The 64,920-nt window shown below is 43.2% G+C and overlaps 4 protein-coding genes across 5 annotated transcripts in view; 2 read left to right on the forward strand and 2 right to left on the reverse strand.

The window, feature by feature from the left end:
* Positions 1–14,738, forward strand: part of LOC121534627 (1-phosphatidylinositol 4,5-bisphosphate phosphodiesterase epsilon-1) — a 77,124-nt gene extending 62,386 nt beyond the window's left edge. Inside the window, exons 18-35 of the mRNA XM_041841237.2 lie at positions 103–210; positions 416–532; positions 738–896; positions 1,086–1,215; positions 1,474–1,515; positions 2,568–2,692; positions 3,011–3,128; positions 3,532–3,669; positions 4,437–4,730; positions 6,315–6,478; positions 7,724–7,985; positions 9,121–9,239; positions 9,438–9,566; positions 9,663–9,860; positions 10,103–10,264; positions 10,500–10,712; positions 11,044–11,152; positions 11,876–14,738. Of these exons, the coding sequence (XP_041697171.2) occupies positions 103–210; positions 416–532; positions 738–896; positions 1,086–1,215; positions 1,474–1,515; positions 2,568–2,692; positions 3,011–3,128; positions 3,532–3,669; positions 4,437–4,730; positions 6,315–6,478; positions 7,724–7,985; positions 9,121–9,239; positions 9,438–9,566; positions 9,663–9,860; positions 10,103–10,264; positions 10,500–10,712; positions 11,044–11,152; positions 11,876–12,048 (2,760 nt within the window). The 3' untranslated portion in view covers positions 12,049–14,738. The remainder of the gene's footprint in view (positions 1–102; positions 211–415; positions 533–737; positions 897–1,085; positions 1,216–1,473; positions 1,516–2,567; positions 2,693–3,010; positions 3,129–3,531; positions 3,670–4,436; positions 4,731–6,314; positions 6,479–7,723; positions 7,986–9,120; positions 9,240–9,437; positions 9,567–9,662; positions 9,861–10,102; positions 10,265–10,499; positions 10,713–11,043; positions 11,153–11,875) is intronic.
* Positions 14,739–21,146: 6,408 nt separating this feature from the next.
* Positions 21,147–32,339, reverse strand: LOC121534530 (nucleolar complex protein 3 homolog). Its single transcript, XM_041841138.2, has 20 exons — positions 32,203–32,339; positions 31,463–31,667; positions 31,125–31,248; positions 29,699–29,862; positions 29,492–29,554; positions 29,025–29,155; positions 28,573–28,828; positions 27,792–27,967; positions 24,638–24,766; positions 24,394–24,525; positions 23,841–23,921; positions 23,597–23,697; positions 23,434–23,506; positions 23,284–23,347; positions 23,107–23,178; positions 22,797–22,978; positions 22,572–22,700; positions 22,390–22,487; positions 21,770–21,854; positions 21,147–21,499 (listed from the first exon to the last, which is right to left on the reverse strand). Exons 1-20 carry the CDS (start codon positions 32,209–32,211, stop codon positions 21,371–21,373), a joined length of 2,403 nt encoding a protein of 800 aa, XP_041697072.1. The 5' UTR covers positions 32,212–32,339; the 3' UTR covers positions 21,147–21,370.
* Positions 32,340–33,535: 1,196 nt separating this feature from the next.
* On the reverse strand, positions 33,536–51,828 carry LOC121534346 (TBC1 domain family member 12-like). 2 transcript variants are annotated; one of them, XM_041841028.2, is made up of 14 exons: positions 50,219–51,828; positions 48,331–48,454; positions 43,762–43,818; positions 42,158–42,300; positions 41,580–41,662; positions 41,176–41,293; positions 40,787–40,893; positions 36,661–36,741; positions 36,323–36,414; positions 36,175–36,246; positions 35,950–36,078; positions 35,450–35,559; positions 34,963–35,221; positions 33,536–34,456 (listed from the first exon to the last, which is right to left on the reverse strand). In XM_041841028.2, the coding sequence occupies exons 1-14, from the start codon at positions 51,553–51,555 to the stop codon at positions 34,385–34,387; spliced, it is 2,784 nt and encodes a 927-aa protein (XP_041696962.1). In that variant the 5' UTR covers positions 51,556–51,828; the 3' UTR covers positions 33,536–34,384. The 2 variants fall into 2 exon arrangements, with proteins under 2 accessions (XP_041696962.1, XP_041696988.1); XM_041841054.2 differs by lacking the exon at positions 43,762–43,818.
* Positions 51,829–53,326: 1,498 nt separating this feature from the next.
* LOC121581512 (D(5)-like dopamine receptor) lies at positions 53,327–54,489 on the forward strand. Its single transcript, XM_041897012.2, has one exon. The coding sequence runs from the start codon at positions 53,380–53,382 to the stop codon at positions 54,487–54,489; it is 1,110 nt and encodes a 369-aa protein (XP_041752946.2). The 5' UTR covers positions 53,327–53,379.
* Positions 54,490–64,920: the final 10,431 nt, after the last annotated feature.

Below are 64,920 nucleotides of genomic sequence, written 5' to 3' on the forward strand. Positions count from 1 at the left end.
GACCAACTCTGGGCTCCTGCTGTACTTTAGCTATAAGATGAATTCTGTTTTGGTGTGATCGCCCATCTTATTATTATGGGATATGGTTGTTGTGTTGTCTAGGTGCTGCTGCAGGGCTGCAGGAGTGTGGAGCTGGACTGTTGGGATGGAGACGACGGATCACCCATTATCTACCACGGACACACCCTCACCACCAAGATCCCCTTCAAGGTTAGTCTATACCCTTGGCACAACTCTTGTCACACTGCCACTTTTGACCTCATGTCACTGTTTGGCCTAGATACAGTACAATAATGGCATACCTTTATTGTAGCTTGATTAATACTGCTGGAATCTCTTAGGGTTGTATTATTGAATAAATAGGACAATAGTTATGCATGTTATGCCTCATTTACTATAACCCATGGTCTTCTAGGATGTGGTGGAGGCGGTCAATCGCACTGCTTTTGTCAACTCAGACATGCCGGTCATCCTGTCCATTGAGAACCACTGCTCTCTACCTCAGCAACGCAAAATGGCTGAAATCTTCAAGGTACCTCCTTCTGGCTCTAATGGACCTGATCTGTACGGATTCTAGTTGACGTGTCATGTGTTCTATCTCGAAGGAACCTTGTTACTGCATTCCTTACTCCTTTGGAGATAGCTCCAAGTGCTTTGATAAAAAAAGCCTTTGATTGTAGCGTGTCTGTGAGGGATCCTTGGGCCCGCACACTTCATCTGTTTGTTTATGTTTGAAGGCGGTGTTCGGAGACAAGCTGGTGACCAAATTCCTGTTTGAGAGTGATTTCTCTGATGACCCTCTGCTGCCCTCCCCGCTGCAACTGAAGGGAAAGATCCTCCTCAAGAACAAGAAGCTGAAAGCACACCAGGCTCCCGTCGACATTGTCAAACAGAAGGTGAGAGCTTATACAGTGTGAACGCAGGATGACATCAGTCAAGCTGTGTGTCTTTGGAGGTGACTGAGGAGCCCACAGACGGATAATGTCAAAACAAGCTGTTAGGTTCATCTTAGGTAGTTTGTTTGTTGACATGGGGGCATTGGCTACAGGACTTTCCACCAATCATACCATGCTCTGTTCCCTCAGGCTCACCAGCTGGCTCACATCCAGGCCCAGGCCAGCAACGGGGCACCGGGTGGCAGCTCACCTGGTAACCATGATGATGATGAAGAGGAAGAAGACGAGTACGACGATGACTATGAATCCCTGTCTGATGGTGAGAGAGAGACTCTCTTTGACTGTATATAAACCCTCAGTAACAATGTACACAACACATACATGGACCAGTAATGTAGGAGAGAGATTTTTGTATTTAGACTCTCTCTTCTTTTTAACATCTTCCTCTATTCTGCCGTTTTAACATGAGTGAAACCTCAAACGGATTTACAGTAGCTGTACTTGGAGATGGGTATCTGTTTTTCCTGTACGCTCTCCTCCTGTTCCCCTGTTCCCTGACTGTTCCTCTGTGCTTTAGCTGACGTTCTTTCAGCTTCCACTGCCTCGTATAGCCTTGAAGGTAAACTGAACAACATAACCGGCCTTCTCCACTGTACCAGCTCCTACTGCATGGCGCCTACTCTAACACTGTCTGTGCAGAGATCTTGTACTGTGTGCCTGGGTGCTTGTATGCTTTGCATGTCTCCATTGCTGGCCTGCTATCCGGGGTGAAATCAAGGTTTTTAATGTTCCAAGGGTGGGTACTGGGTGGGTTAGAAGTCTGGAACCTTAACATTGTGATTGGGGTTGATTTGTAGTACTAAACTGCAGATGGAATGAGGTTAAAGCAGCTGAGCATGTGGTTTGGGGGGGGGGGTTCATGTCTAATTATCTGTTTGGTCCGTGTTGTCAGTACACACAGGGCCAGTATAGTGTAAATACGCCCCCCCATCCGCGCTGCTGTGTTTTCATATGTGCGTCCTGACCTCGCTGGTGACAGTGGCTCATCAGAGAGAGAAAACAAAAGACATCTGTTTTCTCAGGCCCCTGCGCGCCCCTGTCCAGGGAGCGGTGGGGCCTAAAAACCATAGCCCACTCCTCTACTGTTAGGACCTCTGGGAATAAGCGACGCTCTCACCAGCCACTACCACATGTAACCAGAGCCGTATGAGACACAGACAGACGAAGCTACAGTGTCCTGTAACTGCACTGAACTGGTGGGATTCCTGCTGTAAAATAACTGTCATTTGGGTGAAAATTCCTCTTTTAACTGCAAAGCACTTTGGATGTGTGCGCTACATGGCTTACATTGCTGCTCATGCTGTGTGTGGGCGAGAGAAGAACAGGAGGCTCAAACTCCCAGCTCTTTGTTTACAGAATCTGCATTGCATTGTGGTATTTGTGGAGGGCCAATGTTTTCCTCAGAATGGCATTTCCCCAATTCCCAGCATTGCAAGCAAGCTATCTGAAATGTCTTATGGGAAGAAATTATTCTCCGTTTACCGCTAATGGCTTGACAAGGAAGATTCAAAGTGAAACCAATGACTAACATCACATTGAAAGCAGTCAGTTGATTAAATGGAGCTGTTCTGCCTGACTCCCTCACTCAAAGATGATGGTTATGTTTCTCAGATAACATCCTGGATGATAAACCAGAAGGGAAGTCCTCGGGTGACAAGGAAGATCATCACATCATTGATGAGATGCCCAAGAGGATGAAGAAAGCAGACAATGCTGTAACCCAGAGCAAAGGGAAGGTGGGTTTAACCTCTAACCTCTGACATTTAGCAGACGCTCTTATCCAGAGCGACTTACAGTTAGTGATTGCGTACATTTTTCATATTGGCCCCCTGTGGGACTCGAACCCACAACCCTGGCGTTGCAAGCGCCATGCTCTACCAACTGAGCTACACGGGACTAGTCTCTTGAGCCAAGAGAGACCATAGAGATAAAATGGATCTTAATTGTGAACTACGAGACACCAGTCCTATATAAATGTTTGACAAATGCACCCTAAATGTGTGTATTCTTCGAAGTAATCACAGATTGAATCACTGACTCTACTCCTACCCCAGGTATTTGACATGGAGCTGGGAGAAGAGTTCTATCTCCCCCAGAATAAGAAGGAGAGTCGCCAGATCGCTCAGGAGCTCTCTGACCTCGTCATCTACTGCCAGGCCGTCAAGTTCCCTGGTAGTGGGCCTTTACTTTCATTGACTTTACTATATGGCTCCTAGAAATGGGTGGATGTTCAAAATGTTGTGGATTTGCTTATGCCTAGAGTGTTTTTATTCTGCCTAGTGATTTTTCAATCGTGAGAGATAACGATTTAAAAATTCACAAAGGAATAAAACCAGGGCTATGAATTGATGGTAAATTAGAATCAGGTGCAACATCTGCTAGGGGCATAATTCCCCAGAGCACAGGCAGAACAAACAAACAGGCAACATTAAACCAGCGAGGGGAGGAGGAGAGATGGTGCCCTTAAGCCACGGCCTTGTCTTAAACTCTTGTCTGGGGCTCTCTCTGTGTGTGTGTGTGTGTGTGTGTGTGTGTGTGCGTGTGCGTGCATCCATCTGTGTTGTGTGGGAAACAGGCCTCTCCACCCTCTCTCCTTCGGCCTCTGGCAGAAGAAAAGACAGGAAGAGCAGGAAGTCCATCTTTGGCACGGCTCCTGGTCGTATGGGAGGCAGCCCCGGGGAGGCGGTGACGCTGGGCCGGACCCCAGGGAAGGGTACGTATGTCTGGGCCTTTCCCCATGACCCAGACCCCTAGACCTGGAGCTGGGGGTTGAAAGGGGACAGGGAAGGACACCCACATAGCCGGACTACACCCCATGGGAACCAGCCTGTTAACTTTTCCATACTTAAAATGGCCCTCTTAAAGTGAGTGCGCAATGTAATCAAAAGTGTACAGAAAGATGCGGAGAGGAGCTGTCGTGGCATTTTTGTTAAAGGGTTTGTAAAAGGGTTGAAATGGGATGTTTTTTCTGGCTCAGCACTCAGAGGCTCGGCTGAGAGGTTGAATAGTAGTGTAGCTAATGTCTCTTTCATGATCAATCAGAACACTAAGAAAGGTACTATTTGTTATATTTAAATGTCCTACCTAATGAAATGTTGAATTGTAATTTTTTTTTTTTATGTGTTCAAATCGTTATTTGAGCTTTCCTTATTATTCACTGCTAAACGTATCGGTATCAGAATCAGTATCAGAATCAGAATCAGAATCAGTATTAGTATCAGAATCAGAATCAGTATTAGTATCAGAATCGGTATCAGAATCAGTATTAGTATCAGAATCAGTATTAGTATTAGTATCAGAATCGGTATCAGAATCAGTATCAGAATCAGAATCGGTATCAGAATCGGTATCAGAATCAGTATTAGTATCAGAATCAGTATCAGAATCAGTATCAGAATCAGAATCAGAATCAGTATCAGAATCGGTATCAGAATCGTAATCTGCTAAATGTCAATTTGGCCCTCTCTGACTGACCTCTAGGTGTCGTGGAGGCTATGCGTCTGGGCTGGGAGGAGCAGATGTCGCCCGTACTCAGCCCCAGCGCGTCACTGAGCGCCATCATCCGCACTCCCAAGTGCTACCACATTTCCTCGGTGAACGAGAACGCTGCCAAGCGCCTGTGCCGCCGCCACTCCCATAAGCTGATCCAGCACACCACCTGCCAGCTGCTAAGGACCTACCCGGCCGCCACGCGCATCGACTCAGCCAACCCCAACCCTCTCCCCTTCTGGCTACACGGCATGCAAGTGGTGGCTCTCAATTATCAGACTGACGGTAAGGTGATGGAGTTGGAGGTTTACTGATAGGGTTGGTCCAGGTTAGTCCCTGGATGAGACTATGCTCAATAGAGATCCTTCATTGAAAGTCATATTTTGTCCAGGACCAGGCTGGGACTTTCTCAGGAAATAACCCATGAGGTCCATAACTAGGGCTCTAGAGTTTCTCCCTGGTCAGGTGACATGGTAAGGAAAAACTCAGGGTCCTACTTATGAACTCATTGAACTTTTCAAGAAACTCTAGTTGCCTATTCATTGTAAATCTCGTGGGCAGGGTACATAACAATATGACCCCGTGGAGATGTTTTGGAGAAACACTGGCAGGGTTGTGTTCTCTTGCATGTCATTTCTCTGTAAGGGGTGCTCTGACCTGGGCAGCACCTAGTCAACTCGGTACACTGAACATGGTCGTGATACTGATGGGCCTGATGCATTTTATGGCCTTTGTCTGTTTTACACAAATTTACAAATGATGCGGCTTTGCAAGCTTTCTGCAAATGTTTTTCTACTCGTGCCTTCAGCGTTTCCAAACACAAATGAAGTTTAGTGGATGGTCTGCTGTTGTCTTTTTTCCATCTCTTTCACTCACTCTTTTTTCCGTCCCTACCTCTCTCTCTTGCTCTCTACCTCTCGCTCTCTCTCTCCCTCTCTCCCTCTCTCTCCCTCTCTCTCTACCTCTCTCCCCACTCTCTCTCTCTCTCTACCTACCTCTCTTTCTCTCTCTCCCATCGCTCTCTCTACCTCTCTCCCGTCTCTCTCTCTCTCTCGCTCTCTCTACCTCTCTCTCTCTCTCCCGCTCCCGTCTCTCTCTCTCTCTACCTACCTCTCTCGCTCCCATCGCTCTCTCTCTCTACCTCTCTCCCGTCTCTCTCTCTCTCTCTCTCCCATCGCTCTCTCTACCTCTCTCCCGTCTCTCTCTCTACCGTCTCTCTCTCTCCCGTCTCTCTCTCTCTCTACCGTCTCTCTCTCTCTCTCCCGTCTCTCTCTCTCTCTCCCATCGCTCTCTCTCTCCCGTCGCTCTCTCTACCTACCTCTCTCTCTCCCGTCTCTCTCTCTCTCTCTCTCTCCCGTCTCTCTCTCTCTCTCCCGTCTCTCCCGTCTCTCTCTCCCGTCTCTCTCTCTCCCGTCTCTCTCTCTCCCGTCTCTCTCTCTCTCCCGTCTCTCTCTCTCTCCCGTCTCTCTCTCTCTCCGTCTCTCTCTCTCTCTCCCGTCTCTCTCTCTCTCTCCCGTCTCTCTCTCTCTCTCCCGTCTCTCTCTCTCTCTCCCGTCTCTCTCTCTCTCTCCCGTCTCTCTCTCTCCCGTCTCTCTCTCTCTCGTCTCTCTCTCCTGTCTCTCTCTCCCGTCGCTCTCTCTCTCTCCCGTCGCTCTCTCTCTCTCCCGTCGCTCTCGCTCTCTCTCTCTCTCTCCCGTCTCTCTCTCTCTCGTCTCTCTCTCTCTGTCTCTCTCTACCGTCGCTCTCTCTCTATCCCGCTCTCTCTCTCTCTCTCGCTCTCTCTCTCTCTCGTCTCTCTCTCTCCCGCTCTCTCCCGTCTCTCTCTCTCCCGTCTCTCTCTCTCCCGCCCGTCTCTCTCGCTCTCTATAGACCTGCCCATGCAGTTGAATACAGCTCTGTTTGAAGCAAATGGGCATTGTGGTTACGTCCTGAAACCTCCAGTGCTGTGGGATCGCTGCTGTCCCCTCTACCAGCAACTCTGCCCCCTGGAGAGAGACGTGGAGAGCATGATCCCAACACTCTACTCTCTGACCGTGAGCACACACACATACACTCCCCTCCGTATGTATTTGGACAGCAAAAAAAATTATTATTTTTTTTGCTCTATACTCCATCATTTTGGATTTGAGATCAAATGTTTCATATGAGGCGACAGTACGGAATGTCATCTTTTATTTGAGTTTATTTTCATACAAATCTGTTTTACCGTTTTAGAAATGAAAGCATTTATATGTCTAGTCCCCCCATTTGAATAAGTCATAAGTATTTGAACAACTTCACTTATAGGGCATTAAAGTAGTCAAAAGTTTAGTATTTGGATCAATTTGCAGTTTGTTTTGGTTGTGTTTTGGGTAATATTTTGTCCAATAGGAACTGAGTGGACATGGATATATGGAGGGAACTGTACATGGACGCACACATAAGCAAGCATGCAAAACACACACACACACACACACACACACACACACACACACACACACAAACAAACACACAGTGCTCTGGGAGTACACACACAATCTCACCCCCTCTAGGGATACCCAGACACTCAACCCAACAAAAACTACAATGTAGCCAAACGCACTTCAATATGACCCATATACTGGTCTCTCCCACTAACTACCCTCCTGTGTATAAACACACACTTACCCAAAGCACTCCCATCGGGCTCTTCAACATGGCTTTGAAGGTTTATTGGAGCTATTTGCACCAAATATCTGATTTCTCTAGTTGACATACAGGGACGCCACCCTATAAATCTTCTGCAATAGTGAATGGTAAAAGAGGTCATAGAAAACGAGTTATGTCCAAACAAAGAAACGTTTTAATTTCTCATCCAGAGCGATTTCCAGGAGCAATTAGGGTTAAGTGCCTGGCTCAAGGGCACATCGACAGATCTTTCACCTAGTCAGTTTGGGGATTCGAACCAGCGACCTTTCGGTTACTGGCGCAACGGGCTTAACCACTAGGGTACCTGCTGCCCGTTAATTAAACAAAGAGATGTTTAATTTCTCATAACCTGACAGGAAGAAGTCATGAGCCTTCAGTGGCAGGTCAGGGGAACCTTTATAATAACCGAACTCGGCTTTGGTGTAAACAGTTAGGCCTACCCTCTGGTTGAATGTTGCTGAAGGTCCCTATAACCAGCAGTGGAATATGACACAAGTATTATAAAATACTAAGTAAATCAGTCATGTAATGCCACGTATCTGTATTAGTGTATTGAGATGATTAAATTCACTTTTGATATGAAGTAAAGATGTCCTCCCCCTCTCTGTCAGATTGTGTCGGGGCAGAACGTGTGCCCTGCCAACAGCGCGGGCAGCCCCTGTGTGGAGGTGGACGTGCTGGGTATGCCTGTGGACTGCTGCCACTTCCGCACCAAGCCCATCCACCGCAACACGCTCAACCCCATGTGGTCAGAGCACTTCCTGTTCCCCGTGCACTTTGAGGATGCCTGCTTCCTGCGCATCGCTGTGGTTGAGAACAACAGCTCCCAGACCACCGCTCAAAGGACGCTGCCTCTACGGGCCCTCAAACCAGGTGAGGGAGAGGAGAGGAGGGGAGGGGGGAGAGGAAATGAGGAGGAAGAAAGTGATGAGGACTTTAAACTTTTCTATTTTCACTTTCAATATTCCTGACAAATGTTTTCAAGCGACAGCATGAAACCTATAAACATGCTATTTAGCAACATGCTGTTTAGCAAAACGCTATTTAGCTACACGCTATTTAAATCAAATCAAATCAAATTTCATTTGTCACATGCGCCGAATACAAGTGACCTTACAGTGAAATGTTTACTTCCAAGCCCTTAACCAACAATGCAGTTTTAAGAAAGAATATTAAAAAAACTAAAAATTACAAAAGAATACAATATAAAATAATACGAAATAAAAGTAACAAATAATTAAAGAGCAGCAGTAAAAATAACAATAGCGAGGCTATATACAGGGGGTACCGGTACAGAATCGAGGTAATTGAGGTAATATGTACATGTAGGTGGAGTTATTAAAGTGACTATGCATAGATAATAAATAATATATAATAATAATAAGCCATTTAGCAGACGCTTTTATCCAAATCAACTTACAGTCATGTGCGCATACATTTTTACGTATGGGTGGTCCCGGGGATCGAACCCACTACCCTGGTGTTACAAGCGCCATGCTCTACCAATTGAGCTACAGAGGACCACAACAATAAACAGAGAGTAGCAGCAGCGTAAAAGAAGGGGGGGGGTGCAATGCAAATAGTCTGGGTAGCCATTTGATTAGATGTCCAGGAGTCTTATGGCTTGGGGGTAGAAGCTGTTTAGAAGCCTCTTGGACCTAAACTTGGCGCTCCGGTACCGCTTGCCGTGCGGTAGCAGAGAGAACAGTCTATGACAAGGGTGGCTGGAATCTTTGACAATTTTTAGGGCCTTCCTCTGACACCGCCTGGTATAGAGGTCCTGGATGCCAGGAAGCTTGGCCCCAGTGATGTACTGGGCCGTACGCAATACCCTCTGTAGCGCCTTGCGGTCGGAGGCCGAGCTGTTGACATACTGTATTTAGCAACATGCTATTTAGCAACATGCTATGTACAGAGTTGGCTAGCAACGACAGCATGGCATGTGGCCAGGTTAATACACTTCTACTCCCAGTTGTTAATGTCTGTGGTTGGTTGTGTGTTGTTCCAGGCTACAGACACATCCAGCTGAGGACCCAGCACAATGAGCCCCTGGAGGTGTCCAGTCTGTTCATCTACAGCCGCAGAGTAGAGGAGAGCCCCACCGGCACAGCCTTGCCTGTTGCCATGGTAACGTGCGCGCACACACACACACACACACACACACACACAGCACCCTGGGGAAGGAACAGCTAGGGATTACTTATATTATTGTGGCTCGTCGAACAGCATCTGATGACCTAATTAGCTAGCAACCTTAAAGTGCATGTAAGGACTGTGTAAATACTCTGTCACATCTATCTGTATGTAACACTGTATCCCTGGCAGCTGTTCAGTTCTGAGGAGCGGAGGACAGCCCAGCAGCACCAGGTGACAGTCCATGGTGTCCCAGGTCCAGAGCCTTTCACTGTACTGTCTGTGAAGGAGCAGACCACCGCCAGACAGCTACTGGACATGGTCAGTCCCAGCCCACCCACCCACAGACTGGCGCACACACACACCTGCCACACTCGGTTCATAGTGGCTCATCTATTTCTCCTCTCCCGGCTTTAGTTACCGACGTCCACAGAAGGTGCCAGTGAGTACTTCCTGTGTGAGGAGAAGGTGCCTCTGGCAAAGGAGCGAGGTGACAGCAAGAGGTGTGCTCAGCAGCGCCCCCTAGCCCCCGAGGAGGAGATCATCGTGGTGGTCAACAGCTGGCAGCCCGAAGAGGGATACATGGGCAGAATCTGCCTTAAAACCAAGGAAGAGGTACTACTAATTTCATCAAGACTGCTCTAGAGTCAAGCTATTTTTATGAGAAATAGGTCACGCTAATTCATTTTTAAACAATTACTGTATTTTTTTATTGTTCAGTAGAATTGTTATGAATTTCTTCATATTCTAAGGGCCCCCTCTTGTGGGCATATTATACATTACACACTACTTTACTTTCATATAGGGAAAAGTCTCAATAATGAAACAATTGGAATAATTAAATGTTGTGTTGACAGAACCTAAATTACAAGAACAGAGTGGTGGAGGAGGGAGTGGCTCGGGTGGTAGCAGGGGAGGACGACACCTTCTTCGTCCAGGTGCACGACGTGTCCCCAGAACAACCCCACACAGTCATCAGAGCCCCTCGATACAGCACCGCGCAGGACATCATTCAGCAGGTGAGGAGGAGGAACTGCACATTAAAACAGGAATCACAGGAGACTGGCTTTCATATGCTATATTCTGACATTAATTCATGCACTAAACCGGTGTATGCGATTCAGAACAAGTTAAACAAACATATTTGACAAATATACACATGAAGGAATGAACTGTTGACTGCTGATATGAAATGGCTTTGGACTGAAATGAAGTGATAGTCATTAACACATCTTCCCTCTGTCTCCTTTACAGACGCTGAGCAAAGCCAAGTACTCTCTGACCATTCTGAGTAACACTAACCCCATTGATTATGTGTTGGTGGAGGAGGTGTCTAAGGAGGCCAGCAGTAAGAAGTATTCTCAAGCTAAGCCCTTCCAGAGGGTCCTCATGGACCAGGAGTGTGTCTACCAGGTCCAGAGCCGCTGGAGGGGCGCAGGGAAGTTCATCCTCAAGCTCAAAGAACAGGTACACAGGTTTGGAGGGAGGGAATTAACTGTGCCAGTGTGTACTGTAGTCCAATATGGACACACGTGTGTGTGTGTGTGTGTGTGTGTGTGTGTATATATATATATATATATATATAGTGTATATCTGTACTAATTGTAGAGAAATTACTTCTAAAAAAGGGCTGAATCTGAACTTCAAAAATAAGCATGTAGTAACTCAAACTTTTGTGTGAATCATGCAATTATGTCAATGTTTGAGTTACCCAGGCATCGGTTCATATGAGCAGCAATAATCATTCTCGCTCTTATCAGTTATAACGCTGACTGACTGTCGATGTGTCTGTACTCAGATGGCCCGTGAGGACAAGAGGAAGGGCATCTCGTTTGCCAGTGAGCTGAAGAAGCTGACGAGCCGCAGCCGAAGCATCCCGGCCACAGCCGCCCAGGAGAGCAGTCATAGTAAGGATGAAGGATGCAGGGCAGCATGCAATGTGCCTCTGACTGAGACCCATGAGTGAGACACGCTCGGTCTGCAGTGTGTGCATGGAGTCCCCAGAAGGTACGGAAGTTGCCTTCATATAGGCCCTAGTATCCTTCAGCCTTTTCTTCTAGTTCCTCTTTGTCTGTTTTCCATCTTCCATTTCTTAACTTCTGACATCTTCATTTATTTATACAATGCCATATATTTAATGAGATACTTTGTCACCTCATTAATTAGGATAAACGTGTCACCCAGGGACCAGTAAGGGCGTGATTAACTGGCGTTGGGTTGCTGTGTTTACCCAGGCTGTGGAGTGCCAACGGGTTTATAGATATGAGGTGTGGTTAACAGCATGAGTGTAATATTCGATACTGGAGTGCAGTAACAGTAGCCACATAACTCTCCCCCCTCCTCCTCCTCCCCGTGTCTAAATCATCTATTTTTCTCTGCAGTGTTTCAAACATGCATCTTGGCTACAATGGGCTTTATTTCAATACTGTTTGGGTATTATCACATTATTATTATTATTGTATATGATACTGTAGCATGACATCTACAGATTGATATACACAGTAATACTGTATGTTTGAGTGGACATTGACATGGGCAATTATGCGTCTGAAGTCTTGTGGATGTCTGTTAAGTCTTGTTGTCCATGTCTTCTCTCTAACCCCCTGACGTCCCTCTCTCTCTCTCTGCAGGGTCTCTCTCTGCAGGACTCAAGGCCTGGGTGATGGAGGGTCGGGCGGAGGCAGAGAGGCTCCTCCTGGGGGCCGGTGACCACCCTATCCTCTGGGGCAGGGCCCACACTGGCTATCTGACCTCTTCTAGCTGGTCCCTCCCTCTGCTGAGGAACTGGAAGATCCACAAATGAAGCTAGGCCCCCCCCTCCACCACCCTAGAGAGCACCTGTATTCCTGAACACACCATGATGAGTTGAGTTACTCCCTCCCATGAGTGAAGCGCTTCCCCCAGAAAGTCTCACCCTGGCTGGCTGGCTGGTTGAGTTGGATGGCGGCTCCAGGATGATGGTTCTGAGTGAAGGAAGGCCTCGTCATCTACGGGGTCGTTAGCCGTCCCCCCCCTCTACCTGGGTAGTATTCATTACGGTATGCTGTAGCAGAACATTTTGCAACGGAAAACGAAACAAGTGTTTCATACTGGACAAGTTTAGGTAGTCCCTCTCGGTTTCAGGATTTCTTCCGTTTGGTGCCCAATGAATACACCCCTGAAGTGATGCCCAGGGATGAGGTAGCAGTGTTGAGATAGATACTGGATGTAGCAGCCAGCCTAACCCGGTTCAGCCTGGTTTCTTTGAGAATGAATAAAAGCTTGATTCTTGGCCATGCTGTTTCTTCTGCCCACAGCTGGGTCATACCCTTACTGTCGACTGGTGTTGAATGGCTGCATTGAATCCAGACAGTGTATGTTGTTGAGGCCGCTATAACTGCGACTCCAAGCCTTTCTCCTGCTAAGATGGAGGGCATTGTGAATGTGGCCAACAAGCTGGCTTGTTGTATGATTCCCTTTGTGCCCCAGTTTTCACAGTACTGTAATTTCTAACACATAGTTGTGTATTTGAAGATGTTCAGTGTTTTGCACCTTGTTGTTTTGCTGTTACTTTAAGTTCTTTCTATCGGCACTTTTCGAGGGGGAATCATTGTTTGATATGATATGAAGTTGTTGAGATCATTTTGAATGGGTTTCCACCAAAAATGTGATTTTGGTTTCAAATTCAAACTTTTCATCGCAGCAGGTCAAAGCATATTAGCACTTGAGAAATCAGCTCTTGAATGTCAAAAGCAAGAGATGTTTTTCGAAACTCCAGATATAATTATTTTGGTAAAACATAAAAATCTAAAGTATAATTGTAATGTAATGTTCTTGATTTCTTTCTATTGGAGCACACATAACTAGCATAACAAGGTCAATACAGGGTTTTAGAGATTTCTGATATTGTTCCCAATTTATTGATTGGCATATTGATTGCAAACCCTCAGCATTATCTAGTAATGTTTGTTGATGAAATTGATTAAAGTAGTATACTGTAGTCTACTAATGGCGCTATTTAAAGGTCATTTTTGATTGAGCCGACATGCAGCATTTACCATGAATGCAGTCTCCGCTAACGTGGAAACATTGCCTTTTAAATTTCAATCATGCTGTAACACTGAACTTCCGCGATACGGATCGACTAGAGCCCTCAGTGTTTTAACCTGTGCCCATTTTCAATCAATTGTCAGAAACTTCATTCAATTGGGGCCATGTTTCCCTCCTTGGTTTGGACTGTGGATCACTATGTGTGAGACTTGTATAACAAAGTCATTGTCTGTAGTTTTTCCAACTTAGTATATGGTAATGTTTTTAAAAACGATGAAGGTTTGGCATTTCTAATTGTAATTCTTTATATTGTACTTGGTGTGTATCTGTGTCTGATCGTTGGTACTGCCCAAATGTCAACTTCCTCAGGGCATTATAGATCTAGATACATATTTCAGCCTCTCCCCTGGGTCTATATAATCTCACAGCAGACAAAATGATGGACTTTAATGCAGCCTCTAAGAGATCTGTAGATTCTACAGTACTTCAATGTCCAATATCAACAAATTAACAACCAATCAACTACAACTTTCCATCATGACAATATGGAAAAAGTATCAACACAGACTGTATTAATAGCTTTCATTTTTTTTACCCTGTTTTTCTTTTTGGTATGTTTTGTCACCCAAAGGACCCTTTTTTTTTATTTTAATTTGAAAAACAAAATTGTTTTAATTTGACTTGGTTGACTATGGCTGCTTACTCCTCATTCAGTTTTGAGTCATCGAATCCTAACAGTAATTTGACCTTATTAGGATTGTATGCCGATGTCATTTGGCTGACAATGTAATAGCAAACTACCATCTCTTCCCTGTTTGCGTTTGAAGGGGTCAAGAAACATTTCTCAACATTTTTGACTTGAGTTGTAATGTAACATTTGTTAATATTGTTTGTATGTACATTATATTTATTTGACTGTGTAGCCCTGGTTGGTTATTTTCTTTATTACAGTTTGTGTACAAAGCTCTTATTGAGTTTTTCCTGCAAGTAGAACAATTAGTTGAATTGTCTTAACTTATTTGAAGGCATGGAGGAAAAATGCTTTCACTGCTGTGACTGACTTTGTATTTGTAATTGAAATATGTACTTTTAACATGTAAAAGCGGAGGCTTTAATATATAGCTAGTATTATAGTGATTCTGCTGCACACTATGGCATTGTATAATGCTTTTCATGTAATGTTTGTCAACAATGCTGAACATTTAACATATTTGTCAAGTTTTATGTCAATGGCATATCGTTATGGTAAATTAATTTCAGCGACTCAAATATTTCTGCATATCAGAGTTGAATTATGGAAGATATTTCCACATTACGTTTTTAGCACTTGGAGTCCCCCCCCATGATGACTGTAATAGTAACGTGTTCACTTCATGTGATGTGACTGTCAGTGGACTACTGTCTATTATTTACCTGGACTATTAATTGTTATATATTATGACCACAATAAATACATTAGTCATATTTCATGTGTTTGGATGACTTGGTCTGGTAAAAGGCATAAACTGATGCACACCCAACAATGTTTTGTGGAGGTGCTGACTATTAGAGAGAGTACATTAAAAATAAAGTTGCTCCCAAACATTTAATGGGTATAGGAAAAGTATTCACACACCTTGAGTTTATCCACATTTTGTTACAGCCTGAATTTAAAATGGATTAAAGGGATTCTTTTTTTTTTTTTTGTCACTGGCCTACGCACACTACCCCATAATGTCAAAGTGGAATTATGTTTTTCAAAATGTTTACAAATTAATAAAAAATGAAGCTTAAATGTCTTGAGTCAATTAGTATTCAACCCCTTTTTGTTATGGCAAGCCTAAATGAGTTCAGGAGTAAACATGTTCTTAAGTCAAGTTGCATGGACTCACTCTGTGTGCAATGATAGTGCTTGATAAAGAAAAGCAGAGCTGCACACACTAGGAGCTTCAGATGCAATAATTGAATAACCTATTAACCAACGTTTCGACAGACAAACTGTCTTCATCAGGGTTTTAATGACAAACACTGCTGGTCACTAGTTTATATAGTGTCAAAGGACACACACATGTGTATGTAATCATGGCTGGGTATGGCCTGATATCATTGGTTAATTCACAGATAAACAGAACATACAAAAATCATGAATGGATAGCATACGATCATAGATACAATTTGGCTACATAGGCCTACAAACATTTACAATTAATAGCAAAATCACAATCACAAGAATTGCTTCAGATCAAAGTCTACGTTTGGATAGGACAGTTTATGTAAATGAGTGTCATAGACAACTGCTTGACAACACCTTTTACAAGAAACTCAGAAGTGACCCCACTTCCCAATTTAAGAACATGATCTTTACTGTCCTAGATGGGTATTTAAGTTCTGGTCAAATCATCAAAAAATAAGACGACGTTTTGGCAATTCAACACCCTAAAATTGCCACTTTCTATTCTTTGCCAAAATTACACAAGAATGTTACAAAACCTCCAGGGCGCCCTATTGTAGCGGCCATTGATGCAGTAACAGCCACTTTATCGACCTTCGTTGACTCTTTTATTAGACCACTCGCAGAACAGCTCCCCTCCTTTGTAAAGGACACCAGCAGTATGATCTCTATTGTTGAATCTCTTGATCCTCTCCCTGATAATACCTTTTTAGTTACTTTTGATGTTGTCGTTATACACGAATATTCCAATCAAGGGCAGTATTGAAGCCATGGAACATTTTCTTCTGCAACGTGACCTTAATGAACTACCTTCCAGTGCATGCATTATAACATTGGCTGAAATAGTACTCACACACTACTTCATGTTTCTAAATTATTTATTTATTCAGACGAAGGGAAGTGCTATGGGATCCCCTATGGCTCCTAACTATGCTAATTTGTATGTGGGTTACATGGAGAAACAGTCCATTTTCAACCCTCTCAAAAATGTTTTCTTGCCTAAAATTATTATTTGGAAACGGTACATTGATATTTTTGTTCTATGGAGGGGTGATTCAAATCAGCTCCAGAGTATTCCATGCTTTTCTTAATTCTTGTTCTGAGCACCTGAGATTTACTATGCAATCAGACACACGTCAAATCAGTTTCCTTGACCTTCTGATTTTGTGTGATGATTATGTTCTATACGCTGATCTTTACAGGACACCTACTGATCTGTCTGTTGAGGGCTGATAGTTGTCACCCGCTTCCCTTGAAAAACAGTTTACCATACAGCCAATTCTGTCGAATCAAACGAATTTGCAAAAAAACAATCAGGTTTCGACAGAAATATGGCTGAGACGCAAAGAAAATTCAAGGAGATGGTGTACAAAAATGGTCAGATTAATACAGCCATTGAGAAAATTCAAAACAAATCGAGACATTGCACAACGTCTATTTGCGCCTCTACCGGATGGAGACTACAAGTGTAATGGCTGCGCTCATTGCAATGGCACTTAATAATAATAATAATATAATATGCCATTTAGCAGACGCTTTTATCCAAAGCGACTTACAGTCATGCGTGCATACATTTTTTGTGTATGGGTGGTCCCGGGGATCGAACCCACTACCTTGGCGTTAAAAGCGCCGTGCTCTACCAGCTGAGCTACAAATGTAGATCCTTCAAACACCCCCAAACAGGGAAACCGATCTCAATCAAAGGTGTTATCACGTGCTCCACTAAGGCAGTTATTTATCTTATAACTTGTCCTTGTGGGTAAAACAAAGACCGAATTAAAAGTACGAATCTCGGAGCATCTTAACACCATTAGGTGCAAAAACTCGACACCCAGTTGCCGCCCACTTTTTGGAAGCGAACCATTCGACTTCGTCCCTAAGTTATATCGTCATCGAACATGTCACCCTCCCTAGGAGAGGGGGTGACCTCGACAACTTATTGTTAAAACGAGAGGCTGCCTGGATCTTTAATGTAAAGACCCTTGGTCCCTTCGGTCTCAATGTAGACTTTGATCTGAAGCCATTCTTGTGATTATTGTGATTTTGCTATTAATTGTAAATGTTTGTAGGCCTATGTAGCCAAATTGTATCTATGATCGTATGCTATCCATTCATGATTTTTGTATGTTCTGTTTATCTGTGAATTAACCAATGACATCAGGCCATACAGTGAGGGAAAAAAGTAGTTGATCCCCTGCTGATTTTGTACGTTTGCCCACTGACAAAGACATGATCAGTCTATAATTTTAATGGTAGGTTTATTTGAACAGTGAGAGACAGAATAACAACAAAGAAATCTAGAAAAGCGCATGTCAAAAATATTATAAATTGATTTTGTGGGGATCTATTTTCTTATAACTAGATGTGATGCCTAGCTTAGAAAGAATACATTAATGATTAAACATAATAGGTTTGTGCTGTACTGATATAGACTGTTTAACATAACAAGCTGTGATTCATGTGAGGAGCTGTTAGGGAGTAGGGGGAGATAAGAACTGTGTCTCACATACACAAACACTGCCTCTTTGTTAAACCGCGCTCAAGGACGTGTACTGCAAAAAGTGCCGACTCTCTGGACAAGTTGTGATGATAACAACTTATGCCTGGCAACAGTGAAGCGCCAAGGGGCTGGGACCAGCCTGTGCGCCAACGATAGGCTGAGTAAGTCTAAACCACACTCAGCCTCTACCCTGATAGGCCCAGCAAGGAGCGGGAACTATCACTGTCAGGGTATTTAAAGAAGAGCCTGTAACAATGGATCAGTTCTCTGAGTGCCCTGTGTGGTATTTCAGTGGACCCGTATATACGAACATCATATTTACCATTGAAGTGTTTTGCATTAATTAAAATACTAGTCTATTTTAGAAGACGTGTATTGACCTCTTTTTGTTCCCAATACCAGATTTGAATTGACGCAACTTAACAATTTGCATTTTAATGAGGGAAATAAGTATTTGACCCCTCTGCAAAACATGACTTAGTACTTAGTGGCAAAACCCTTGTTTGCAATCACAGTCAGACGTTTCTTGTAGTTGGCCACCAGGTTTGCACACATCTCAGGAGGGATTTTGTCCCACTCCTCTTTGCAGATCTTCTCCAAGTCATTAAGGTTTCGAGGCTGACGTTTGGCAACTCGAACCTTCAGCTCCCTTCACAGATGTTCTATGGGATTAAGGTCTGGAGACTGGCTAGGCCACTCCAGGACCTTAATGTGCTTCTTCTTGAGCCACTCCTTTGTTGCCTTGGCCGTGTGTTTTGGGTCATTGTCATGCTGGAATATCCATCCACGACCCATTTTCAATGCCCTGGCTGAGGGAAGGAGGTTCTCACCCAAGATTTGACGGTACATGGCCCCGTCCATCGTCCCTTTGATGCGGTGTTGTCGTCCTGTCCCCTTAGCAGAAAAACACCCCCAAAGCATAATGTTTTCACCTCCATGTTTGATGGTGGGGATGGTGTTCTTGGGGTCATAGGCAGCATTCCTCCTCCTCCAAACACGGCGAGTTGAGTTAATGCCAAAGAGCTCGATTTTGGTCTCATCTGACCACAACACTTTCACCCAGTTCTCCTCTGAATCATCCAGATGTTCATTGGCAAACTTCAGACGGGCCTGTATATGTGCTTTCTTGAGCAGGGGGACCTTGCGGGTGCTGCAGGATTTCAGTCCTTCACGGCGTAGTGTGTTACCAATTGTTTTCTTGGTGACTATGGTCCCAGCTGCCTTGAGCTCATTGACAAGATCCTCCAGTGTAGTTCTGGGCTGATTCCTCACCGTTCTCATGATCATTGCAACTCCACGAGGTGAGATCTTGCATGGAGCACCAGGCCGAGGGAGATTGACAGTTCTTTTGTGTTTCTTATATTTGCGAATAAACGCACCAACTGTTGTCACCTTCTCACCAAGCTGCTTGGCGATGGTCTTGTAGCCCATTCCAGCCTTTGTAGGTCTACAATCTTGTCCCTGACAGAGCTCTTTGGTCTTGGCCATGGTGAAGAGTTTAGAATCTGATTGATTTATTGCGTCTGTGGACAGGTGTCTTTTTTACAGGTAACAAACTGAGATTAGGAGCACTCCCTTTAAGAGTGTGCTCCTAATCTCAGCTCGTTACCTGTATAAAAGACACCTGGGAGCCAGATATCTTTCTGATTGAGAGGGGGTCAAATACTTATTTCCCTCATTAAAATGCAAATCAATTTATAACATTTTTGACATGCGTTTTTCTGGATTTTGTTGTTGTTATTCTGTCTCTCACTGTTCAAATAAACCTACCATTAAAATTATAGACTGATCATGTCTTTGTCAGTGGGCAAACGTACAAAATCAGCAGGGGATCAAATACTTTTTTCCCTCACTGTACTTACAGACACCTGTGTGTGTCCTTTGACACTATATAAACTAGTGACCCGCAGTGTTTGCCATTAAACCCGGATGAAGACAGCTTGTCTGTCGAAACGTTGGTTATTAAATTATTGCATCTGAGCTCCTAGTGTGCGGCTCTCCTTTTCTTTATCAAGTGTTCTACACTGTTAGCCAGAACCTCGCCTAAATAGGTGTGCGTTTCTTTCGTCTCCAATAATAGAGGTTAACATGATTTTTGAATGACCATCTCATCTCTGTACCTCACGCATACAATTATCTGTAAGGTCCCTCAGTCAAGCAGTGAATTTCAAACACAGATTCAACCACAAAGGCCAGAGGTTTTCCAATGCCTCATAAAGGGCACATATTGGTAGATGGGTCAAAAAAAGAGCAGACATTGAATATCCCTTTGAGTATGGTGAAGTTATTAATTACACTTTGGATGGTGTTTCAATTCATGCAGTCACTACAAAGATAACTATTTTGCCGGAGAGGAAGGAAACCACTCAGGGATTTCACCATGAGGCCAATAGTGCCTTTAAAACAGTTGGAGTTTAATGGATGGATGTGATTGCAGAAAACTGCGCATGAATCAACATTGTAGTTACTCCACAATACTAACCTAATTGACAGAGTGAAAAGCCTGTAAAGAATGAAAATATTCCAAAACATCCCGTTTTCAACAAGGCATTGCAAAAAATGTGCCAAAGCAATTTTTCTCCTGGATACAAAGTGTTTTGTTTGGGGCGAATCCAATACATTACTGAGTACAGCTCTCCATATTTTCTAGCATAGTGGTGGTTGCATCATGTTATGGGTATGCTTGTAATCGTTAAGGACTGGAGAGTTTCAGGATAAAAAAAGAAACGGAACGGGCTAAGCACAGGCAAAATCCTAGAGGAAAACCTGGTTCAGTCTGCTTTCCAACAGACACTGGGAGATTAATTTACCTTTCAGCAGGACAATAACCTAAAACACGAGGCCAAATATACACTAGAGTTGCTTACCAAGAAGACAGTGAATGTTCCGAAGTGGCCAAGTTAGTTTTGACTTAAATGGTTCTCTAGCATTGATCAACAACCAGAGCTTGAAGAATTTTCAAAAGAATAATGGGCAAATATTGTACAATCCAGTTGTGCAAAGCTCTTTGAGACTTACCCAGAAAGACTCACAGCTGTAATCGCTGCAGCTGATTCTAACATGTATTGACTCAAGGGTGTGAATACTTCTGTAAATGAGACTGTATTTCATTTCTAAAAACATATTTTCACTTTGTCATTATGGGGTATTGTGTGTAGATGGGTGAGAATTTTGTTTTTCTTTAATCAATTTTGAATTCAGGCTGTAACACAAAATGTGGAATAGATCAAGGGGTATGAATACTTCCTGAAGGCACTGTATACCCAGGAAATGTTTGGGAGCATAATTAGTGTGCAACTATTTATATGGATTACTTACAGTAAAATTACAGATTAATGTAATGGTGGGCTGTTGTATGCTGTGAATTCATTACTCCATGAGATTTATAAAGGGATGTACAGGACTGTAGGTCCGGGACATGAGTAGTCAACGAGGCAGGTGGTTTAACTAAACATTACTTTAATGTTCTTCAACAGCTAACTGTATCCAAGATTTTTGTGCATTCTCATGTGTCAAAAATGTCTGAACACCAGCAAAGAGAATGATTAAAAATAAATGTCACCAACAGAAACCAGTTTATGGTTGATTGTTATTTTACAGTCCATTTAGATAAAATACAGGCAAAGGAAAAGAGGGGGGGGGGGGGTTCCGGTTGGGTGTGAAGTGTTATGTGCTGCTTGTCTGAACTGCAGAGAAATCCAGCGACGTAGGATCCTCTTCCTCCGCTGAGAGAACACAATCAATCTGCTGCTTCAATTTATCATCCAACAGGGCTTCGCCTATCGTGAAATAATCCTGCGACAGACACAATGCAGAGGTAGGAGCCAAAGATATCACAAAGACAACTCGCTTAACGGAAAATGCAGCATCATACGGGGATGATTTCTGTATTTTGAAAGTTACACATCTTGAAAACTTGATTGCTGACAAGCAAAACCTTTTGGGACTATGTCCACAATGGACTAATGAAACAAATACCAAAATATACTTTTTTGGGTGGTTTTCCTTTAAGTGGGGCCTAATAACATTGTGGAATATACATGGACAGGGAGGGACGGGATGTACCTTCTTCTTTGTGGAAGGCGCTGCCACTGGAGGGTTGAAGGTCATGTCTTTAGCTCTGTAGTCTTCAAACAGCTCCACTGGGTGCCTGAGACAGGTCAAAAGTAATGTACACCTTTCAATCATTTTTTTTATATAATGCACATGCACACATCTTTGGTTAGGATCTCATAGCTCAGCACTGTTGAGAAAGACTTGGGTCTTGTATGAGTATTTGTAAAAGAGCTGGAGGAGCAGCAAAGGGCCTTTTTTAGAGGATGAATTAAATGTGAGATTGAAAAGTGACGGCATCCTCTTACATTTACATTTTAGTCATTTAGCAGACGCTCGTATCCAGAGTGACTTACAGTTAGTGAATACATTTTTTTATATATATATTTTTTTACATATACTGGCCCCCCGTGGGAATCGAACCCACAACCCTGGCGTTGCAAACGCCATGCTCTATCAACTGAGCTACATCCCTGCCGGCCATTCCCTCCCCTACCCTGGACGACGCTGGGCCAATTGTGCGCCGCCCATGAGTCTCCCGGTCGCGGCTCTAGTGGCACAGTTAGCACTGCGATGCAGTGCCTTAGACCACTGCGCCACTCAGGAGTACAGTCTGCACACACTGTTGTTACCTTCTGGTGAGTTGAACGGTCAGCGCTCCAGATCCTTCACTAGGAGCCCCTGCACAGAGGTGAACGGCAAACCTCCTGACAACTGGGTGGTAGTGTTTCTGCAACAACAACAACGCCATCAGCTATACCTCTGTGTGTGTGTGTGTTTTTCTGTGTGTGTGTATGTGTGTGTGTGTGTTTACCCTGAGTGTGTGTAGCTCCCACAGGGCAGTGTTCTGAGGGTTGCAGTACTCTGGCTCGTCCAGCTCAGGCAGGAACACCCCACTACCCTGAGCCTCATTGTCCAGGAGGATGTCACACTTGGGGAAGGTCTGGGAGAGAGGGGGAGCACAGCTTTCTTAATCACAAACGTATGCTCTCACACAATCTCTCCCTCCCCATCATGCACACAGACGGTAAACACTTACATGTATCAACATCCTGTTGGATGCCAGGATGCCCACGGTGGCGTTGGGCAGTGTGTGCAGACTGAGCGTGCTCAGTCTCTTGACGAAAGCCAAGGCGCGCTGCAGGGTCACCTGTTTCCTACGCTTGGTCAGCATCACGTCGAGACAACGCAGTACGATGCTGATGTCATCATTAGACGCACCTGGGGAAAAAAACAGCCACAGTATTAAAACTTGTTTTAATGAAGGAACGGGTCACATCAGAGCAGAACACATTCGGTGACGGTGAGCCAGACATGGGCTTCAATAAGCTCTAGACAGTTTGACTTACCAGCATTGAGTTTGAGCAGTGTTTTGTACAGGTGGGTGTAGAATTTCAGAGGGTCAATATTGAGGACATCACCTGTTCGCAAAAGAAAGGAACTCATTAAATGTGCATGTCCTGTACATATATTTCTGTGAGGTGTTTAATAATGCTCAATGATGTCATCATAAACCAATCACTGACCTTGACCAGAAAGGATGTTGAAGGCTGTCTGAATGCAGTGAAGGCTTTCCCGATAGGTCAGATCCTAAAGGGAGAAAAGCCATTAGCCAATCATATCAGATGATGTGAATAGTATTTGGATGTGACTGGTAAAGGATTTGTACTACCCACCCCTGATTGGATAAGATGTTGGAGAACGTTCAACAAGTCATCAAAGAACTCCAGGTTAATTAGATGAGCAAACCTTCGGAGAAGAAATTTGTCAGAAAACAATGTCCACATTCTATCAAATATATTTACATTTGCGTAAGTTATTAATGTATCCGTCTCTTACTTTGCTAACCCTTCTAAAACGGAGGGAAGCAGGATGGACTTCTGAGCTTTCTTCAGGATTCTGAAGTAAATCAGGAACACTATGTTCAAGGTCTCCGTGTGCTAGGAGAAAGAACCGATAATTGGAATTTGGGTCATGAGAAGTTTAAAATCACTTTCTCAAAACGTTGAGCTTTTCAGCTCTATATTAAAAAACATTCCTTCCTACCCATTTGAGACAGTTAAAAGTATTTAATTAAACTCACCAATTTGAGCTTCTTGTCTTTGTTCTCTGATGCCTCAGCCTCTAGTAGCTCTTTCTCTAGTTTCTCTTCAGCCTTTTTCCACTGTAAGGATGACAGGACACTTCCATTACACTTTTCACATAAAACATTTAAACTCACAGAAAGCTAGTTAAACACAGGAAGACATGTGTCTGAAGGTAGCCGGGTACCAGTTAAAAAGATTAATGGAAGTATATATGGAGATATTTTAGGCACTAAAATATGGGGTTAAATACAATAATAAATACAGTTTCCTGATCCTACTACTATCTCAGATATAGGACAGACACTTCAGAACAAACTTCCTTTAGATTTCTTTTGGGACTATCTGTTTATCCATCTATGAAGTTGAAGTTGTTATTCAATTTGTTTATATGGGCTAATAGTAGTAAGGCCAAATGCAACGTTTCATAAAAAAAAATTTGGGATACCTTAAGGGGTCCTAAAATTCAAAAGCAAATAGCTAAATGACCCTTGGTATGAGCATCTTAAAACAATTCCACATGTTTGCTTGCCCCCGTTAAGGGCTACTGACCTTTCTCTGCATCCTGGACAGATTCTTCTTTTTGTCTTTGTAGTTCATGAACTTCTTTTTGGGAGCCGTGTCGTCTGTGTCCTTCTTCACCTCTACTTCCTTTATCCTCAGACAGAGGAGAACCTTCAGCAGCTGTAGGGAAAAGTCAACATTGAGAAAACGTCATATGCATTTCGACAAGAGACATGCCGTCAAAAACTCTTCAAACTCAACGTTTTGCCGGGAAATAGTAGGTGAAAAGTACCTCAGGTCTGACGTCGTAGTTCCTGCTCTTGACCAGTCCGGAGATCACTTTGACTGTCCCTAGTGATGCCTGGCCCTGTTTGTCCTGTTTCAACAGCTTCTTGACAGCTTCACAGCACAAATCAGACACCTGCACAACCAAGACAAACTCAGTAGTCAAGAGACAAGCACACCCCTAATCACTCGTAGACAGAAGCACGTAACATAAATGGTAGTAGCGTCTGTCAACAGACTGTGGGATGCAGTGACTAACGAGGAACTTTGTTCCAGTCCACTGCTTTTTCGTCACTGATTATTTGGACAAACCACGATTTCGCATCTTTCAAATTTCTGATGGGAAGGGGTCATTCGGCCAATATACTTGCCAGAAACTTGGAGAGTTTCCGTTTAGGGGGGTGGAGACTTCATAAGTCGCGTTAGCACCTTTCTCCTAACATCTCAGAACTTTCATTGAGCATCTGAGGCAATTACGCCAGATTTCAGTTCTGGGTTTCCGAGATTAACACACCCCTAATACAGACAAGACAAAACCATCCAACACATCACGAGATAAAATCATATCCCTGTTTAATTTCATAGGACGTAGCCCTTTACCCTCGTACCCGTATCAATGAGCTGATGTGTGGTGAGAGTTCTGGCACTGAGATGGGTGCAGCTCATTGATGATGGATGAGGTGAGTTTCCCCCTACTATGTAAAGCGTTTTGAGTAAGTCTCCCGAGTGGCGCAGTGGTCTAAGGCACTGCATTGCAGTGCTAGCTGTGCCACTAGAGATCCTGGTTCGAATCCAGGCTCTGTCGTAGCCGGCCGCGACCGGGAGACCCATGCGACGGCGCACAATTGGCCCAGCGTCGTCCAGGGTAGGGGAGGGAATGGCCGGCAGGGATGTAGCTCAGTTGGTAGAGCATGGCGTTTGCAACGCCAGGGTTGTGGGTTCGATTCCCACGGGGGCAGTATGAAAAAATATATATATAAAAATATATATATATAATGAATGCACTCACTAACTGTAAGTCGCTCTGGATAAGAGCGTCTGCTAAATGACTAAAATGTAAAAAATGAGTACCTCAGTTGGTAGAAAATTGCTATATAAATCGAATCAACTATTATAATTTTTATACGCTCACGCGTCTCTCCATTATGCGTGGGAATACTTGGGAGCGGATTTCCTGGTGTTTTTACAGTCTTTTATGGGGGGCCAACTTAAACCACCCGCGATTTGGCCGCCAGTTGGGGAACCCTGATATAGACCAATTTAGCCCTATCCACATAGGCCAATTTAGCCCTATCCACATAGGCCAATTTAGCCCTATCCATATAGGCCAATTTAGCCCTATCCATATAGGCCAATTTAGCCCTATCCATATAGGCCAATTTAGCCCTATCCATATAGGCCAATTTAGCCTATAGGGTTAACTAAAGCTACAACTCCACATAGCCATCTCCATGTCTCTGCAAAACCACATCTAAACTCAGCAAAAAAAGAAACATCCCTTTTTCAGGACCCTGTCTTTCAAAGATAATTAGTAAAAATCCAAATAACTTCACAGATATTCATTGTAAAGGGTTTAAACACTGTTTCCCATGCTTGTTCAATGAACCATAAACAATTAATGAACATGCACCTGTGGAACGGTCGCTAAGACACTAACAGCTTACAGACGGTAGGCAATTAAGTTCAGTTATGAAAACTTAGGACACTAAATAGGCCTTTCTACTGACTCTGAAAAACACCAAAAGAAAGATGCCCAGGATCCCTGCTCATCTGCGTGAACGTGCCTTAGGCATGCTGCAAGGAGGCATGAGGACTGCAGATGTGGCCAGGGCAATAAATTGCAATGTCCGTACTGTGAGACGCCTAAGACAGCGCTACAGGGAGACAGGACGGACAGCTGATCGTCCTCGCAGTGGCAGACCACGTGTAACAACACCTGCACAGGATCGGTACATTCGAACATCACACCTGCAGGACAGGTACAGGATGGCAACAACAACTGCCCGAGTTACACCAGGAACGGACAATCCCTCCATCAGTGCTCAGACTGTCCGCAATAGGCTGAGAGAGGCTGGACTGAGGGCTTGTAGGCCTGTTGTAAGGCAGGTCCTCACCAGACATCACCGGCAACAACGTCGCCTATGGGCACAAACCCACCGTCGCTGGACCAGAGGACTGGCAAAAAGTGCTCTTCACTGACGAGTTGTGGTTTTGTCTCACCAGGGGTGATGGTCGGATTCGTGGTTATCGTCGAAGGAATGAGCGTTACACCGAGGCCTGTACTCTGGAGCGGGATCGATTTGTAGGCGGGGGTCCGTCATGGTCTGGGGCGGTGTGTCACAGCATCATTGGACTGAGCTTGTTGTCATTGCAGGCAATCTCAACGCTGTGCGTTACAGGGAAGACATCCTCCTCCCTCATGTGGTAACCTTCCTGCAAGCTCATCCTGACATGACCCTCCAGCATGACAATGACACCAGCCATACTGCTCGTTCTGTGAGCGATTTCTTGCAAGACAGGAATGTCAGTGTTCTGCAATGGCCAGCGAAGAGCCCGGATCTCAATCCCATTGAGCACGTCTGGAACCTGCTGGATCGGAAGGTGAGGGCTAGGGCCATTCCCCCCAGAAATGTACAGGAACTTGCAGGTGCCTTGGTGGAAGAGTGGGGTAGCATCTCACAGAAAGAACTGGCAAATTTGGTGCAGTCCATGAGGAGGAGATGCACTGCAGTACTTAATGCAGCTGGTGGCCACACCAGATACTGACTGTTACTTTTGATTTTGACTCCCCTTTGTTCAGGGACAAATTATTCCATTTATGTTAGTCACATGTCTGTGGAACTTGTTCAGTTTATGTCTCAGTTGTTGAATCTTGTTATGTTCATACAAATATTTACACATGTTAAGTTTACTGAAAATAAACACAGTTGACAGTGAGAGGACATTTATGCAAGATTTCAGTTCTGGGTTTCCGAGATTAACACACCTCTAATACAGACAAGCAAAACCATCCAACACATCATAAGATCAAATCAAATTTTTTGCTGAGTTTATTTGTATGAAATTACAAAATAATGTTATAGTGAACTTCATGCGACAAGATTTTCGAATGTCCTAATATGGGGTTCTGGGGACCCATCCAACCCTTACTCCAGACTCACCCTTTTGATGGAGTCGTTCATCAAAGGCACCACCATGACGATGATGTTGTTGTGGAAGTTGAAATGTGGCAGGGCCACCAGCAGCTCACAGATGCAGCGGATGGCCACCTCAGCCAGGCCCTTATAGGACTGCAGGGATACCGCCTCACTGCGCTTTCTCTTCTTCTGCTTCCAGTCTACAGGGCAGGGCGTTCACACAGCAAATCGTTACAACCAACAGCAGCCAGTCATTAATATGAACCAGTCATAACAAGCACAACAACCAGTCACAACAAGTCATTAATATGAACCAGTCATAACAAGCACAACGAACCAGTCACAACAAGTCATTAATATGAACCAGTCATAACAAGCACAACGAACCAGTCACAACAAGTCATTAATATGAACCAGTCATAACAAGCACAACAACCAGTCACAACAAGTCATTAATATGAACCAGTCATAACAAGCACAACGAACCAGTCACAACAAGTCATTAATATGAACCAGTCATAACAAGCACAACGAACCAGTCACAACAAGTCATTAATATGAACCAGTCATAACAAGCACAACAACCAGTCACAACAAGTAATTAATATGAACTAGTCATAACAAGCACAACAACCAGTCACAACAAGTCATTAATATGAACCAGTCATAACAAGCACAACGAACCAGTCACAACAAGTCATTAATATGAACCAGTCATAACAAGCACAACAACCAGTCACAACAAGTCATTAATATCAACAAATAAAGAGAAAAGTGGGTTCAGTGTGAGAGTGTGTCTATGTACCTTTGACTGTCTGCTCCAGGTTCTCCAGGTAGAACTTGTACTGGCTCACCAAGCCCTCCTCAAACTCCCTCAACTGCTGTGTCTCTTTCTTCACCTTTGAAGCTTTCTCTGTCTCTGTCAGGGGTCTTATCCTGTAGGAGGGGACGATGTCCTTGAAGACCTCCATCAGAGAGACCATGACCAGCTTTCTGACCGTCACGGCCACGTAGGGGTCTGTCTCCATCAGCATGGATCGCAGCTCTTTCAGCTTCTTGATCTGAACACAGACAGACAGTTCATTCTTCAGAGTTCAGACACAGTGGTTTCATACAGAAACCATCAAGGAGAACCAAACAAAACATTTCCCAAATCCCCTTCTATCTGCTATGACATTATTGGTCTATGTGACATAAGATAATACTTGAAATGTTGCCATGGGGACAAGGAAGCAACAGTAGCCTGAGCAGCCATACGTTGATGGTGGGGTCTGAGAGGATGTCTGATCCTAGACTGGCGATGCGTAGCTTCCTGTCTGTCAGCTTCTGTGTGCGGAGCTTCAGCTGCTCCTGAGGGGTCAGGGCCGGCCCAGTCACAGCCTCATCCTCTGTGGACAAACAGGGGTGATTTCATTACGTCTTGCAACGGAAACAGTTTAGCGTTTAAGAACCAAACGGAAGAAAATGAAACGGGGCGGGACCTACCTGAATTTGTCTAATAGAAACTCTCGTTTCCGTTTGCCGTAAACCGTTTCTGTTGTAAAATGTTTTTCAACAGACTAAACGTTTTGCAACAGAAACTGCGTAATGAATACACCCCAGCAACATCAGAGAAGCACCTCATCTACTGACCAGGATTCGGCCACCAATAGTTGGTCTAACAACACATTCTACACAGAGAGGATGGCTGACTCAAGTCAAGAAGTGGTTCATGATGCTGGTACCGTTTTCAAATTGCTCCAAGCCAGTCGGGGCATCTGCTTCCTCCTCAGCTTTTTTTGGTTCAACTGAAAAAGACAAAACCACATAACCAGAGTTATAAATTCTAAAACGTTTTAACAATATTTACATTTGAGTCATTTAGCAGACGCTCTTATCCAGAGCGACTTATGACTAAGGTAAAAATTGACATTTTCAGGTGAAGATCCTACCAGGTTTCTCCATGCTCTGTGGGATAAGGCCTCTGATCTTGTCTTTGATTGGCAGGAGGTGAATGACCTCCTTCTCCTCTGTTAGCTGCATCTTTCTGGGCATCTTCTCATAACTCTCTGGACCCTGCTGCTCCCCCTTGCGCTTTTTGGCATGCACTGGACCACTGCAGGTATTCAAGTAGAAACAAGTAAGGTTAAGTGAGAAGATAAGTTACAGACTGCCAAAATAATGGAAACTCTTCAGTAAATGAGGGATACAAAGTATATTGAAAGCAGGTGCTTCCACACAGGTGTAGTTCCTGAGTTAATTAAGCAATTGAATATCAGAACGGCCGTTAGTATTCGATTACTTGGGAAGAGTATTCATTTTAATTAAAATTAATTAAATTATCTGTGTGACATTGCTACATATTCTACATCGATTGACCATTACATTTTAAATGTTAATAAAACAACAGTTATGAGTTTTTATGAGTGAGCCCCATAAAAAAGACACACCGGTAGCCTACATATTTCACAGCTGTAGCTGCAAAATGGAATTAAAATTACAGAATTAAATTGGCTAAATGAGAAGGAGTAGGCTACAATGATCAACCAACAGGTAGGCTGATGTTTCATGGAGTTGTTGTAGACAAGGACGCCTCAAAATAGCCTCAATTAGCTTTGCCATTTTAGCTAGCTAGCTTCTTTACAATGATATGATGCAGTCAAGACAGGCACTACCAGATGGTATGATAGATAACCTATGGCAGCAACAAGTTTGTTTAACTTGCCCAAGTTGGTCTCTCTCTCTCTCTCTCTACTGAAGTGTCCCCAAAAATGTTTTGCTTTCAAACATATTTAGACTATACGGATATCATGGTTAGGTACATGTATAAAAATGCTGGGCAGGCCATTATTTTGGATACCATGGCTATGCCCCCATAGGATGTCAATGCCCCTATCCAAAGGGCACGAGTGGTCACTGAATGGTTGATGAGCATGAAAACGATGTAAACCATATGCCATGGCCGTCTCGTCTCAGTCACCAGATCTCAACTCAATTGAACACTTATGGGAGATTCTGGAGCGGCGCCTGAGACAGCGGTTTCCACCACCATCAACAAAACACCAAACAATGGAATTTCTCATGGGAAAATGGTATGGCATCCCTCCAATAGAGTTCCAGACACTTGTAGAATCTATACCAAGGTGCATTAAAGCTTTTCTGGCTCACGGTGGCCCAACGCCCTGTTTCCTTTATTTTGGCAGTTACCTATAGCTATACATTTCACCATGTGTGCACTTTGCTATGATCTACTGGTGATGGGATGTACATGAAATGAATAGACAGATGGTACATCACACTATAAAGAAATCCTGACTGGCTGTATGTGGGTGAAAATACAGTATGGACTGTGTAATTTCCCCCATCGCTTGTCATTACCTCGATGACAGGTCTCTGGTGAGGAAGGAGGCTTTCTGAGCCAGGGCCTTAATCTGCTCCAGGTCATCTTCATCCATCATGTCTATTGGCAGGGACTCTACAAACTCCTCCTCCTCTTCATCCTCTGTAACAGACACCAGACAGGGACATGTAATCAACGCCACCAAACAGGACTCTCAAAAACAAAAGATCACTTTATATAGGTTAGGGAATTATTTTGGTGCCATAGTGTGGAACAGTGCATTGTAAACTGTGCATCATTCAGCTTGAGCGCAAGATGTCAGGGTCTAGATGTTAGGCTATACTACTGTATGGGTGGGTCTTTATGCTGCACACACCTGGCCTCTTCTTGTAGCGCTCCAGGGGGAGGGGGGTCTTCAACACCGCATCTTTGATAGCTGCCCGGAGCTTCTTCTGCTCCTTGCGGTGTTTCTTGTCGGTGCTCTCCTTCTTGAACTGACGGTTCTTCAGCTTGTTGTCAAGCTTCACGTTGCTCGTCTTCAGCAGCCTGCGAAAGCTCGGCTTCCTCTTCTTGCTCCTTGGCTGTTGATGACAAAAGGTCGTCAGTGCTTTGTATTCATATGAACAACTTGGGTGTTGAACTGGGATTTACGTATGATTTTTTACGTATGGGTGGTCTTCTGTAGCTCAATTGGTAGAGCATGGCGCTTGTAACGCCAGGGTAGTGGGTTCGATCCCCGGGACCACCCATACGTAAAAATGTATGCACACATGACTGTAAGTCGCTTTGGATAAAAGCGTCTGCTAAATGGCATATTATTATTATATATTATTATTATTTAACAGTCAATAGCTAGCTGAATGCATGTCTAGTGAATGCATGTCTAGCAATGTGACGTTTGATATTGATGTGGATGTTATAGAGTGCATTATAATAATGGTGAGTAACATTACATTAGTACACACAATGTTCAGCGTAAATTAAAGCCATTGACTGCTGACAAAATGAGAAACTGCACAGACGTTCTAGATAGCTACTTAGCTAGCTAGTTACGGAAAGCAATTCAGCTAGCGTTAGCTACTATTTAGCTATCCATCTATAACAATATTTACTTACCGGAGCCATCGTAAAGGACTTATTTTAAAAAGATGGAGTGCCTGTTTGAATCGATATAAAATAACTAGTATAACGTTGATTATTATAATATAAACTGTAAAATATTGCCACACGTGTTTCTTTCCTTTACCGGAAGTATTTATTTTCTACTAGCTAGGCGTCGGTGAAGATCATTGACGTGAACGGTGATCTCTTCATATTGATTTGAAAACACCGCCACGTACTGGTTGGGAGGACTGGTGTGCTTAGGTGTGGTGGTCAGGAAAAACTGTTGACCATCTTGGAATAATCATCTCTTTGGTTTATTTACATAATTCATAACTTCTGGTCTGATACAGTATCACAGAGGCACTTTTGAATTCATTTAAAATATATTTACAATTGTTCTTAGTACGCAGTATGAAAACTGTACAATAGAGAGAGCATAAGAAACAATATACATAATCAGATGTGAAAAATGTACTGTAGAACCATGAACTACAGCATTGATGATAAAATATGTTGGACCTCAACATAAGTGTTTGGTCAAATGTAAAGTAAAAATAGATGTGAGCAACATCACCAACAAGACCAAGTTTTAAAAGTGAATTATGTTTCATGAATAGGTGAAAAAGTGTCTCATTTCTGTTTCATTCACAACAATATAATAACTTCACTGTGGATTCATCCAGCCCAAAAGCAAAACACTGAAACCTCATATGGCACACAAGCCCTTGATCATGACTCTCAGTACCATTACATTACACCGAGTCATTGGACGAAGGCGTCTTCTGTAGGTGGGTTTTGTTAAGAGACGCAACGTTCGGTCTGAACATTAACACGCATCGCTTACGGTACGATTTTGGAAGCATAAGGACCTAATTTTCAAAAAACTAAAGGTTGAGAAAAAAGAAGAAACCCGTACACTGCTCTTGCTAGTATCACTGCTCTTTATTCATCTAGCTTTACGTATCGGCCTCAAGGCCTTTGTAAAGCTAACTTAATAAAGAGCAGTGATACTTGCAAGAGCAGTATGCGGGTATCTTATTTTTTTCTCATCTTATTCGACTGTTACCATGCACCTGCAACAAAGATAGCTCAGATGTGCGAGTGCCTTTTGAATTAAACAAAAACAAAATGTTAAATTGATATACACCTTTATAGGGTTAGGGTTCCCACACGGCCATATTTCCATGTTACAGTGTTTGTTTACAGAAAACAGACGGAAGACAGAGTGGACCACCTGTGCTAATTATCTCACTGCGTCTCCGAACACCTGTGTGTAAACGGAAGACAGAGGCCACAAACGTGTTGTCACTGAAAAATACTGTCGGCTGCAACTGTGTTAAACCCAGTGTGTTTTTTGCATTTGTTAAATTATTTTGATGTGATATGAAAGTAGAGGGATTTATGTTTCTAGAACCGTACCGCAATTGAGAATCGATTCATGTTTAGATGCCGAGTATTTGGCTGTTTTGTCTTCCAGAGTCAATTCGCCCTTTAAACAGAACATTTAAGGTCCTTGGACTAAGGAGTAACAGTAGGCTCCTTTAGTCTAATAATGGGCTAGTGCCACACGTCACACATTTTCTCTATTGCAATTCCTATGAGTCTTTCGGAAACAATTGCTCACTGCTCACTAATGAAAACCTATTACTGGTAGTTTAGTTAAACTATTCGATGTCAAGCTTCAGACACTTAAGAAACGGAAGGGCTCTGTCACTGTTTTAATTATTTCCTAATTTTCCTTCTATGTTGTAATATTGGCTTGGATGAATTAAGTCATATAAATATATCTATGCTTGGAGGTGCACTTTCATTAAATATCTTGTAATGTTAGTGAGATACAATCCACAGGTGTAACAAAGGGCCTCACTCAATCTAAGAAACTCCATACCTTTCTGATAGGACTAGACATTTACATTTACATTTTAGTCATTTAGCAGACGCTCTTATCCAGAGCGACTTACAGGAGCAATTAGACAGACCCAATATATCACATCTACCTACAGTATGTCATCATATGTTCATGGTATACTACCATAAATACTCTCAATTCAATCAAACTGGCAATGGTGTCCGAGGCCTCCATCTTCAAGTATGACGTCATTCTTTAAAGTCCATTTACCATGATGACTCTAATGTGATCAAAGCCTCTCAATTAAAGAGAGGAACGTGATCATTAAAATGTTCCACGGCTGAATCATGAACTCTTCAGTGCTTGGCTGCAATTCCTGTCCATGTCCTTGTTCTCCTTTATCAATGCATTAAAAACCTGGAGAGGAGAGGAAGAACAAATCTCAATATAAAACTGCAACTGATCGTTCTTTTTAGGCATCCACAATACATACCTGTAGGTGGTGCTGCATTTCCACAAAAAGGCAGACTATCATATGGGTTCTTTCTTTTGTATTTCTTTAACTGACATACATTCACCTCTGCAGGTGCTGTGGTATATGAATTGTAGGAACCAACAAGTGTGAATCTATGATAAAGGTGGCAAATATAACCTGAATTATTTTACATTGCAGTGTCTTGAGTGACGTGTCATTCCCAAACTGCTCCTGGTCACACCAGTGTCACACATGACGGGGCACACCAGAGACTGGACATAATTACAGGATATTTGTGAGGAATTCTGGGAGCATGTCCCAGTTCACACAATAGACTCTAGAAATGCCTTCAACCTAACCACATAATATTCTTATATATGTATTGTCACTTGGTGCAAATGTGTCCATTTTCTCACTTCCCTGTCTTCTTATGTTTAGAGGAACTGACCTGGAACCATTTCCTGTTTCCGTTGAGCATGGGCGTGGCTGCGATGCAGGCGAACAGCCTATCAGAGCCTATATCCTCTGGGAGGCGTGTCAGGAACTGTGCGCTGTGGATGAAATCCATCTGTAGGAGCACGTCCTCATAGAGACGCAGGATCCCTAGGCCCGTCCGGAACAGGAACTCCTCGCCGTCACGACAGAACACGTCCCACACACGACATGCCACGTCCAACGGCAACGACTTACTGTACAGAGTGAAGATCCTGTAAACAGACACAGACAGACACACACAGGTCAAAAATGGCAGTTAGCGGAATGGGGAAAGCAGATAAGTTAATCTTACAGCATGCAGCAGCTGTGCTCTGATAACTGTGAATAATGAACTGACAGCATGGCTGGGGTTAAAACTATGAGATAACAGCTTGAAGGCCACACTAACACAGAACTGCTACATGCTTTCACATTTTCATAGAGATCCCATAGTTACTCACCAGTCTATGAGATAGAGATCTGGGGTGAGGTTGGAGCTCTGGAAGTGGTTAAACAGTCTTGGGAGGTTCTCTTCAAAGAACACCTCGAACGCAGCAAAGTATTTCAGCATCTAGAGGGGAAAATGGGCAGAGAGAGATTCAGGGACCACTAATTCAGTACTGTTAAAGCGATAATCGTGCATCATGCCCAAATCATCCAAAAGTTTCTAAAATGGATTGTGAAACTCAACAAAGTCACTTATAGATGATATGAACATGATGTGCGAAAAATGCTAATATCAGTCCCATGACTTGAATGGGATTTGTACCACAAATGCTAAAACGTTAGCATGTGGAAACAGTGCCAGGGAAACTAAACCAAAGCATGGATTGCTGCCATACCTTGTCCATAGACTGCTTACAGGGTAACGAAACCAATATGTCATTTTGTCATTTGGGTGAACTATCCCTTTAAATTAGTTTTAGAGAGGACAGTTTTTCACTGTGGAAGTAGGCCTCACCAGATCATGGTCCACTCTGAAGAAGGCCAGCTGGCAGGGCTTGTTGAGCAGGTTAGCGAAGGCAATGAAGGCATCAGCTTCCTCCAGGTTGAGGATTAATACTGCAGCTATGAAGGACATGCCCTGGACCTGAGAGAACAGAACCACCATTTTAGTTCACAATCACCGCATGTACAGTATGGCATAAAATAAGGACTTAGACTGCCGTTTTGAAGTGTTACTCACATATCCCACGTCAGGTCTGTAACAGGTGTAGGCCCCCAGCACACTATGGAGGAGATCATGATATGGCCCACCCTGTGGTAGAAGACAATCAGAGGATGACATTGAGCACACACACATACACAGTAGTGGGGTAAGAGATGTACTGTACCTTCTGGAAGATAAAAAGAGGGGGGAATGTGCGGGATATGTCCAGCTTGATCAGGTCCAGACTGGACTCTCTGTCTGCCAGCGATGCCCCATCTAGAATCGAAATACAAACAGATTATTAACGAAAGGACCAACTTTATCATTTCAGTTTACTAAAATAAACTGATCTCCTACTGGTTCGACCTCTCTGTAACGTTGTTTGTGCCATGATAGGAAGAGGGGATAATGGATGAGTCTAGGGTCTGACAGTCCGCAATATGGTGTGTGTGTCTGAAATTCACAGTCTTGCCCCGTGAGGGCCTCCCTCCCCACTCCCTTCACCCCCCATCTCAGACGTACCGTCAGCCTCTGTCTCTGAACCCGTCTCACTGAAACTCCTCCATCTCTCCTTGGCTCTGGAGAGGAAGATGTCGTACAGCTCTGTAGAGAAGGGAGGAAAATAAATGGGGGAAATTAAAGAAGATCTCTCAAAATGAGTCAGGCGGTGGGTCCTCCAGCTGAGACGTCTATTATGCATTTTTGTGTCAACCACAAAGGCACTTCCTGGCAGTAAAACCAGTCGGCCTTGACATACACAAATTCCTTCCACTACATACACAACAGGCTGGTAAATCTATTCCAACTGAAAGAGGTGAAAGTGTTGCTTCGTTAGAAAACAATCAATATGGTACTACATTTTTACAAGTATACATTTTAATGTCTGTACAGTTGAAGTCGGAAGTTTACATACACCTTAGCCAAATACATTTAAACTCAGTTTTTCACAATTCCTGACATTTAATCCTAGTAAAAATTCCCTGTCTTAGGTCAGTTAGGATCACCACTTTATTTTAAGAATGTGAAATGTCAGAATATTAGTAGAGAGAATGATTTTTATCAGCTTTTATTTATTTCATCACATTCCCAGTGGGTCAGACGTTTACATACACTCAATTAGTATTCAGTAGCATTGTCTTTAAATTGTTTAACTTGGGTCAAACGTTTCGGGTAGCCTTCCACAAATTCCCACAATAAGTTGGATGAATTTTGGCCCATTCCTCCTGACAGAGCTGGTGTAACTGAGTCAGGTTTGTAGGCCTCCTTGCTCGCACACGCTTTTTCAGTTCTGCCCACAAATGTTCTATAGGATTGACGTCAGGGCTTTGTGATGGCCACTCCAATACCTTGACTTTGTTGTCCTTAAGTCATTTTGCCACAACTTTGGAAGTATGCTTGGGGTCATTGTCCATTTGGAAGACCCATTTGCCACCAAGCTTTAACTTCCTGACTGATGTCTTGAGATGTTGCTTCAATATATCCACATAATTTTCCTTCCTCATGATGCCATCTATTTTGTGAAGTGCACCAGTCCCTCCTGCAGCAAAGCACCCCCACAGCATGATGCTGCCACCCCCGTGCTTCAAGGTTGGGATGTTGTTCTTCTGCTTGCAAGCGCCCCCCTTTTTCCTCCAAACATAACGATGGTCATTATGGCCAAACAGTTCTATTTTTGTTTCATCAGACCAGAGGACATTTCTCCTATTTTGTTGCCTTACAACCTGGAATTAAAATTGATTTTTTGGGGGTTTGTATCATTTGATTTACACAACATGCCTACCACTTTGAAGATGCAAAATATTTTTTATTGTGAAACAAACTAGAAATAAGACAAAAAAACAGAAAACTTGAGCGGTCATTGTCCTGCTGGAAGGTGAAACTCCTCCATCTCTCCTTGGCTCTGGAGAGGAAGATGTCGTACAGCTCTGTAGAGAAGGGAGGAAAATAAATGGGGGAAATGAAAGAAGATCTCTCGCAATGAGTCAGGCGGTGGGTCCTCCAGCTGAGACGTCTATTATGCATTTTTGTGTAAACCACAAAGGCACTTCCTGGCAGTAAAACGTTGGAAGTATGCTTGGGGTCATTGTCCATTTGGAAGACCCATTTGCGACCAAGCTTTAACTTCCTGACTGATGTCTTGAGATGTTGCTTCAATATATCCACATAATTTTCCTTCCTCGTGATGCCATCTATTTTGTGAAGTGCACCAGTCCCTCCTGCAGCAAAGCACCCCCACAGCATGATGCTGCCACCCCCGTGCTTCACGGTTGGGATGGTGTTCTTCGGCTTGCAAGATCCCCCCCTTTTCCTCCAAACATAACAATGGTCATTATGGCCAAACAGTTCTATTTTTGTTTAATCAGAGCAGAGGACATTTCTCCAAAAAGTACGATCTTTGTCCCCATGTGCAGTTGCAAACCGTAGTATGGCTTTTTTATGACTGTTTTGGAGCAGTGGCTTCTTCCTTGCTGAGCGGCCTTTCAGGTTATGTCGATATAGGACTTGTTTTACTGTAGATATAGATACCTTTGTACCTGTTTCCTCCAGCATCTTCACAAGGTCCTTTGCTGTTGTTCTGGGATTGATTTGCACCAAAGTACGTTTATCTCTAGGAGACAGAGCACGTCTCCTTCCTGAGCGGTATGACGGCTGCGTGGTCCCATGGTGTTTATACTTGCGTACTATTGTTTGTACAGATGAACGTGGTACCTTCAGGCGTTTGGAAATTGCTCCCAAGGATGAACCAGACTTGTGGAGGTCTACAAATTTTTTTTTCTGAGGTCTTGGCTGATTTCTTTTGATTTTCCCATGATGTCAAGCAAAGAGGCACTGAGTTTGAAGGTAGGCCTTGAAATACATCCACAGGTACACCTCCAATTGACTCAAATTATGTAAATTAGCCTATCAGAAGCTTCTAAAGCCATGACATCATTTTCTGGAATTTTCCAAGCTGTTTAAAGGCACAGTCAATTTACTGTATGTAAACTTCTGACGCACTGGAATTGTGATAAAGTGAAATTATAAGTGAAATAATCTGTCTGTAAACAATTGTTGTAAAAATGACTTGTGTCATGCACAAAGTAGATGTCCTAACCAACTTGCCAAAACTATAGTTTGTTAACAAGACATTTGTGGAGTGGTTGAAAAACAAGTTTTAATGACGCCAATCTAAGTGTATGTAAACTTCCGACTTCAACTGTACATGACATCCTTCACGTTGTATATCTTATTCTGAAGGCAAATCATATTTTGGCATGCCAATTGGAATACACAATTACAGTGGCTTGCGAAATTATTCACCCCCTTGGCATTTTTCCTATTTTTTGCCTTACAACCTGGAATTAAAATGAATTTTTTGGGGGTTTGTATCATTTGATATAAACAACATGCCTACCACTTTGAAGATGCTAAATATTTTTTATTGTGAAACCTACAAGAAATAAGACAAAAAAACAGAAAACTGGAGCGTCCATTGTCCTGCTGGAAGGTGAACCTCCGTCCCAGTCTCAAATCTCTGGAAGACTGAAACAGGTTTCCCTCAAGAATTTCTCTGTATTTAGCGCCATCCATCATTCCTTCAATTCTGACCAGTTTCCCAGTCCCTGTCGATGGAAAACATCCCCACCGCATGATGCTGCCACCACCATGCTTCACTGTGGGGATGGTGTTCTTGGGGTGATGAGAGGTGTTGGGTTTGCGCCAGACATAGCGTTATCCTTGATGGCCAAAAAGCTCAATTTTAGTCTCATCTGACCAGAGTACCTTCTTCCATATGTTTGGGGAGTCTCCCACATGGCTTTTGGCGAACACCAAACGTGTTTGCTTATTTTTTTCTTTAAGCAATGGCTTTTTTTCTGGCCACTCTTCCGTAAAGCCCAGCTCTGTGGAGTGTACGGCTTAAAGTGGTCCTATGGACAGATACTCCAATCTCCGCTGTGGAACTTTGCAGCTCCTTCAGGGTTCTCTTTGGTCTCTTTGTTGCCTCTCTGATTAATGCCCTTCATGCCTGGTCCGTGAGTTTTGGTGGGCGGCCCTCTCTTGTCAGGTTTGTTGTGGTGCCATATTCTTTCCATTTTTTTAATAATGGATTTAATGGTGCTCCGTGAGATGTTCAAAGTTTCTGATATTTTTTTATAACCCTGATCCGTACTTCTCCACAACTTTGTCCCTGACCTGTTTGGAGAGCTCCTTGGTCTTCATGGTGCCGCTTGCTTGGTGGTGCCCCTTGCTTAGTGGTGTTGCAGACTCTGGGGCCTTTCAGAACAGGTGTATATATACTGAGATCATGTGACACTTAGATTGCACACAGGTGGACTTTATTTAACTAATTATGTGACTTCTGAAGGTAATTGGTTGCACCACCTCTTATTTAGGCGCTTCATAGCAAAGGGGGTGAATACATATGCACGCACCACTTTTCCATTATTTATTTTTAAGATTTTTTTGAAACAAGTTATTTTTTAAATTTCACTTCACCAATTTGGACTATTTTGTGTATGTCCATTACATGAAATCCAAATAAAAATCAATTTAAATTACAGGTTGTAATGCAACAAAATAGGAAAAACGCCAAGGGGGATGAATACTTTTGCAAGGCACTGTATGATGGGAGTTCTATGAGTTCTGACTATTGAAACACGATACATACCTGGGGTGATGTTGAGCTCGTTGCCGATGGCCAGGCTCCAGACCTTTCCTCTGACGTTGGGGGGCAAGCCCTGCCACCACAGCTCTCTCACCCGCCGAGTGTTACGCCTACATGGGGACACAAACAGACTGGCATGGGCCTACTGCACATGGGAGCCCTGACTGACTGACTACTGACTGACTGACTGGTTTACTGACTGACTGACCGAGTTACTGACTGGCTCACTGACTGACTGTCTGGCTGGCTGACTGGCAGAATAACTGACTAACTGAGTAACTGAATGAATATTGTACTGACTGACTGACTGCCTGCCTGACTGGATCGTGTCCATGGCTGCTCCGTGCCAGTGGAGAGTTGTTTAGCAGGAAGTGGCTAGCTAGCTAACTCACATGTTGTCCCAGTTGGGCAGGATGTCGTTGTTCCAGACCACCATGGCGTTGGCGATGCTGTCCTCCTGCTTAAACCTCTCCTTCACCTCTTTCCTCTTCCTCTGGGCCTCCTTTAACTCTGTGGGGGGAGTGGGGCACAAATCCTTTGGTTACACTTTACAATAACTTCAATGAATAAGCCATTATACATGCTTATAGATGTTAACAGATGCTTATAAATGCTTTATAATAATTTGTATAATGCTTTACAATTTGTATCATGATGTAAAGTTACAAAGTATGTGCAACAGCTACAACAGACAGATTGAGCTTAGTGCCGTCTGGAGGTCTGTACAGTGGACAGGCCAGATGCTGCTGACCTCCATTTCACAGCTCTGAGGAGGCAGACAGTGCAGTAACAGTACCTCTCTTCTTGGCCTCGGCCACCATCTCGTCATACTCCTGGCGGTGACGCTGGGCCTCCTCCACAGACTTGGCAGGAAGGTTCCTGCAGACAGACAAGAGGAGAGGGGACACAGTGTCAGTCAGTTTCACCGTAATCCGTGCATATCACAGCAACTGAGGACACAAAATGGCTACTTTTAGTCAAGTTTAACACATTGCCTTGCAGACAGTGTGTTTGTCATGGTTCAGACAACACACTCATATTTCATACACTGTATCTATTGTTAATGAGGGCCTGAGGTCTTGGATCAGAGAGAGCAGCTGAGGTGACCAAGGAGACCCACTAGGAAAAACACAACACCACTCGTCTCTGGACGCTGTGTTTCTTACTGTGTTCTTAATAGACACCACACCCTGGCCTGAGCCTAGTTGCAAAGAATGTAATGTGTGTTAGTAATTTGGCTCCAGATCTCAAAACAACAAATTCTGCCCTTGGGGGCATAAGAACTGGGGGGCATAATACACTAGAAGAGAGGAATAGAGGAACAGAAAGAAATAGAAGTAGAGAGAGAAAAAAGGAGAGATAGTGTGGACTTACGAAGGCCTGTCCTCCAGTATAAGAGCTGTGGTGGACAGTGGCTCAAAGTCCAGGTTCTTCCTCCGGCCATGTTGAGGCTGAGTAGGGGACGTCCCAGCTGACGTTCCCCCAGACCCAGCCTTGCCCGCCCTGGCCTCGTACTCCTGCAGATATATCAAAACCTGAATCTCCATAGCAACTAGGAAACACAGCCCTAATACATGCATGTCAACTAGCCCAACTAGACTTCCGGGTTTCCATTTGAAAGGAAGGAAAGATAGAGTGGGGTTAGTCGCGAGGGGTGACAGGATCATCTGACCGGATGATGGACATCACAAAGCCCATACTGGCAGGCAGGCAGAGAGAGCGAGAGAGAGAGAGAGAGAGAGAGAGAGAGAGAGCGACAGAGACAGAGAGAGAGAGAGAGAGAGAGAGAGAGAGAGAGAGAGAGAGAGAGAGAGAGAGAAAGAGAGAGAGAGAAAAAAATGGGGGGACTGAGGAGTGTGATGGTTGTTGATGACTGTGGAGAGAGAGAGAGCATCCTCAGGGTGTTCATCATATAACTCATTTCTAGAGGGGGTCAATAAACACCTAGCCATGCCTAATGCATCAGAGCCTGTTGAATGAATTACTTTATGTTCAGTTGCTGTACATGACGCCACTGATATCCAATGGGTTTGTTTCGTGCGAGTTGATACATTGAGTATCTAGTAGACTTAGTGACCATACAGCCCTCACCTCCACTACACAATACAATACAAGTCTCACCTTTGACCTTTCACGATGCATGAAACTGCTTCTGTATGGATGTCAATGGCTACATTGTCTTGTGTTGTGGCTGTGGCTCCTTCAAGGAATTTATTGGTGCAGTTACACCGGGGGCTATCAGAGGAAATGTCTGGTAGGGACAGGGGAGGGGAGTGCCATCTAAGGAGAGTGAGATTTACCAACACCAGTGAAGAAGAACAGCCCCCCATAGTACACATTTAGAAATAGTCACAGCTCTTTCTCCAAATGTATTGCTGCTGTCCTATAGTTCTAAGAAAAGTCAGAGATGAACTGTGTATAACCAACACCCATGCATTTTTAGCGTAAGGCTACCGCTATATAATCCCAAATGGTATAGCAGAGAAGCAGATAGAACTCTGGGACCACTTGTAATGTCAAAGTGTATATACAATCACGTAATCAACTGTGTATTCATAATCCTGAAGTAAAATATACCAGTGTAAGGTAAACCAAAATTCCTAACATTCCCAGATAAGGAATACAAGGAATACAATCGATACCGAATAGATCTATTACACTAGAGAAACATGTGGTCGCACGTACTGTATGTTAGGACAACTGGAAAAAATACAGTCATACTTTGGATTACAACATTTTGAGCCACAGAGACTGAGCTGCTGGACCTATGGCAAGAGTCTCAGAGACCTTGGTATTGAAGAATCTGCGATTAATGATTTCATTTTTTTAATTTTTCTAAAATGCATTTCCCCTCCCCTGTCAGTGCTAGGGTTGGCATGGACATGAGTTGGATGTTCAATGGAAATGGTTGCTTGGCAGCCCCATGCAGATAGGAGATTGAGAAGATGACTGAAAAGGAAACTTGAGAAAGTCCATACCCCTTCGCTTAAGAGATTGGGTGCGGACACAGACGTGAGACCACCAGGAATACTCTCCTGATGAAAGAAGAACATAGTTTGCACTCAGAGTTAAATAGCTCAATCCCTCCAAAAACAACTCCAAACGATTTTTTTTTTCAAGTACTTCAGTACACTTCCAATCCACATAAGCATCTTTGGCCTTTGGCTATGGTTAAGAAGATAGTCAACTTTATTGAAAAGGCCTCTGTTGGAGATCCAACTCAGTCCCTCCCTCCCCCTGCATGTAGGATAACTGCATGAATAATCTTCCCATCTTCCGAGTTTCTGTACTGCACATTTGTGGAACACATTACGGATGGACCCTCTGACATTTACACTCTTAGAAAAAAAGATGCTATCTAGAACCTAAAACGGTTCTTCGGCTGTCCCCATAGGAGAACCCTTTAAAGAACCCTTTTTGGTTCCAGGTAGAACCCTTTTTGTTCCAGGTAGAACCCTTTTGAGTTCCATGTAGAACCCTTTCCACAGATGGTTCTACATGGAACCCAAAAGAGTTCTACTTGGAACCAAAAAGGGTTCTCCTATGGGGACAGCCGAAGAACCCTTTTGGAACCCCTTTTTCTAAGAGTGTAGATCCCTGCTCCAACCTCTGTAGCTTACTCTAGATGAGATCATCTTGTCTAGTCATAATCTCAGTAGTGAGGCATATAAATGCTCTCATCCTTGTCTGCAGTTATACAGTCCTAGAGTTGAGTGCACAACTAATCCAGTGAAGGGAAAAATTGGCTTTAGTGTCTGTTTCCATCCAGGCATGAAAACATGCATTATTGCCTCCGACGAGTGTGGAGACAGATCAGTACCTGCAGGGTAGAGTGGGGGAGGTAGAGAGGGAGAGAGAGGGAGAGGAATGACAGAGCTAGGGGCTAAGGGCAGGAGACAAGCCTCACGGTTGAGGCTAGGAGATGGGCATAATTCAAGCCCAGCCGAGGTTCAACACAGCAGGCAGAAGGCAAGAGGCATACCACTTGAGTAAGACCAGCTCCTTACCCAGCCAGGCAGCCTGCCAGCCCCAGGCACAGAGCCAGCTGGAGCATACACACTCAACAGCTGTAGTGGCCTGCCAGCCTCCAACATGGAGGACCTGAACCCTACTCCTACCACGCCCTACTCTCTCTTGTCAAGTGTTGGGAAGGAGTAGGCCAAGTACAGACTGACTACAGCCTTTGCCACACTTATCTATAAGCTCTGATGTCATCATTACAAGATGCTCTATTACAGGATTCACAGATGGAACGATATAAAGAATTGACTTGAGCTGTGAGAGTGAGTTGCTATCAGTTTACAACCTGGTCAGACTGGTATTGTGAGAATAGAGCCTAGGGAGTGATTGTTATGCTGTGGCGTTACATATTGTACAAGGCTGCAATTAAACTAATGATTCATGTGATACAACAAAACAAAGGGCTGCAATGCAATGTATCGTTGGTGAAGGAGTTGAACAGAAGGGGTGTAAATTACTTGATTTTAGATTAAATAGCGGTAGTTCTTGACTTTCTTTAAAGCTTTAGACTATGTATGTTAACAAAGTGAGGTTAGGTATGTAAGGCTGACATAACCCTGATGAATAGGGATGAAGTACGTGGGGAAAATGATCTAAGCTAAATATTGAGCTCATTGCATTCAACTAGACTTGCTGGCTTCACTTCCAGGCAGGGTCAGATAGTGTTCTCTCCGGTACACAATCCTGTACAGGAAGTTCTACGGTCAGTTAATAGGTTAGTGAACAACTACTGTAGATGTAGGAGCATAGTGACATCAGAGCCTGCATTCAAAAAGCTTCTCAGAGCACAACGCTTGATTCAAAATTTAAGAGTTTTTCCAGTTAAATTATTATACAAAATTCTTGCCACAAACAGAATGTTATGTATATGGGGCATACAACCCTCTCAGCTCTGCAGATTTAGCTACAAAGAGACAGAATCATTAGATCCCTATGAAGCTTGTTTCTGGTCACAGGTTCAGGAATAGCTGAAAAATCTAAACATGTATCTAAAATTAACCCTACAAATAGCACTGTTGGGAGATTTGGAAAACCATAGTCAATCAATCAACAATATAATAATACTTTTAGTAAAAATATGTATCTTTAACTTACAATCTGTAGATACTATGCGATTAGACAGTTTCAGAATTTATGTGAAACATCACAGCACAGTTGAAATATATATGGCACATGGAAATCATAAGAGGGCAGTTTACAGAGATAGGTGGGATGGACTGAGAGTAGCTGAGGGGTGGGTTTAAAAGCTAATGTTCTATAATAGTTGTGACTGAAAACACAATGTATCATGTATAAGTACCATCTATCTAGATGTAATGTATATCAAAATATCAAATTACTTTATTCTTGCTATGTAACTTAAGTGAGGGAAAAAAGTATTTGATCCCCTGCTGATTTTGTACGTTTGCCCACTGACAAAGACATGATCAGTCTATAATTTTAATGGTAGGTTTATTTGAACAGTGAGAGACAGAATAACAACAAAAAAATCCAGAAAAACGCATGTCAAAAATGTTATAAATTGATTTGCATTTTAATGAGGGACATAAGTATTTGACCCCCTCTCAATCAGAAAGATTTCTGGCTCCCAGGTGTCTTTTATACAGGTAACGAGCTGAGATTAGGAGCACACTTTTAAAGGGAGTGCTCCTAATCTCAGCTTGTTACCTGTATAAAAGACACCTGTCCACAGAAGCAATCAATCAATCAGATTCCAAACTCTCCACCATGGCCAAGACCAAAGAGCTCTCCAAGGATGTCAGGGACAAGATTGTAGACCTAAACAAGGCTGGAATGGGCTACAAGACCATCGCCAAGCAGCTTGGTGAGAAGGTGACAACAGTTGGTGCGATTATTCACAAATGGAAGAAAAACAAAATAACTGTCAATCTCCCTCGGCTTGGGGCTCCATGCAAGATCTCACCTTGTGGAGTTGCAATGATCATGAGAACGGTGAGGAATCAGCCCAGAACTACACGGGAGGATCTTGTCAATGATCTCAAGGCAGCTGGGACCATAGTCACCAAGAAAACAATTGGTAACACACTACGCCGTGAAGGACTGAAATCCTGCAGCGCCCGCAAGGTCCCCCTGCTCAAGAAAGCACATATACAGGCCCGTCTGAAGTTTGCCAATGAACATCTGAATGATTCAGAGGAGAACTGGGTGAAAGTGTTGTGGTCAGATGAGACCAAAATCGAGCTCTTTGGCATCAACTGAACTCGCCGTGTTTGGAGGAGGAGGAATGCTGCCTATGACCCCAAGAACACCATCCCCACCGTCAAACATGGAGGTGGAAACATTATGCTTTGGGAGTGCCTAGCCAGTCTCCAGACCTTAATCCCATAGAAAATCTGTGGAGGGAGCTGAAGGTTCGAGTTGCCAAACGTCAGGCTCGAAACCTTAATGACTTGGAGAAGATCTGCAAAGAGGAGTGGGACAAAATCCCTCCTGAGATGTGTGCAAACCTGGTGGCCAACTACAAGAAATGTCTGACCTCTGTGATTGCCAACAAGGGTTTTGCCACCAAGTACTAAGTAATGTTTTGCAGAGGGGTCAAATACTTATTTCCCTCATTAAAATGCAAATCAATTTATAACATTTTTGACATGCGTTTTTCTGGATTTTTTTGTTGTTATTCTGTCTCTCACTGTTCAAATAAACCTACCATTCAAATTATAAACTGATCATGTCTTTGTCAGTGGGCAAATTTACAAAATCAGCAGGGGATCAAATACTTTTTTCCCTCACTGTATATACATGTAAAAATGGCCCCAAATCAAATTTAATCTTCATATATTCTCTTGCATTTTGTCTGCGTTTCAGTTTTCCAAAAATGATTCCGTCTAGGATGTTGTAATACTTCCTTATTATTTATATATTCATGGTGTAATTTGGTTTTCAGGGTAGGGTGCCTCATTGTTATCCTCTCTGCAGTATGTCTGTAGGATCTAATTGGCAAGTGTAGCAGCAGGTTCAGAGATGGGTATAGAGAAACTGGTGGAGCCCACATGGGGAGAGCTGTCAATAATCATGCTTTACAATAATAATAAATAAAAGTGCCATGTAGGTAAAATGTGTGTAGAATATTCAAAATTAAAAGCTGTAAAAACAAAGTTTTTGTCTTTCAAATAATAACAAATAAGATTGTATGGACAGGGATGACCTGATCCTAGATCACCACTCCAACGCTGAGATGCTTGATGTATACGGACCCAGGTCCTCCATGTCAATGAAATCCTAGTTATTATGATTTAAAAGACAAAACTGATCCTAGATCAGCACTCCTAATCTGACATGCTTTAAGAATACGGGCCCGGGGTACCAACCATGCTTTAAGAATACGGGCCCGGGGTACCAACCATGCTTTAAGAATACGGGCCCGGGGTACCAACCATGCTTTAAGAATACGGGCCCGGGGTACCAACCATGCTTTAAGAATACGGGCCCGGGGTACCAACCATGCTTTAAGAATACGGGCCCGGGGTACCAACCATGCTTTAAGAATACGGGCCCGGGGTACCAACCTGCTGTATGGTCCTGGAGTCCTTGGGAGGGCTCTCTCTGACAGGGACCTTTCCAAACAGCTTCCACCCAGGGACATTCTGGGACGGACCCTTCGGCTCTATATGTTTCTTGGAAAATAAACCCCTGAACAGACAGAAAAGACAGAACAATGTGTGGGCGATTATTCATGATGACACACTTTTATTTTGTTCCTCCGGTCAGCGAAACAGTTTTGATGAGTCGACATACTGAGAAAACAGGGAAATTAAGGTTTCTCTGAGTCTCTGAATCATTTCCTAGATCTGACATAGAGTCAGGTCCAAAATGATTGGCACTCTTGATAAAGAGGAGCAATAAGACTGTATAAAATAAATAATACAAATACTGAGCTATATTGTATCCTAATAATAAATAAATATTATTTTATACATTTGCTCAGGGAAAGGGATTTTGTTTAACAAGTAATACTTATTAATTTTTTTTAGATAGGGAGCAGAATTATTGGCACCGCTGTTTTCAATCCCTTTCAATAGATCACCTTGTGAGGATAACAGCACTGAGTCTTTTTCTAAAATGTTTTATGAGATTGAAGAAACACATTGGGAGGGATCTTAAACCATTTCTCCATACAGAATATTTCCAGATCCTTGGTCTTTCATCTGCATTTATGGACTGCCCTCTTAAAACATTTTAGAAAAAGGCTAAGTGACGTTATCCTCACAAAGTGAGGTATTGAAAAGTATCGAAAACAGGGGTGCCAATAATTTTGACCACTATCTTTTTTATAAAAAATAAATCTTACTTGTTAAACAAATCTCTTTCTCTATTTTTTATTTTTATTTTTTTAATGGCAGATAATATATGTTTATTTTATACAGTGAGTTTTTCTCATCTTTATCAAGGGTGCCAATAATTCATACTAATAAGTCATACTGATATTGAGTGAGTGATTTGCTGGCACTCTTATTTCATCAATTGAATCAATTTCACCTGATCCTATGTGGGATTATAAGCCTAGGGGTTAACACTTTACATTAAGGTGTACTCAAAAGGGTTTATAAAGGAATTATACGTAGTTTAACAACTGTTCATTACTAAATGATAGATACCAATCATGTTATAAGTATTTATCACAGATTTATAAACGATCTATGAACTAATAATGAACTGTTTCTAAATCGTTTATACCTTAAAGAAGGGTTCTCCAACCCTGTTCCTGGAAAGATAACCTACTGTAGGTTTTCAAACTGCACACAGAGACATAAAAATGGTATCCACTGGTTAATCTGACTCCGGGGAAGTAGATAAAGGGCTTCATTTCCAAAATCCAGAAGTATCCCTTTAATGTAAAGTGTAACCACCTAGGGGATGTCCTTGTGGGAACACCAATATTACAGCATTCACTGCAGCTGGCTCAGTTTCCACCAGGTGGGTCTCTGCCTGCGCTAAATGTTGAATGAGACCTAGTTCTAGTTCCGGTTTTGTTCATTATGTCCTGGTGTGCTATTACAATACTATTATTATTATTTTTTTTTGTCATTTAGCAGAAGCTCTTATCCAGAGTGACTTACATGAGCAATTTTGGGTTAAGTGCCTTGCTCAAGGGCACATCGGCAGATTTTTCACCTAGTCGGCTCGGAGATTAGAACCAGCAACCTTTCGGTTACTGGCACAACACTCTTAACCACTAAGCTACCTGCCGCCTTAGGAGAGCATGGTTAATGGCAGTGACTGCTGTTGTAACGGGTGTATATTGCAGCAATAATGCGGCTATCCACAGTATTAATGCAAACATAATGTGAAGATGTAAGCAGACTGTGACAAAGTTTGTACCGCTCTTGTCCTTGCAAGAAATCATCTCGTCACCCTGCAAATAACCTCAGACCACAAATAAAACAACAAATGTACCTGCCGAAATACTCAGCGATGCCGGGTCTTTTTGACTGTAAGGCCAGTTCGGAGGAGTCCACACTCAGTCCTATATGTCCTGGGGCGGACTGACGTCTGTTAGACTCATAGGTGTTCCCGGAGCTCAGACTGATGTCCATGAACCTGAGGTCACTGGGGCCTTGGGCCCCCAGCTCCATGAAGGTCTCCCCATCCTCATCCTCATCCTCATCCCCTGGGCTGAGAATGTTGGAGGAGTCATAGCTCAGACTGGTGGTCTTGTGGGCCTGAGGATGGGGTATGGAGGATGGATCACCTCCTGGGTGACCAGATGGTGATGGTGATGGTTCTACTACCTGCCTGGTGTCTGGTTTGACACCGCAGGGGTCTTTCGTTGGTGTTGGGCTTGATGGTAAACCCTGAGAGGTGAGACTGGAAGTAGCGCCATCAGATAGCTCTCCTGCCACGTTAGCTTGTGTTCTAGGCTGGGCCCCGGCTCTGTCAGGTTCCTCTCTGATATTGCAGGATTCGTGATGGCCCTCCCTTGCACTCACTGCAGATGAGGAGAGTTTTTCACATTGTGGGTTAGAGAGACAGGTTGCAGCTCCATCAGAAAGAATTGCTCCTGCGGTCTCTGTGTGTAACTTGGCGCTGCTGTATCCTATCAATACTCCACCGTTTGCCATTTTGACCTCCTTGTCAGGGGTTGTGCTTCGGTTAATATGTGGTCTAATAACAGCATCACTGCTAACAGGACTCTGTTTAACACAGACTGTGTCCCCATTCGAGAGCCCCTCGGGACCAGTCCGGGAGGCTGCAGTGCACCTCTGTTCAAGCTGTCCATTCCAGGAGTGTGCCAATGACTGTACTGCCTCAGCTGCTGTCACACAGGCATCTCGTCTTTCTGCAGGGCAACCATTGTTCTTCTCAGCCAGTGAGATCCCCCGGAGAGCATTTCCGTCCATTTCCTCTCGATTCACTGCAGTGATAGTAGAGCAGCTCCCTGCCTTGGAGCCTACCATTATTGACCCAGTAAACCCGTTTGTAGCAGAGTCGCTACCTGGCTCTGGAATGACACAGTTGCTTACAGTGCCACCGGATGGGCTGTCAGTAATTAAATCGAGCATTTTCGTACTCCCTATACGTACACACGCTACTGTGGAACGGGCATCCTCTCCTGCTTCACCCGACTCCCCGCTGTCAGTCCAACACGTTTCATCCCTGTTGACATGTTTAGAGAGAGGACCTGCGGCGTCGGCGGTACCGTCAGACAGTGGCTGGGTGAGAGATGTGCTACTGGTCTCCTTTTCGTTCACAGACAAAGCCGGTGGAAAAGAGCCATTCTCTGCCTTTTCCATGTCATTCACATTCCCCACACCACTGCTCCACAACAAAAACGCTGTGGTGGCTGGATCAGCTACAATTGCTCGGTCCCGGTCGTTCCTTGTAGGCTATGCCTATCATGATCTCAGCGTATCCCTAATTACATGATGATGACGCAATCAAAATACGGTTTCTATTTCGAGAGACAGCGGCAGAAAAAGGGAGAATGTCAGTCGTATGGTCGTGTATAATTTCTGTTAGAAAAACCGGCAGCCGTCCCCACTTGGACCGTGAACAGGAGCAGGAGCCATTTTGAGATTCCAATGACGTAGGGGGGAGCGCAAATCCCCCAGCACGCAGACTGAAAATCTGGGATGAGGTGACACCTGCTGTCGGTACGGGGCTATAACACGCCTGGTTTATCCGACACTAGTTTTTTTTTAAACAGCACAATGCGCAGGTATTCAGGATTCGTTCGTTCAGCATACGTTTTTTGGATGAAGTATCCCGTAGGTATTTTGTAAAGGGACTCACAACAATGGTGGCAGGCTAAGACCTGGAAAGAGTTGATCACACAGTACAGTTTAATTTAGTTCACTTCACATGGTACCTGTAGTGCCCCGTTTAGTTTCAGCACCATGGACAGCGCCAATGAAATACCCCCTTGGGCACTGATTCGTTTTATTTAGATGCTTATAGGCATCTAAGTAAGAGGCTATGCCATAGGCTACTGAAAGTGCAGATTATGTCCGCATTCATTCAATAGCTAACTGATTGATTATAGATTTTGTTTAGATTTTCTATAATCAATATATATATATTCTATAGATGTTTCTCTTGTCTGATTTCCGAATTTCTCTGAAATTGCCTAGACGTGAGACTACTGATAATATCGCCCGAGTGGCGCAGTGGTCTAAGGCACTGCATTGCAGTGCTAGCTGTGCCACTAGAGATCCTGGTTCGAATCCAGGCTCTGTTGTAGCCGGCCGCGACCTGGAGACCCATGGGGCGGCGCACATTTGGCCCAGCGTCGTCCAGGGTAGGGGAGGGAATGGCCGGCAGGGATGTGGGTTCGATTCCCACGGGGGGCCGGTATGAAAAAAAGATATAATAATGTATGCACTAACTGTAAGTCGCTCTGGATAAGAGCGTCTGCTAAATGACTAAAATGTCATGTAAATCGCTATCATGGGCCGTCATTAACTGCATGTTCTACTGTTGATGGTATTACCCCTGATCAAAAAACATTCAAATGTTTTCGTCATACCTCATTGTTAAGAGGAGGGGTCTTAATTGCTATCATCAAGCACTGAGGGAGACTATTCACTCATTCACTGTCAAAAAAAGGCGCGATCGTGCACAATGGGTTATGTGCAGTGCGCCTATTCACGACCATGGACAATGTTTTACTGGATCAGAGTAAGAAAAATAACTGCGATTCTTATAACTGAGCCTCTTAAATTGGCCCACATACTGTTTATGATGTAGCTATGCTATATTTAAAGAAACATTAAGCAACTTAAGAAATAGCTACTGCGTGAGTGCCCAAATCCGCAAGTGGGGTCTCCAAAACTGTGTGCTGAACGCCAACTGTAGAAGACGCAAACTTTTATATGTGCAGAAATTAGTTGTCAATGGAGAAATCTGACAAGGAAACCGCAGGTGCTGAAGCGGACAGCTCCGGGCGCAGCGTCCGCGCGCTCACAGGGTGCGTCCTGTTCATCCTGATCGTTTCAACGCTTCTTGGGAATACACTTGTGTGCGCCGCGGTGATCAAATTTAGACACCTTCGATCTAAAGTCACCAACTTTTTTGTAATCTCCTTGGCGGTATCAGATCTATTCGTGGCGGTTCTTGTGATGCCGTGGAAAGCTATGTCTGAGGTGGCCGGATGCTGGATCTTCGGCAGCTTCTGTGATACCTGGATAGCTTTTGACATCATGTGCTCCACCGCGTCGATTCTCAATCTTTGTATAATAAGTATGGACAGATACTGGGCAATTTCGAGCCCTTTTCGATATGAACGTAAAATGACCCAGAGGTTTGCCTTCGTTATGATCGGAGTGGCATGGACCCTCTCCATTCTGATCTCCTTCATTCCCGTTCAGCTCAATTGGCACAAAGCAGAGGAGGAAAATGTAACAGGGAACGACACTAATGAAATCGTGGACTGCAACGCAAGCTTGAATAGCACATATGCCATATCTTCCTCTTTGATAAGTTTTTACATTCCAGTCGTTATTATGGTTGGCACTTACACACGGATCTACCGGATTGCGCAAACCCAGATCCGGAGAATATCATCGTTGGAGAGAGCCGTGGAACACGCACAGAACAATCAGCAAGCAACCGAGCAAACAAACTCCTTAAAAACAACTTTTAAAAAAGAAACGAAAGTTTTAAAGACACTCTCTATCATTATGGGAGTGTTTGTATTTTGCTGGTTGCCTTTTTTCGTGGTCAACTGCATAGTTCCTTTTTGTGACATTAACAATGTTGGTGACCGCCTGTGTGTAAGTAACGCCACTTTTAACATTTTTGTGTGGTTTGGATGGGCCAACTCATCGTTAAACCCAGTCATATACGCATTTAATGCTGATTTCAGAAAAGCATTCTCCACCATTCTAGGCTGCAATAGATACTGTTCCAGTTCTACTGTAGAAGCTGTCAATTTCAGCAATGAGTTGGTGTCTTACCACCACGACACTACGCTCCAGAGAGACACAAATATCACTGCCTCTGCGCACTGTGCACAACGCCAGCCCACGGTCTCACACGGTGAAGACTTGGACGTACCGTTTGACAAAGTCTCCATTATCTCCGATACTTCACATAACCAAAGAAACCTTATCCTGCCTGAAATACTGCAGTTTGAATGTGAAGCAGAAATATCCTTAGATATGATACCTTTCCCCTCAACTGGGCCCAGTGAGTGTTGTGTGATTCCAGGTCAAATTGAGGATATGTGAAACTAGTCTACTGACACTGACAGGCATTTCACCTTTTGATAACTTTGTGTCTTTTTTATGTTTGATATACAGTACACTGTTATACCTATTTTCGGATCTCCACATGGTTCTATAGTGTACAATATTCTGTCTATCAGTGTATATAAAAACATTGGTACAAACCTCAGGTAATTGAGTTGAAGATGAAAAAAAAAAAGACTGATCAATAAATTGCTTTTTTTCTGTTATTTTTACAATTTATAACAAAATGTAATTATGTTAGTACAATAAATTGTGTATGTTAATACCATGCCACTCAAAGGAAATTAAAGAGACATCATGTCTGGGTGAGTGAGTCTTTGATATGGTAAGATACAGGAACCAAGTAGTATAATTACAGATAATTGCCTGTTTCATTGCAGTGGCAATTCTGAGGTAGTTCTCTTGGGAATGTAGCAGCAGGTTTAACTATGAAAGCATACCCACTCCAGGAAAGAGGTAGAGAGTAAAGAGCACAGGTTTGCAAAACAGATGGATTAAAAACAATCAAGGTTGGGTAGGTTACTTTCTAAATGTAATCCGTTACAGTTACTAGTTACCTGTTTAAAATTGTAATCAGCAACATAATTTTTGGATTACCCAAACTCAGTAAAGTAATCTGATTACTCAGTTACTTTGGGATTACTTTCCCTTTAAGCAGCATTAGAAGAAGACAAAAATGATCCATCAAAAGCATTTGGTGTGTCATCACAGTGGTCTCTGATTGGTGGTCATCATTAGGTGTGTCATCATAGTGGTCTCTGACTTGTGGTCGGACTCTCTCAGGTGGAACAAACTTCAACTTGCACCTTTTTTCAATACTGATTTGAATGTCATTGAGAAAACAGAAAGTTGTCATGTATTTTTTTCTCTCGTAAACATCCTTTCTGAATCTAAAAGTAATCCAAGATATAATCATTTAGTTTTTCAAAAGTGTCTGTAATCTGATGACCATAATTTTGTCAAGGTAGCCAAGGTAAACACTTATGGGCCAGTTTCCCGGGCAATGGAGAGTGTGCTTTTTAGTCCAAGACCAGGCTTAATCTGTGTCAGTGGGAGTACAACTTGGCCTGTACTCACAAACCGTATCAAAGTAGGAGTGTTGATCTAGGATCAGTTCTGCCTTTTATATCATAATGAATAAGAGGGGGCAGGATGTGATCCTAGATCAGCACTCCTTCTCTGAGACGCTTCAGTGAACAAGGACTGCCAGTGTGCCACTTCGTAAAGCGAAACGTTTTTATTAGCTGCTCTTTATTTTGCATTGCCCTCACATACATTACCTTTCCAAACTCATTTCCTGAATCTCTAATAAACTGATCGGTATTCCTCATGCTAAGTTTCCATCCCTCAAAATCTCCACTGGTGAGATATTAAACTACACTTCAAGGGCTTTTAATGTTATTTTATTCCTTTTTGTCTGTCACTGTTGCTGTGGTTCAGCAAACCTTTGAAGCATTTTTGGATGTTCAGAAGCACACTTAATCGACAGGGTGTCAGTTGAGAGTGAACATTTCAAGACATAGAACAAACAAAACTGTCCCTGAAAGCTATTTTACTGCTTTCATCTCTATGGAACAAAGCACAGAAGCTGCTTTATTTTTTCAGAAACGGGGACTGTCTGAAAGCTTCTCTGTCTGTCAGCTGGCTGGGCTGAGTTGTGATGAAGTGAGTGAAATTGCAGGGATGATGTGATGATGAATGCCTGCAGATACATTATCACTCTGTACAGGAGCTGTGGTGGCAAAAATATGACAGCTGTTTGATTCACAACATGCCTTTTCTCATTGCCACCTGTTGCTCAAAGAATAGATTTCACCTCGATAATATGTTTCCGCCTCTTGCAAAAAAATTCACAGAGAAGATTATAATGTGAAAAAACTAAATGAACGGTCAAGAGGGTGAAGTCAATATATATACATGGATCCTTATGGGCAGTTCTTTTCAGTTAAGTGACTCTTGTAGTTACCATGGTGATTCAGAGAAAATCTAAAGGATATAATGTTGGCAGTAACACTGGACAAGAAATTGGATTCCAGTGAGGTGAATTTTTTAACCCTTACATTACAGACAGAACACACACATACCCTCAAGTATTCACATTTCCCCTTGTAATGTCATTATAGTACAAGGAGAAACCAGATGTGTGTTCTGGAGAAGCACCTACTTGTGTGAAACATGATTTAAGCTGACAAATGTTGTAAAGATCTGCTAATATTCACAAGAGAAGTCTACTCGAAGTGATATTCTGTTTTCTCATGTCAGCTTGAGTAAGCCATTGTGTTAAACATGGTAGCCGAGTTATTAAAGCAATGAGAATGAAAATGCATAAACATTGAAATAGTAGCATCTTCAAACACAGTAGTGTTACAGGATTTTATTATAAGAAGTATTAAAAATCCAGTGTGATTCTTGATCCAACACACAGTCCTAAATACTTTGTATCTGCATGTAAAGTGCCTTCAGCAAGTATTCCTACCCCTTGACTTATTCCACATTTTGTTGTGTTACAGCCTGAATTCAAAATCGATTAAATCGATTTTTCCCCCTCACATATCTACACACAATACCCCATAATGACAAAGTGAAAACATGTTTTTAGAAATGTGTGCAAAGTTATTGAAAATTAAATACAGAAATATCTCATTCACACCCCTGAGTCAATACATGTTAGAATCAGCTTCGGCAGCTATTACAGCTGTGAGTCTCTCTGGGTAAGTCTCTAAGATCTTTGCACACCTGGATTGTACAATACTTGGACATTATTATTTTTAAATTCTTCTAGCTCTGTCAAGTTGGTTTTTGATCATTGCTATACAGCCATTTTCAAGTCTTGTCATAGATTTTCAAGACAATTTAAGTCAAAACTATAATTAGGCCACACAGGAACATTCAATGTTGTCTTGGTAAGCAACTCCAGTGTATATTTGGCCTTGTGTTTTAGGTTATTGGCCTGCTGAAAGGTGAATTAGTCTCCCTGTGTCTGTTGGAAAGCAGACTGAACCAAGTTTTCCTCTAGGATTTTGCCTGTGCTTGGCTCTATTCCATTTATTTTGATCCTAAAACACTGGTCCTTGCCGATGACAAGCATACCCATAACATAATGCAGCCACCACCATGCTTGAAAATATGAAGTGTGGAACTCAGTGATGTGTTGTGTTGGATTTGCCCCAAACATGACGCTTTGTATTCAAGACATAACGTTCCTTTCTTTGCCACATTCTTTTCAGTTTTACTTTAGTGTGTTATTGCAAATAAGATGCATGATTTGGAATATCTGTATTCTGTACAGGCTTCCTTTTTTTCACTCTGTCATTTACGTTAGTATTGTGGTCGAGTAACTACAATGTTGTTGATCCATCCTCAGTTTTCACAGCCATTAAACTCTGTAATTGTTTTGAAGTCACCATTGGCCTCATGGTGAAATTCCAGAGCAGTTTCCTTCTTGCTTAACTAAGAGACATTACATATATTTCAATGTGTGGGGTACATACAGTGGGGAGAACAAGTATTTGATACACTGCCGATTTTGCAGGTTTTCCTACTTACAAAGCATGTAGAGGTCTGTCATTTTTTTTCATAGGTGCACTTCAACTGTGAGAGACGGAATCTTAAACAAAAATCCAGAAAATCACATTGTATGATTTTTAAGTAATTAATTAGCATTTTATTGCATGACATAAGTATTTGATACATCAGAAAAGCAGAACTTAATATTTGGTACAGAAACCTTTGTTTGCAATTACAGAGATCATACGTTTCCTGTAGGTCTTGACCAGGTTTGCACACACTGCAGCAGGGATATTTGGCCCACTCCTCCATACAGACCTCCAGATCCTTCAGGTTTCGGGGCTGTTGCTGGGCAATACGGACTTTCAGCTCCCTCCAACGATTTTCTATTGGGTTCAGGTCTGGAGACTGGCTAGGCCACTCCAGGACCTTGAGATGCTTCTTACGGAGCCACTCCTTAGTTGCCCTGGCTGTGTGTTTCGGGTCGTTGTCATGCTGGAAGACCCAGCCACGACCCATCTTCAATGCTCTTACTGAGGGAAGGAGGTTGTTTGCCAAGATCTCGCGATACATGGCCTCATCCATCCTCCCCTCAATACGGTGCAGTCGTCCTGTCCCCTTTGCAGAAAAGCATCCCCAAAGAATTATGTTTCCACCTCCATGCTTCACGGTTGGGATGGTGTTCTTGGGGTTGTACTCATTCTTCTTCTTCCTCCAAACACGGCGAGTGGAGTTTAGACCAAAAAGCTCTATTTTTGTCTCATCAGACCACATTACCTTCTCCCATTCCTCCTCTGGATCATCCAGATGGTCATTGGCAAACTTCAGACGGGCCTGGAAATGCGCTGGCTTGAGCAGGTGGACCTTGCGTGCGCTGCAGGATTTTAATCCATGACGGAGTAGTGTGTTACTAATGGTTTTCTTTGAGACTGTGGTCCCAGCTCTCTTCGGGTCATTGACCAGGTCCTGCCGTGTAGTTCTGGGCTGATCCCTCACCTTCCTCATGATCATTGATGCCCCACGAGGTGAGATCTTGCATGGAGCCCCAGACCGAGGGTGATTGACCGTCATCTTGAACTTCTTCCATTTTCTAATAATTGCGCCAACAGTTGTTGCCTTCTCACCAAGCTCCTTGCCTATTGTCCTGTAGCCCATCCCAGCCTTGTGCAGGTCTACAATTTTATCCCTGATGTTCTTACACAGCTCTCTGGTCTTGGCCATTGTGGAGAGGTTGGAGTCTGTTTGATTGAGTGTGTGGACAGGTGTCTTTTATACAGGTAACGAGTTCAAACAGGTGCAGTTAATACAGGTAATGAGTGGAGAACAGGAGGGCTTCTTAAAGAAAAACTAACAGGTCTGTGAGAGCCGGAATTCTTACTGGTTGGTAGGTGATCAAATACTTATGTCATGCAATACAATTTAAATTAATTACTTAAAAATCATACAATGTGATTTTCTGGATTTTTGTTTTAGATTCCGTCTCTCACAGTTGAAGTGTACCTATGATAAAAATTACAGACCTCTACATGCTTTGTAAGTAGGAAAACCAGAAAAATCGGCAGTGTATCAAATACTTGTTCTCCCCACTGTAGATGAGGTAGTCATAAAGAAATCATGTTAAACACTATTATTGCACACAGTCCATGCAACTTATTATGTGACTTGTTAAGCACATTCTTACTCCTAAACTTATTTAGGCTTGCCATGACAAAGGAGTTGAATACTTATTGACTCAAGACATTTCAGCTTTTCATTTTTTATTAATTTGTAACAATTTCTAAAAACATAATTCCACCTTGACATTATGGGGTATTGTGTGTAGGCCAGTGACATAAAATCTCAATTTAATCAATTTTAAATGTACAGTGGGGAAAAAAAGTATTTAGTCAGACACCAATTGTGCAAGTTCTCCCACTTTAAAAGATGAGAGAGGCCTGTAATTTTCATCATAGGTACACGTCAACTATGACAGACAAAATGAGAAAAGAAAATCCAGAAAATCACATTGTAGGATTTTTTATGAATTTATTTGCAAATTATGGTGGAAAATAAGTATTTGGTCAATAACAAAAGTTTGTCAATACTTTGTTATATACCCTTTGTTGGCAATGACACAGGTCAAACGTTTTCTGTAAGTCTTCACAAGGTTTTCACACACTGTTGCTGGTATTTTGGCCCATTCCTCCATGCAGATCTCCTCTAGAGCAGTGATGTTTTGGGACTGTCGCTGGGCAACACGGACTTTCAACTCCCTCCAAAGATTTTCTATGGGGTTGAGATCTGGAGACTGGCTAGGCCACTCCAGGACCTTGAAATGCTTCTTACGAAGCCACTCCTTCGTTGCCCGGGCGGTGTGTTTGGGATCATTGTCATGCTGAAAGACCCAGCCACGTTTCATCTTCAATGCCCTTGCTGATAGAAGGAGGTTTTCACTCAAAATCTCACGATACATGGCCCCATTCATTCTTTCCTTTACACGGATCATTCGTCCTGGTCCCTTTGCAGAAAAACAGCCCCAAAGCATGATGTTTCCACCCCCATGCTTCACAGTAGGTATGGTATTCTTTGGATGCAACTCAGCATTCTTTGACCTCCAAACACGACGAGTTGAGTTTTTACCAAAAAGTTCTATTTTGGTTTCATCTGACCATATGACATTCTCCCAATCCTCTTCTGGATCATCCAAATGCACTCTAGCAAACTTCAGACGGGCCTGGACATGTACTGGCTTAAGCAGGGGGACACGTCTGGCACTGCAGGATTTGAGTCCCTGGCGGCGTAGTGTGTTACTGATGTTAGGCTTTGTTACTTTGGTCCCAGCTCTCTGCAGGTCATTCACTAGGTCCCCCCGTGTGGTTCTGGGATTTTTGCTCACCGTTCTTGTGATCATTTTGACCCCACGGGGTGAGATCTTGCGTGGAGCCCCAGATCGAGGGAGATTATCAGTGGCCTTGTATGTCTTCCATTTTCAAACAGGTGCCATTAATACAGGTAACGAGTGGAGGACAGAGGAGCCTCTTAATTAAGAAGTTACAGGTCTGTGAGAGCCAGAAATCTTGCTTGTTTGTAGGTGACCAAATACTTATTTTCCACCATAATTTGCAAATAAATTCATTAAAAATCCTACAATGTGATTTTCTGGATTTCTTTTCTCAATTTGTCTGTCATAGTTGACGTGTACCTATGATGAAAATTACAGGCCTCTCTCATCTTTTTAAGTGGGAGAACTTGCACAATTGGTGGCTGACTAAATACTTTTTTCCCCCACTGTAGGTTGTAACACAACAAAATATGCAAAAAGTCAAGGTGTGTGAATACTTTCTGAAGGCCCTGTATACAGTTTACGCCATACTGTTCCACACAAAAATGCCTACCAATAGGCAAAGTATTTTTCCTCCTCCTTTGTCTGATCAGATAAAACATTTTTTAGGGATAAAGTGATTTATTCTATCCATGGTCTAAAGAAATGGTCTGGGAGAAGTAACTGCCCACACACAGCTGAGGCACAGTGCTGTTCTAAAGCACTCTACGTGACTATGAACAGGGGACACAAAGCCTAAGGACCAATAACTGTGGTGAAATGCATTTTTCTAACCAACGGAATTCAATTACATACAGTATGACACTCAGTTTTTCATCTCAGATATTAAGCATCCTTTTTAATTGAAGTATAGACTGCCATAATAGTCAGAGTGTCAACCAATAGTTTATTGCTCTCTAAAGGTGGCCATGACATTTCCTCCAGAGGTTTTACTGCACAGAAGATGTAGTATAGCCCTATAGCTCAGTTGATAGAGCATGGTGCTTGCAACGCCAGGGTTGTGGGTTCGATTCCCACGGGGGGCCAGTATGAAAAAATGAATGCAATCACTAACTGTAAGTCGCTCTTGATAAGAGCGTCTGCTAAATGACTAAAATGTAAATTTCGGAATGGAACCTATTTCAATTGAGTGTTGCTCTCCACAAGCGGTTTGTTGGAATACATTTCTGTTCATGGCTTTGTTGAAAGATATATTCGAAAACTCTAAAGCAGGGTTGCCCAACCCTGTTTCTGGAGAGCTACCCTCCTGTAGGTTTTCGCTCCAACCCCATGTGTTACTAACCTGATTCATCTTATCAACCTGCTAATTATTAGAATCAGGTGTGCTAGATTAGGGTTGGATCAAAAACGTACAGAACGGTAGCTTTCCAGGAACAGAGTTGGGCAGTCCTGCTCTAAAGGGTACATTCTTGACAATTGCATTTGTGATTTTTGTTGTTGTTGTTACAGTATTATAATTGGATTCTCTCCTTCCTCTCCTCCTTCCATAGTTGGCTTCGTTTGGACTTTATCCGGGAATCAGTTTTACTGGAGCACAGTGTGAACATCATGTCCTGAGTCTCTATTAAAGCACGACAACCCCCCAGAGTTACTTAGAAATGTCTATGATTCATTTATTCAGCCAGAGGCAATGTGTCACAAGTCAAGCTTTAATCGTTTTAAGGGAAAGGTTCAATGGTAAAGCAAAGTAGTATTGGGCTCCACAGTGTGCCTACAGTAATAGTAAATATCTTATTCTGGTTGCGTGAAAGGGGGAAGTCTCCATGGAAATACGTCAAAAACGTGGACTTGAGTGCCTCTTTCTAATAGCAACCAATCAACAGCTCATACACCCAGCTTAAATCAGCATCACAATCTGTTCATCCACTGTAGCCTTGCATCATCAGAGGGGTTAATCTCCTGGCAGGGGAAAGAGGAGAGGAGGAATGGAGGGGAAGGGAGGGAAGAGGAAGGGGGAGAGAGAGAGAGAGAGAGAGAGAGAGAGAGAGAGAGAGAGAGAGAGAGAGAGAGAGAGAGAGAGAGAGAGAGAGAGAAAGACGAGAGTGAAAAGGAGAAGAGAAAGAGGAGAGAGACGAGAGAAGAGGAGTGAGAAAAGAGAGGGACGAGCCTTCTCCGCCGTAGCAGAGGTCTGAGGAGGAATAGTGATGAAGTGCTGATGACTGACAGCTCTCCCCATGTGGGCTCCACCAGTTTCTCTATACCCATCTCTGAACCTGCTGCTACACTTGCCAATTAGATCCTACAGACATACTACAGAGAGGATAACAATGAGGCACCCTACCCTGAAAACCAAATTACACCATGAATATATAAATAATAAGGAAGGATTACAAAATCCTAGACGGAATCATTTTTGGAAAACTGAAACGCAGACAAAATGCAAGAGAATATATGAAGATTAAATTTGATTTGGGGCCATTTTTACATGTATATACAGTGAGGGAAAAAAGTATTTGATCCCCTGCTGATTTTGTACGTTTGCCCACTGACAAAGAAATGATCAGTCTATAATTTTAATGGTATGTTTATTTGAACAGTGAGAGACAGAATAACAACAAATAAATCCAGAAAAACGCATGTCAAAAATGTTATAACTTGATTTGCATTTTAATGGGGGAAATAAGTATTTGACCCCCTCTCAATCAGAAAGATTTCTGGCTCCCAGGTGTCTTTTAGGAACACACTCTTAAAGGGAGTGCTCCTAATCTCAGCTTGTTACCTGTATAAAAGACACCTGTCCACAGAAGCAATCAATCAATCAGATTCCAGACTCTCCACCATGGCCAAGACCAAAGAGCTCTCCAAGGATGTCAGGGACAAGATTGTAGACCTACACAAGGCTGGAATGGGCTACAAGACCATCGCTAAGCAGCTTGGTGAAAAGGTGACAACAGTTGGTGTGATTATTCGCAAATGGAAGAAACACAAAAGGACTGTCAATCTCCCTCGGCCTGGGGCTCCATGCAAGATCTCACCTCATGGAGTTGCAATGATCATGAGAACGGTGAGGAATCAGCCCAGAACTACACGGGAGGATCTTGTCAATCTCAAGGCAGCTGGGACCATAGTCACCAAGAAAACAATTGGTAACACACTACGCCGTGAAGAACTGAAATCCTGCAGCGCCCGCAAGGTCCCCCTGCTCAAGAAAGCACATATACAGGCCCGTCTGAAGTTTGCCAATGAACATCTGAATGATTCAGAGGAGAACTGGGTGAAAGTGTTGTGGTCAGATGAGACCAAAATGGAGCTCTTTGGCATCAACTCAACTCGCCGTGTTTGGAGGAGGAGGAATGCTGCCTATGACCCCAAGAACACCATCCCCACCCTCAAACATGGAGGTGTAAACATTATGCTTTGGGGGTGTTTTTCTGCTAAGGGGACAGGACAACTTCACCGCATCAAAGGGACGATGGACGGGGCCATGTACCGTCAAATCTTGGGTGAGAACCTCCTTCCCTCATCCAGGGCATTGGAAATGGGTCGTGGATGGGTATTCCAGCATGACAAGGACCCAAAACACACGGCCAAGGCAACAAAGGAGTGGTTTAAGAAGAAGCACATTAAGGTCCTGGAGTGGCCTAGCCAGTCTCCAGACCTTAATCCCATAGAAAATCTGTGGAGGGAGCTGAATGTTCAAGTTGCCAAACGTCAGCCTCAAAACCTTAATGACTTGGAGAAGATCTGCAAAGAGGAGTGGGACAAAATCCCTCCTGAGATGTGTGCAAACCTGGTGGCCAACTACAAGAAACGTCTGACCTCTGTGATTGCCAACAAGGGTTTTGCCACCAAGTACTAAGTCACGTTTTGCAGAGGGGTCAAATACTTATTTCCCTCATTAAAATGCAAATCAATTTATAACATTTTTGACATGCGTTTTTCTGGATTTATTTGTTGTTATTCTATCTCTCACTGTTCAAATAAACCTACCATTAAAATTATAGACTGATAATTTCTTTGTCAGTGGGCAAAGGTACAAAATCAGCAGGGGATCAAATACTTTTTTCCCTCACTGTATATATATATATACATATATTTTAACTTGGGGTAGGGCTTAATACAGTAAGCTCAGGTACATACCC

The sequence above is a fragment of the Coregonus clupeaformis genome, chromosome 1, assembly GCF_020615455.1.
Source record: "Coregonus clupeaformis isolate EN_2021a chromosome 1, ASM2061545v1, whole genome shotgun sequence".
NCBI lineage: Eukaryota > Metazoa > Chordata > Actinopteri > Salmoniformes > Salmonidae > Coregonus > Coregonus clupeaformis.

Coding starts and splice junctions, on each gene's coding strand:
- LOC121534530 (XM_041841138.2), bottom strand. Junction 28,829..29,024: donor TCTCAGACCCCACCATCAAC/GTATGGCTGCTC, acceptor GTCTGTGTTCAG/ATCAAGAAGCTGAAAGAGCT. Junction 22,701..22,796: donor CCAACAGGATGTTGATACAT/GTAAGTGTTTAC, acceptor CCTCTCTCCCAG/ACCTTCCCCAAGTGTGACAT.
- LOC121534346 (XM_041841028.2), bottom strand. CDS start 51,555: ATGGAAAAGGCAGAGAATGGCTCTTTTCCACCGGCTTTGTCTGTGAAC. Junction 41,294..41,579: donor GGCCGAGGCCAAGAAGAGAG/GTACTGTTACTG, acceptor CTCCCCCCACAG/AGTTAAAGGAGGCCCAGAGG. Junction 36,079..36,174: donor ACAGACCTGACGTGGGATAT/GTGAGTAACACT, acceptor CTGTTCTCTCAG/GTCCAGGGCATGTCCTTCAT.
- LOC121581512 (XM_041897012.2), top strand. CDS start 53,380: ATGCCGTGGAAAGCTATGTCTGAGGTGGCCGGATGCTGGATCTTCGGC.